We start from the raw sequence: 72,089 nt of genomic DNA on the forward strand, positions 1-72,089 counted from the left end.
TTTCCGGTGACTTTTGTACTTGCGCAGTTGAGCTTTTCTGTCCGACGCGCGTCCACGAAAAAGTTCACCTTTATGTGAAATGTAGACGCACGTTCCCGGCTCTCTCGGCTCTCCCCGCTTTGATCTAGCAATGAAAACCGGCTTGCATATTAACCTGTTTTTGTCAAATATATCCATTGGAGAAATTATTTTTTCATCCAGGCATCTTAGTTTTAACAGGTTAAATATAACTGAACATGTTTTGTTTGCTAGTAGATGGTATTCATTCCGTTCGCGATAACGTTCTTGCAGCCAGGCTAAATTCCTCCAGGGAGCCAGTGACCGGCGAGTTGAAGAGCTTCACTCCCCGCCAGCAGGAGCTTTGGCCGCTGCTACCGCATCTCGGATAACCCGCTGAGTTCCTGGCTGCTATTTCAGTCTGTTTTGTGTGTAATTTCTAATTTACAGTTACTAAAGATTTGCAGTGTAGGCCTAATAAAAATAATGATAAAAAAAAATATGCCTACGAATAAAGTCCTAATTTTGCAACCTAAATGTATATTGGAACATTTTGACAGAATTAGATTATTGAATAGAGAAGAGAATATTATTTAAAAAAGAAAAGGGCAGGAGTTCTGGGGAGCCTATGCCCTATGCCTATAGCGGCATATCTCAATAAAGACTTTTTAACTTTTGGCAGTTGCTTTATTTTGAACGAGAGTATATTATTATAATATTAACACCAAATCCAGGATACCTGTGAAGGCGCCTGCGCTGCTAGAATCGGCTGCTAGAAGCCAGCTAATTTATGGCAACAAAGCCTTTATTGAGATATGCCGCTATAAGCGTGGGTAGGCTCCCCAGCTCTAGACCTGGTCCAGGGCGATATCCTACGGATAATGCCCCGTTCCCCTCAATGCAATTTGCCTATGAAAGCGCTTCATCGGCCCGGTCGTCCGAGTCTACAGACAAAACCGTTTTGTTACTCACCAAAGTAAACACATCGTTGGAAAGATGAAAGCCTTTTCTCCTAAGTCGCTACAGTTTGTAGTCCCCCACCTTTCAAAATAAAGGCAAATTTGTACACTTAAAATGTTTTATATCCACAGCGCATCGACTGTCTTCTTCTACCGGCGAATCGGCGCTCTCCGCTTTGTTTAGCCTACTCACTGCTGCCGCCATGTGGGGGATGATGCATTACATCTTAAAGGGCAATGCTCGTTTTTGACAACCTGGACCTTATTTACGACATATTATAAGAAGTTTGACTCACCGAGATCACTTTGGTGTTGTTCGGAGGCCTGTAGAAGAAATAGCGCAGACTGGCTATTCTCCGGCTCACATTCTCTGCGCTACGATCGTTGTTGGTGCCGAGAATATTGTCGTCATCATTCGTCAGCAACAATCCAATCGTAGCGCAGAGAATGTGAGGGAGAATAGCCAGTCTGCGCGCTGGCCTGTGCGCATGCGTGCTGGGGCAAGTGGGGAAAGGCGTGTAAAGATCATATTACAGAGGCTAAAGACCCCGTATTTGAAAACAACAACAATGCCTCGCGTTGAGGAATCGCAACTGTCGATTCATTCAATCTGATTGATGAAAACAACCGTTTAGCGGCCGAAAATGGATTTTGAGAAACTGCATTCCCGTTGCCCCGATCACCGTCATTACATGGATATACTGGCTCGCGCTGGATTTTAAATTTCTTCTACAGGCCTCCGAACAACACCAAAGTGATCTCGGTGAGTCAAACTTCTTATAATATGTCGTAAATAAGGTCCAGGTTGTCAAAAACGAGCATTGCCCTTTAAAGTCTCTCAACACCATTTAAGATGTAATGCATCATCCCCGACATGGGCGGCAGCAGTGAGTAGGCTAAACAAAGCGGAGAGCGCCCATCTGACAGTTCTGTGACAGTTTTGTCAAAAGAGCCTTGCAAACCGTGACGTCACAGAGCGCCCTTGTGACGTGAGCCGGTAGGTGTATAAAAGCCAGAGAGCGACAGAGGAGGAGCTGCCAGAGAGAGAGAGAGAGAGAGGGGGGCATCTCCCTCTCTCTCCCTGGCTCTCTCTCAGTGGGCAAGAGAGAGAGAGAGAGGAGGAGATGTCAGATTGATATCTCCTCCTCTGTCTCTCTCAATCTGGCTCACAGAGAGAGTCAGTGAGAGAGTCCTCCTCTCTTTCGCTGGGTCTCTCTCAGTGAGCCAGAGAGGGGGGGAGGAGATGTCAAGATGATATCTCCTTCTCCTCTCTCTCTCTCTGGACCACAGGGAGAGAGAGAGATGTCCTCTTCCCTCTCTCTCCTCTCTCCTGGCTCGGAGGAGGAGGCGGAGGAATATAAAATTAAATAAAAACTGACAATAATAAAAACTGATTCTGATTCTAATAGTAAGCTATAGTGTTGCTATTAATATATCCATGTTAGCATATAGGAGTAGTTACTATAGTTACTGTTAGCACTTCAAACTTCCACTGTGTCATCAGCTGCTGGCCCCTCTTCCCAGAGAAACCGACGTATTTTCAACCGGAGGTTTCGCGTCACCCTGATTCAACCAGGTGTTATGCGGAATTCTTGTGACCATCAGTGACCAGATCCAGTGGTCACTGATTTCTGCATGTTAATACACCGACAACTACACGCAACGCGAGTGAGCGTCAGCGACAAAATGCGTTCCATTCAGGCCCCCAGGATTCTAAATCTAAAGTGAAGCCCTATTGAACCGCGCCATCTTTGAAAAAAACGTGTCACTGATACCTTGCGCAGTCAAAAGGTATCAATGACGCGTTCTTGTAGTCCACGAAAAGATTGCTCTCCCCGCTCTGAGTTAGTGATGAAAAGCGGCTTGCTGGTTAATCTACTATTGTCAAATATATCAGTTGGAAAACATTTTTTTAAGCAGGCATCTTAGTTTTAACAGTATAATTGTGACTGAACATGTTTTGTTTGCTAATAGGTGGTATTCATTCATTCGTTTCGAGCTCAGCGGGTTAGCCGCGAACTTCATGCCGCAACGAGAGATCCTGTCTCTGGGTGGACAGCTGTTCAACTCGCCTGGGACCAGGTCCCCTGGAGCTATTTCGCCTGGCTGCCCTTCGCGTTGTTGTGAACAGAATGAATACCAAGTACAAATACCATGCAAAACCCGAGAATTAGATTTTGACTGGAGCACCTCTTTAAGCCAGTTGTAGTACTAGGGTCCGCTTTTTGGGCGGGGTTGCCAACAACAACTTCTCTGATTGGTGGAGGCATTGCTGTTGCACTATAGGATTGTGGGAAGTGCACAGTACTTTTTCCTGTAGTTTGAGGGGACAGACTTCAAAATACTCTCTAAAATGCAGTTTGTTACGGCTCACCCGTCCTTGCCTCCACCGCCCCTCTCTACCTCCATGCGCTCTCGGCACACTGTGCGTTATCATGGGCGCTGCCCCGGGTCCTCGCCACGGTGCTCAAATTTCCGTCTCCCACCACCGGGACTGGGGCGCATTTCCACTGCCCCTCACCTGACTCAGACACGGAGGTCCCCAGCACACCACGCCTTAATGTGCACTCACACAGCGAACGACTTGGGCGACGAGAGCGGCCGGTTGCCATTCATTCTCAATGGAAGCTGGCGACATAGGACGACGGACGCCTCGGCGGCAGCGAGCGACGCAATACCAGCGATCTGAGCGTAGATTTGAAGTTGGTTGAGTTCAACTTTATGCAAATTAACAGCGACATCGCCAGGCAATAGCAGATCAGGTTACCTCAGAATGGCAGTAGAATACATTTTAAATAATGTGAGTGACACATGAACGACCCGCCTCCCCGGCGTCTGCAGCTCTTTGCTGCCGGGGAGCTGGCGACGCGATGCACGCAACCAGAGCGACCACCGTTTCCCTAGTCGCTCGCTGTCTGAGTCTAGAGAGCGCTGATAATTGCTGGTGATGAACTATGGCTCGGCACTGCACACACCTGTCCCGAATCACCGCACCTGTTCCTCATCCTGCAATCACCTACAGTCTCCTACAAGAACCCGGTCTACACTCCACTCATCGCCAGATCTTGCAAGCCTAAACATATGGTAAAGAATAGCCCTGGCCTACATTTTTGCCGCTCGTAATTTGTAGTGCTTTTTCTCTCGCCTGCTAACTTTACACAGTTGCAGTGCGAGCCTTTTTGCTCATTGCCTTTTCGCCTGTGATCATTATCGCTGACCCTCCTTTGTCCTCCCGGTCTGTCCAGAACCCGGGACCCCCTCCGCAGCGCTGTGCTAGCCCGCACCAACTCAGCTCTCGAGCGCAACAAAAATGTTTTATTATTTAGTGGCAGTGTTTGTGGCACCTATTTTTTTCAACCTTTTTGTGACTCCCCTCCTTTGTTCTATTAAACCGCCCGCTGGGCTTTGCCCGTTCTCCTGTCTCCCGAGTTGGTCTATTGGGTCCTAGGCAAACAAATCCTTGTCATAAAATTCTGAAATATTTCACACTACATCTACCATGTTATGAAAATCTTGAACATTGGAGATTTATTGAGCGAGTATTTGCAGTAGCTGCATACAGTATGCTTAAAGTAAAACATTTTGATCCACTGTGGGCTCCGTTTTTGATAGTTAAAATCTGTGAAGATTGTTTGTGGAGGACAGTCTTAAGATGTAGTGTAGCACTTGGGGTGTCAATTGACCAAAACGTGGGAGGATAGGGTTTGATTTTTTTTTCTCAAACTGTAAACCCTGAGTGATGGACTTCATAATTCCTGCCAGCTCAAGGCATGTGGATGTTTTTACTCACATACTTGGGCCTGTTTACGTGGTGGTTGCAAAGTGATAGCATGGCTGATTTATGATTTTTACAATTTCTAAACTTTAGACTGTTGCTGTAGTGCCACCATCAGGACTGTGTGTGAGAGAGAGAGAGACAGACTAAGAGGGAAAGAGTTTGCAACTTGCTCTGTCCCGATTCTGTTGCCTTACTTGCCTATATCAATCGATTATATTACATTTATGCCTCAATCCTATTCATTTTGAAAAAGCAAAGTTAATTGTAGCTGCTGCCAGCGCCGGATTGGGGCCGTTTGGGGCAATTTGAGGAGGAAGAGGAAGGAGATAAATGACAAATACTATATTACTACTACTATATATAGACCATATTATCTCTGCCCAGACCCTACTTTCATTTAGAACTTCTGATTTTCTGAATGAAAATCTTTAAAATCATGTGTCTGAAATCCAAACAGTACAAAGCCCGAGTAGACATTAGAATGTTTATTCTGCATCATCCATTGGCCTTTGAAACGTTTTTTGCCTTCGTCTTCCTAATTGCAGAGTAACTGCGGCTGTGCTCAATCAATGGCCAATCAATCAATCAGGCCGGATGTAGTCCTAGGCGAGGGTTAGGTGGGTTTGCCAACAGCGACCTCTAATAGGTGGCGCTCGCGCTGGTGCGCTGTAGGATTGTGGGTAGTGTTTAGTTTTTTTCCATACGAGAGCAATAGTTTGAGGGGGACGGGATGAGGACATAATTCAAAATACTGTCAAATTGTATTTGAGTTACTGTATAATTCTGAAAAATGTCTCACTACATCTATGTTAATGTAATGTCATTTTTTTCATGAACATGTGGAGATTTTGCAGTGAATTTGAGCATGGCTGGCTTCAGATAGATCTAACTAAAAAGGATAAATGTCAGCTTATCCTGGATAAACATTTTAGTAGGGCTACATACTGTGATGGGAATGAGTTGTGGGACTCTAGACTGAGCATAGATTCACTGATTGACTTGATTGGATTGAACACAGGTGGGATTGATTAGCAGACAAGACCGGTCAGATGAATAGATGCAAACAAGATGAAGAGTAACAGTATCTGCTACAAATTAGGAACAGACTGGCCTGATCTAGCATGAAGCTATACTTGTTACGGCGCCGACTCCACACACACACCCTCCTCCGCTCCTGCAAGCTCTCCGGCACCCCCACGGCATGATGTGCGCCGATCCGGTCCTGCCCCGTGGCGTTCAGGGTCTTCCGAATTCCCTCCTCCCGTCCTACATCTGAGTGTCTGGCTGAGGGCCTCATCCGACCCATTCTCTCCCCGGTGGCGGCAGGGTTCTTAGTGAAGAAAAAAGGTGGGGATCTCAGGCTCTGCATTGACTACCGGGAGCTGAACGCCATCGCCATCAGGAACACATACCCTCTCCCCTTCATGAGTTCCAACTTCGAACCCCTCCTGGAGGCCAACATCTTTACGAAGTTGGACCTCTGGAGCGCCTACCACCTGGTTCGAATCTGTGAGCGGGATGAGTGGAAGACCGCATTCAAGGCCATTACGAGTACCTGGTCATGCTGTTTGGCCTCACCAACACCCCCTGTTTTCCAGGCCATGACGACTTACATCCTCCTGGACATGCTGGACATCTTTGTTGTGCTCTACCTCGACATCCTGGTGTTCTCCAGGAGCGCTGAGGAACACGTCCAGCATGTCCGCCTTGTCATCCAGAGTCTCCTGGAGAACCGCCTCTTCATCAAGGCCGAGAAGTGCACCTTCCACGCCCCCTCCGTGGAGTTCCTGGGACTCATCGTGAAAGGTGCGCAGACTCGGCCTGACACCAAGAAGATCCAGGCTGTCGTCGCATGGAACCAACCCACCACCCGTAAACAGCTGCAGTCCTTCCTCGGCTTTGCCAACTTTTACCGGCGATTCATACGGGACTACAGCAGGGTGGCCGCTCCCTTCACTGCCCACACCTCCTCCCTGTGCCCTTTTGTCTGGACACCTGTAGCCAGTGCTGCATTCGCCGACCTCGAGGCGTTTCACCTCCGCGCTGATCCTGATCCATCCTGACCCCTCGAGGCCCTTCACCGTGGAGGTGGACGCCTCAGACAGGTATCGGCGGGGTCCTCTCACAGCAGTTAGTGGCTGACCAAAAGATGCATCCCTGCGCTTTCTTCTCCCGCCGCTTCACGCCCGCGGAGGAGAACTATGACATCGGCAACAGGGAGCTGGTGGCTGTTGTGGAGGCCTTCCAGGAGTGGAATCCAGAAGTATGAATCCTGTAGGGTTTTATTGATCATTTTATGAAATCCATTGACTTGTATTGAAGCGACCGTTGTAGATGTGTAGATCAATCCGCAGAGGAAGCGGAACTACTTACGGTAGCTATTGTTATTGTTTATATTTCTAGGCTACCTAGTTTGCGGACGTTTACAGACATGTGCTGCGACTAAATAGTTCTATGCTAAATATAAAAAAAAAAGCCTTTCCAGATGAACTAGAATCTTACTTTATGGCGGATTATTTGTCAGAACGCCAACTAACACCTAGGTGAGTTTCTTGTCTTTGAAATTGAGAGTTAAACATGTTTTTGAATGATTTTTCAAGATGCCCATCCACATCCATTGTATGACCAAAACGGTGGTAGAGCAATTATCAACTTTCTCGAAAATGCTAGCTAGTGGCCTCAATTCCCGCACAGAATGCCCTCCATACCTGAGACGTGAACTGGGGTCCACGGTCTCCGTCGAGGTGGGGAGCTTGGGTCGGGCCACGAGGCACACGGACCTCGAGAACTGGTCTACGATGGTCAGGATGGTGGGTGTTGCCCCATGAGGGAGGGAGACTGGTCACGAAGTCCAGTGCTATGTGCTACCATGGATGACTGGGCACGGAGTCGCAGCAGGCCAGCCGGCAGCTGATGGGACGCCTTGCTGTGGACGCAAGTGGCGCAGGCAGAGACAAACTCCCTGACGTCCACCGCCATGGTGGGCAACCAGAACCGCCGGCGCAGGAAGGACGGCGTACGGCGAAAACCCGGGTGGCAGGCGAACTAGCTCGCATGTCCCCACTGGAGCACCTGGGTCTGGACGGCATCTGGGACGAACAGCCGGCTGAGCGGACCGGTACGGGGGTCGGGCTGGGTGTACTGGGCCCTCCTGACCACTGTCTCGACGTTCATGGCGACCACTCCGATCACCTGGGAGGCGGGAAGTATGGTGTCAGATCCTCCCCCGCCGCATTAAGCAAAGACAGTGCATCAGCCTTGGTGTTCTTGGACCCCGAACAGTATGTGATGTGGAAGTTAAACCGAGGTAATCTGAGGTATAGAGCCCAGCGCACCTGACAGGAGGTCAGCGGCCTGGCCGACCTAATGTAGGTCAAGTTCTTGTGGTCCGACTAGACGGTGACGGGGTGCTCTGTGCCCTCTAGCTTGTCTTTGAAATCGCGAGTTTAACATGTTTTTGAATGATTTTTCAAGATGCCCATCCACAACCATTGTATGACCAAAACGGTGGTAGAGCAATTATCAACTTTCTCGAAAATGCTAGCTTTGTCAACGTTTTGATCAGAACCATTGTATATGATCATAAGTAACCTTAAAACAGGGCTAAACATGCATTTTCCCTTTACTACTCCTTTAAGCCAGTTGTAGTACTTGTGTCCGCTATTGGGGCGGGGTTGCCAACAACAACTTCTCTGATTGGTAGAGGGATTGCTGTTGCACTATATGATTGTCGATTGTTGTTGCACTATATGATTGTGGGTAGTGTATTTATTCCTGCAGTAGTTTGAGGGGACAGACTTAAAAATACTGTCAAAAATACAGTTAGAGGTAAAATTCTGAAATATTCCACACTACATCTACCATGTGATGAAAGATTTGAGAATTGAGATTTGAGCGAGTATTTGCAGTAGCTGCATACAGTACTGTTTAACGTAAAACATTTTGATCCACTGTGGGCTCAATTTTTGATTGTTCTCCACAAACAATCTTTTTTGAACTGTCTTAAGATGTAGTGTAGCAGTTTGGTGTCAATTGACCAAAACGTGGGAGGAATAGGGTTTGATAGGTTTAACAGCTTATGAGAAGTGTGATGGACTTCAGAATTCCTGCCAGCTCAAAGCATATGGACGTTTCTACTCACATACTTGGGCCTACATTTGGGGGGTGGTTGCAAAGTGATAGCATGGCTGATTTATGATTTTTACAATTTTTTAACTTTAGACCGTTGCTGTAGCACCACCATTAGGATTGTGTGCGTGTGTGTGTGTGAGTGATACAGACATACGAGGGAGAGAGAGTTTGCAACTTGCTCTGTCCTGATTATCTGTTGCCTTACTTGCCTATATCAATTGATTATATTAAATTAATGCCTCAATCCTATTCAGTTTGAAAAAGCAAACTTAATAATTATAGCTGCTGCGCAGCGCTGGATTGGGGCCGTTTGGGGCAATTTGAGAAGGAAGAGGAAGGAGAAATGACAAATACTATATTACTACTACTATATATAGACCATATCTCTGCCCAGACCCCATTTTCATTTAAAACTTATTACATTAAAATATCTTTCAAATCCAAACAGTACAATGCCTGAGTAGGCATTGGCATGTTTATTCTTCATCACCCAGGGCTTCAACTTGCAACCATAGACACCAAGGGAGGGTGATGTTCCTGTTGAGCCAAGTAAGAAGCTAGCAGTTTGACCTTCGCTTGATCAATAAAACTTCTTGATCAATAAAACTTCTTGATCAATAAAACTTCTTAAGTTCTACAAAATAATGTTCTCGAACAAATAATGTTCTCGAACAAAAAGTCCCACGAGGCATGTGGCAGCCTTTACGTACTGTATGTATGTATCTATCATCTTCATGAGTGACAGACTGGCTGGGGTTTGAAACATTTTTTGCATTGCAATTGCAGAGTAACTGAGGCTGTGCTCAAGTGGCCAATTAATCAATTTGGCTGGATGTAGTCCTAGGCGGGTAGGTGGGGTTGCCAACAGTCAGGTCTCAAATTGGTGAAGCTTGTGCTGTTGCACTAGGATTGTGGGTAGTGTATTGTTTTTTTCCATATGAGAGCAATAGGGGATGGGATGAGAACAGAATTCAAAATGCTGTCAAATTGCATTTTTTTCATAACCATGTGGAGATTTCAGTATATTTGAGCATGGCTGGCCTCAGATAGATAATGGGAAAAAAAGGAGAAATGTCACAGCTTGTCCTGGATAAACATTTTAGTAGGGCTACATACTGTGATGGGAATTAGTTGTGGGACTCTAGACTGAGCATAGATTCACTGATTGACTTGATTGGATTGAACACAGGTGGGATTGATTAGCAGACAAGACTCGTGAGATGAAGAGATGCAAACAAGATGGAGTAACAGTACCTGCTACAGCTGGCCTGATCTAGCATGAAGCTGTACTCATTTCCTTGACTAGAGGGTGACAAACTAACAAATGTTTAAAATACAACAAAGTAAAACTATACTGGGATACTTCCCTAAGGACAAACTGAGCATAAAGGCCACAGCTAAGATAAATGAAACTATGGGGAAGTGTGCATGAGGTAGAAGGAGGAAGACAAATGACAAATACATGAGTCTTGTCAGCAGAACTGCCCAAACCATAATTTAAAACTTTAAAATCATGTCACAGCACAATTAGTATCTATTCACATTTTTACTCTGCATGAACTTACAAAGTTAGCCTACACCAAGGGCAAGTCTAACAAGTTTCCATAAAATGTTAAAGGCACCACAAGGGGTAAAAAACTAAACCAAAGACTAAACAGTAAAACCAATGTACACACTCATCAAGTGGAGAACAAAGGACAAAGCTTACAAACTTCCAGGATGGCACAGGAATCACCAGGGACACAGCTACAGCAAATAACGAACAGACAAAGAACTGGACTGGGGGAGCTACATGCATAGGCTATATATGCACAGACTAACAAGACAGATGGAAAACAATCAGTGTCACAGGTGTCCTCTCAATCAGAGTCAATTTAGCCAGTTGAAGTCCTAGGGTCTGCTATTGGGGCAGGGTTGCCAACAACAACATCTCTGATTGGTGGAGGCATTGCTGTTGCACTATAAGGTTGTGGGTAGTGTGTTTTTTCCTAGTTTGAGGGGACAAAATGAGGACAGACTTCAAAATACTGTCAAAAATACAGATTTTGAGATACAATTCAGAAAAATGTCACTACACCTACCATGTCATGAAAATGTTTTTTTTTCATTAACATTGGAGATTTATTGGGCGAGTGTTTGCAGTTGCTGCGTACAGTACTGGTTAAAGTAAAACATTTTGATCAGCTGTGGGCTCAATTTCTGATATTTCAAAAACCTGTGAAGATTGTTTGTGGAGGACAGTCTGAAGATGTAGTGTAGCAATTGGGATGTCAATTGACCAAAACATGAGGGAGGAGTAGGGTTTGATAGGTTTTAGTTTTTTTTGGTTTTACAGAGGAAAAACAGTGCATGGATGTGCACGTAGGCTTGGGCCTACGTTTTGGTGGTGGTTACAAAGTCATACCACGGCTGATTTGTTCAAATTTAACTTTAGACAGGTGCTGTGGCGCCACCATCAGGACTATTGCCCCACAATGCCAGTTGAGGACTTCTTGTATAGTAGCCTACTGGACTTATGTGCGAAGTTTGGTGATTTTTCATGCATGGGAAATCCGAGGAAGAAGAAGAGGAAGAAGGAGAAGAGTCAGAAAAATATTGGGAAAGGGGGACCGGCAGTTGACGCTGCCCGGCCCCTAAAGAAGATTCAGAATATTGGGAAATACAAGAGGGACCGGCAGCAAGTCTCTATACTACGTAGGCCTAGTATCCCTATCAGGTTATAGTTTGCACACGTCAGTAGCCTACATACAATTTTGCATCAGTTGGACGGAGCCCCATTTGTGGTCCAGCACATGGGATGCAGGGAGACCTGTAGAACGTGGACAGAGAACGCCCACAGCGGGGCCTTCGAGTCCACTTTATTCTGCATAATCGGCATCACGTTGCTACTGTACGACAGTGCCAGTTCGACTATCATTTTTGACCGGATCATTTTTACGCAGTGACTACAGACGCAGGGCTAGGCTACTCTAGCCTCGCGCGTGCACAACCGTTTTCTGGCGACTCTGGTGTCTGGCGAAGGGTGGCGCAGTTCTCCAGCAGGTGCGTCGGCTACAGTAGGCTACCTCTTCACATCTCTCCTCTGCCTCCTCCATCGCCTTGCTACAGGGGTGCTCCTCGATGCGCATACGTTGATCTCCGCACACAACGCTCTCTCTTCAAAAAAAACCCACACAATTCCCGACATGAGTGTAACGAGTTGAGACGCAAGGAAGGAAAGCATTTGTGCTTTTATTAATGGGAATTAGATATGCAGTTCATTGGACAACTGCGTGGGTGTTGTTTTTGGAGAGGAGAAAGGAGTAGGATATGAGATGCCTTTAATGTGCCTTCACCGCCTGCAATTTCAACCCGTTGGACAGAGGTTCAGCTTCACCTGTATGAACGAGTCTGCGGTGTCGACTGGAATCGTCAGAAAAGGATTCCATGGAGGGTCACCTATTTGTTCCAGCTGAAAGCACTGAATTCACTCACTGCTGGTCGCAAGACATTTCAAGATAAGGTAGGCTACTGGCAGTAAGGTAGGAAGAGTGCTTGACCAGCGTGGCCTTGCATGCATTGCTATTAGCACTAAATAGGCAATGTAGCCTATAGCTTAATATTGTCTGAATACGGCGGCTTGTTTAGTATATATGTAAATTGGGAATTGGAATTGATAATTATCTACATACTGTAATGAGCTCGCACTCAGGTCCAATCTGTCATGACTCGAATAACGTTTCGTTGCTTTCTCAGCTCAATTAGGATAAATATCAGGTAGCCTACCGCTTTCCGGGCAAAAAAAGATTTGCCTTGAGGGACGATAAAGCAGCAAATTGTAACCTACCGTACTACTCCCAACTGCAGGCTTATCCCCCCACGCTGCAGGTTGCTGAGGACCACATTTGATAGCATACTGTATACACACCTGTTTTTTTCCCACCATGATGCTCGAATTTTAGGTTTTGAAGCATCGATATGGAATGTTCGTTTGAGTTGGGGAGATCCCTCTATAATATGCTTCCTCTCAGTCTGTATTTACATAATTTTTCATAGATGCACAAATGGAAAGACGCGCCTGTGTCTCGTAAACCACGCATGTTCATATACATTCGAATGTCAGTTGGAGTGTTTTCAAGAAGCTGGTCCCGATGGATGTCTTATTCAAAGATCAAACCTTAAGATGGAGTGACCTGATGTGTTTAGCGTCTACAGATACAGCCTACGATTTCACTCGTGTGCCTGAGGCTACAGATAAACCTATTTAACTTAAATTGGGAAGGTCTTCCCTTTTTCATTGTTGTGAACGACTGCTTTAAGAGGAAATTGGAACACATTAAGTATTGTAAATGTTCTCTCCATAGGGAGACAGCTACTACCAAAATGCACGATTTGAGTGTGTGAATGCAGTTGTTGTCACTTAAATGCAGTGAGACTCTCACTCTGGCTCACTGGCTCAATGCTATGTTACTTGGTTACTGATACTGTACTGTAGGTGTGATCTGGAGGTGGGAGTCAATAAAGACATGTTCAAATTGATGTGATGCAGGATATGTCATGTGTGATTCATTATGGTCCATGATGAATTCCCCTGGCCCAATTCTTGCACACATCACGTGTGTGTGTGTGTGTGTGTGTGTGTGTGTGTGTGTGTGTAGAGACTGATGAAACCACTAATGTTTTTTATTCTGTTCAGTTAAAACTGTTTATGGGATGGTTCACTGTATAAAAAACGTAAATTTTGGCTCATGTCCATATGGATTCAGTAGCAACTTACAATATATTCTTGTTAGCATTTATTTGGTCCTTCTGAATTAAGTGGATAGTCATGTTGTTGACATAATTGGTCAATCCCTCTGAGTTGTAGGCTACTATGTGCATATTCAATGTATCTTCAATATAATTGGATTGATACTGCATAATGTTAAACAATCATTTTGTCACCCTCTGTGATTAGTGATAATTGAATTATTATTAATTAAAAACAATGAAGTCTTTATTCCTCTGCTACCCTGACTTACTGTTGAATATAAACTATGCATTAGGCACTGTTTTACTGTTGAATATAAACTATGCATTAGGCACTGTTGAGCAAAACATTGGCAATACCAACGTTACACGTTCCTCTTCACACAACAGTCCCCACCCCAAAGTGCCAAGAGTTAACAGGACTGTGAGACTTCAAGTAAAGCAATGTTCCTCAGAAGGTGTTTCAATCCTATTTAGGAGACTACTAGGAAGAAAAAGGTCCTAGCGAACATGAAAGGCTCGAGAAAATCCTTCCTATACATCACATGTCTTGCCTGACAGTCTAGCCGCTGACAAACAATTATCCCCTCTATAGCTACTGCACTAAACCAGAGTAACCCCAGGATTAGGTAGTTGATGAGTCCATGTAATGGCTTACTGTATCTTCAGCTCTACACAAATGTGATTGTGTGTGTGTGTGTGTGGGGGGGGGGGGGGTATGTATGTGTATGTGTGCAGCAGAGGTTGCTGATTGGTTTAGGTCCGATCCCCACCACACCCACCTGTTTGTACATCCTTGAATATATATTATATTAGTATGTGTTCTATTATCCTGTGTTGGTATTTCCTGCAGCGGTGTCATTACACAAAGTGTGTTGTGCACAAATCTGCAGTATTGCAGTGCATTCTAGGAACAGAGAGACACTTATTTGCCCTTGATTATGTACCTCTGTAGAATGGATTTCTCATCAGACTTCCTAGATTCACCCAGCCTGTGGAAAGACATGCTGGTGGGGGTGAAACTAATTGATTGGATGGCACCCAATTCCCATGTCCAGGCTCCTTGAGCTGAAACATGTTGAATCCATCTCACTGAAGGATGCAAACGGGTCAACAGTTGGTCCCCTAATAGATTGGCGTATGCCTCATCCCATATGTCACTAAAATCCTTTCTCATATTGTGTATCCCGGTACATGCTGGCTCCAGAATATGCTCAAAGGCAGGACAAGGACAGGTTTTCTAACATCTTTGCTCGATTCAAGCTGTAGAAACTGACATTCGGAAGCTAAATGTCAGCAGAACTAATGTTTTTTTGTATTGCTGATGCCAAAATCTCTCGATATCTATCACTTCTGCTTGTCTTAATGAATGGTTAGCATGGAATTGGAATTTAGTGGAACGTGTAGTGGAACATGTACAGTAGTAGCCTAGGTCTATTTAAAGATTGTCATGTGTCTCCATGTCTGCTGAGTTTGGTCTTTTCACCCATAATGGTTGTCTCCTGCAGGTCAAGCTCTCAGTTCCAGGGAATAGTGTTATTAGAGCTTATTGGATGAAAGTCTTATTTGCCCTTGGCTGCCAAAGATGACGTTACCATGGAAACAGCTTCTACTGTTGTCAATCATCGACTGTCTGGCAGGTAAAATGTCTTTTTTATATGTGCAATGATTCTTTTGTGTGTGGACATTTACGACCCAAGTATGATATCTGAGGTGCTGGAAATCATGTCACTGTCAGAACCGATGACAAGCTATGACTTTATCTAAAACCCCAGTTCACTCAATCTTGGTGAAGGCAGTTATTGCATCATTTAAATAACCCTGTGACAGTTATATCTGCTGAGATACCACTCTGTTTACAAAGATGCTGCATGTCAAAGTGCAAGCCTTGAGTTGAGATGGAGCTCTTGTCTCTTTCAGACTGTTTGGATAGTGGATCCTTCTATGGGCCAAGATGGAGGATGGAACCAGGTGACTTGTTCATCCCTGTTGATTCTATTGAGGAGGAGGCAACTTTGACGTGTGACGCAAAAGGAACCCCCCCTCCACAGTACAGGTACGATGACGATACGAACAGCTTTGATGGTTTGAGTGCCTGGTGGAAATTGCTGTTTATAACATGCCTGATATGCTGGGATACTATGCCCAATCAGGATATCATTACAGTTGCTTGCACACTCTGATAATCGTGAGCTTGCGTCAAAAAACGTTTGAAACACAGGCTGTGATAACGACCAGTTGTGGTATATTACCTCAGTTATGAAATGTACGTTATCTGGTGTAGACCTGTCCACATAATAAGTGGCTATTTAGCCCATCTACTGTAGATGAGGTGTTCGGATTGCCTTGCTAATCAAGAACTTTTATGGTAAAGTTTATGTTGTGTCAGTCTCCAGTGCAGGATTTTCACTATTATAGCCCATAACTCTGTAATAGCCCATTAGAAGTGTTTTGATTGTGGATACTCCATCCTACAGTTTGTGGACATGCTTGGTTGAGTCTCGTTTCACTCTGAATTGTAAAGTGCTGTAATTTCAAATGGGATATTTCGGTAGAGTGCAGGTGGGCATTATTTGCACTATCCAATTGTGAAGTTCAGCCAAGCTCGGTTATACACAGCTCAAGCATTTGAACGGCATTTAAAAACACATGAATCCAGGTCTGCACGTGTGTGGCTTGTCCAGCATGTAACCAACCAACCTATGCAGCCAGATAAATGCTCTAAAACCAGTCGCACACTCAGGCATTGATTATAAGTGTCTTTTTTTGGCATGGACAGATCTTCCACATCACAGTTAGTATTGATGAGAGAGACGGTAGCAGTTCTTGAGAGCATATTACTGCTCTTTTTGTATCCTATTCCCCCCACAGATAAGATGGGGTATTTCCGCGTGCTGATTAATGGCGAGGTGAGCATGTTTAGAGCAGCGTCTCTTCAGGAAAGCTCCTCCTCTCCTCTCCCGAAGTGTAAATATAGTCTGCGTGGCACATGGCTCTGTTCTCTCCTCGCACTCTCAGCCCTGTCACTCTCTGGAAATGGCATTCCAATATCTAGACCACACTACTCTTAAGAATTTGACGTGGAATGAAGTGGAACACATTGTACAGTTTCATTGGCATTATAATACTGTAGCCCATGAGTACCATAACGCATGAAAACATTTTGCTTGGAGGTTCTTTTGCAGAAGAGTTTGAAGGTTAATTCTGTGAGCCGGCTATACTGTATGTTCCTCTTGCACTGTTCACCAAAAATGAGAGCCTGAATGTCCGCCGGCTCTACCCTTGACCCCATCAATGCTCTACTTCTGAATAGCATCTACACAAAGAGCCTCACTTGGGAAAGAAGAAAAGAAGAGAGGCATGAAATTCTGAATGCAATTTGAAAAGGTTCTCTTGTCATGAAATTAGACAGTAGGTTGTAGGTGTAGCGAAGGACACGACCAGCGTTTGCTTGGTCTTTGTTGGTGATGGACCAGGAGAATGCCAATGAAAGGAGGAATGTGTGAAAGCATTCTTTTGTGGGCAGTGTACACTGTGCCACCTGCTCTGCCACCTGTCAATGTATTAGCATGTACGGAAAACAGGAATGTAGCATACTATCACAACATTATCACAACTAGAAATGGTGCTCCAAGAGCACAGACCTCCGCCCCTGATTGCATTCCATGGTTCTGTGCATGTCGGAGTTGAATGGGTTCTAAATTGGCACATGCTACACCCCTCCGCCGAGTTTCATGAAAAGCAGTCTGTTTTTTTGCGTAATCCTAGTCCAAAAAATGAATGGAGGTGAATGCAGTGCACTCCGTTCTCTCCCCAGTCCAAACCCCGTGTCTCTAGAGCCCCCACACAGGGAGCTGGCTTCGTTCTAAGTTTTGTTTTCATTTGTGGATCCAGCCCGTGATTCGGATCTGCTCCAAAATTAATTGGGTTCTAAGGTGGCTCATGATACACCCCGCCACCGAGTTTCATGAAAATCGATTTGGTAGTTTTTGCATAATCATAGTCCAAAAAATTAATGGAGGTGAATGGCCAGTCCGGCTGTGTTTGGGCGGCCCGTGGACCCGACCCGTGCTTTGGATCCGCTCCAAAATGTAAGGGCTTCTAAGTTCGACCATATGCTACACCCTTCCACCAAGTTTCGATAAAATCGGTCCTGTAGTATTTGTGTAATCCTGCTAACAAATGCACGCACACACGTACAACCATGCACAAACGCGCGTACGCCACCGAAAACATAAGCTTGGGCCCTGCGCTGTCGCTGGGGCGGAGGCAATAAACCAAGTGTTATGAAGAGGAGAGTGATGTTTGAGAGAGATTTCTGTGAAGTGGCTATCGGTAGGACTGTATTTATCTAATTTTGTTTCACCTGAATGTTTGTAACATTTATCAGTTTCAGTTGCTTCCTTTATTCTCTTTGTTCCGTGAGGAACATAAGGCTGTCAGTTCCTGTTAGTACTGTCATTTTCAGTATATTATTGCTGCACTTACCTTCCATCACATTATAAACCAATAATATTTTCCTGCCTATTTAAATTTTTTTTTTTTTACGACTACATTCACTGGCTTGCACTTAACGTCCTGACGTAGTAGAGGTTTATGTGCATGGGTCATCATTTGAAAGTACTGCTGGTAAAAAAATATATAACAAAAATGAAACCTCACCTGATTGTAAACCTCACCTAGCTCCTCTCTACTCTATCCATGAACTTACACCAAGTACACCACAAATATCTGTTTGAGTGTACCCCCATCAGACTGAAGGCCTGCGGACAGGAGGGAGATGTCCCGCCCGTACTGCCAGGAGCTGATGCTGTCTTTGGCCTCACAGATGGTCGTTGAATGGGACACTCATAAATCTGGGTCTGGATGGCCGGCGGCGTCTGTCTGGGGGCAACCTCATTATCCAGAGCCTGGATCGGTACCAGGATGTAGGGATGTACCAGTGTACAGCCTATAACACAGTAGGAGCCATCCACAGCAGAAGAGCAAGTCTACAGTTTGCCTGTAAGTCATGACAATGCTCTCGGTGAAATGCATGACAGTACTGTCTGTGAGATGCATTTAAGTGTACCTAAAGGGTCTTCTGTCTTTCCTAATGCATTATTCAGTTTGGGTACAGTTCTATGGACAGGAGTTCTAACTCTCCATCATAAACTTTCAGCAGCATCTCTTTGATTTTGACGTTTGCCTCCTAGACTTGGATCATTTCAAACCCCACACGAGAAGTGCCGTGTCCGTACGAGAGGGACAAGGAGTGGTGCTGCTGTGTGGGACGCCCACGTCCTCGGGAGGTGAGAGGACATTTTATCGCCATTCACACGCTGTGCCTAGCAACAACGATTCACACACATTCGCAGACTTCTTGAACTCTATTTACGCAGGAGTTCTCAAGGAATATGAAAATTGCAGCTGATGCGGTCTTTGATTAACTGAGAACAAAAGAAATGCCCTTGAATAACGGTGCCGTTTGAGTGATACCGTTTCAAAGCGTCCCCTCTTTCCTGTTCTAGACCTTACTTACGCCTGGGTCTTCAATGAGTACCCGTACTTCGTCCAGCAAGACAACCGGCGCTTTGTGTCCCAGCAGACGGGGAACCTGTACGTCGCTAAGGTGGAACCCTCCGATGTGGGCAACTACACGTGCGTGGTGATGAACAGCATCACCAAGGGCAAGGTTCACAGCTCGCCCACCTCTCTGATCCTCAGGACCGACGGTAGGCTCCTCCGAAGGTCCCATTTCAGTCGGCCAAATATGCTCCCCTCTCCGTTCCATGGGAAAATCACTGATCTAATACAGTATGACAGGATTGTGTATCAGCTGTGTAGAGGAGAAGATAATATGCTTTTTCACTTATCCAAGCGTGTGAGATCAGAAATGATCTCGAGGAAGGAAGAAGGATGTGTTTTAGTCGTTCTAAGCAGAGCCCTGCTACTCAGAAGAATTGATTTCCCTTTTTAAGAACCATTTTCTCCGGGGTTCTACTGGAATTATTTTCACCAGTCCTCTGTAGACTATATTCTGGTTGCTGTTTAACTGCAGTTCTTCATGCTTTCGCAGAAAATAAACATTGTCTATGGAATGAATTAAACATTTTTTTGTTTGCTATATAGTATGCTTAAAAAACAGCCAGACCCTACAAAAGAGAGCCCCACCATAAGATTATCCACTCAAAAGAGTTGTAAATTATTTGTTGCTGCTATTTCACTGCGCTCCTGTTAAGTGGTGTAGTGATTCCAGATTACCCTGGAGAGAATGTTTATGCATATGATTTTTTTGTTTGTTTTACTATGCTATTGCCTGTCCCATAAAGCAAAGACATAACTTGTAAGTCATGAATAATAAAAGTGTGTATTTACTTGTGCTTGCACTCCATAGGAGTGATGGGGGAATATGAGCCGAAAATAGAAGTTCATTTCCCTGACAATGTACCAGCAGCGAAGGGATCGGTGGTTACATTGGAGTGTTTTGCTCTGGGGAAGTAAGCTGGATTTCTTGGAGTGTGCTGTCAATCTTTTTTTCTTTTGCTCAGTCAAATTATAGGGCTTTAATAGAGCGCCATCAGAGGAGCAATTATGTTTGTTAGACTGTGGCATATCAGCGCTATCTGAACAGCTTCTCAGGGTTTGTTGAGAAAAATTAGTTTGTGGAGCTTTATAAAGGGCTCTATATAGCTCCCTGATTTTATTTTAAGTTGCACAAAGCTGCCTTACAATGGCCTTCATCACACATTGTATTTATGGTCTACAAAGATGGGCCAACAATTTCAGTTCGGCTTTTACAACAGCTCTTAAATCAAGCAGCAGCAGTTTCCCAATATCCACCCCGGTTCTGCTGTCTCTATCCGACAGTCCGGTCCCGGAGATAACCTGGAAGAGAGCCAACAGTATTCCCTTCCCCAGCAAAGTGAAGATGAAGTACTCCAACGCCATCCTGGAGATCCCCAGCTTCCAGCTGGACGACACGGGGGGCTACGAGTGTGTGGCCGAGAACAAGATGGGGAGGAACATCGCAGCGGGGCGACTGGTCTTCCACGGTACCGCTCCCAACAAATACCACGCGCACGTCACAGAGACTGTTAATCCTTGCCAGAGATGGATTTCTGTTTTTTTTGTGTAAATAAATGTATGGCAAAGTTGACAATGAATATTGGTAACGCTATTACATAGCCACTAATACTACTATTTTGAAACTAGTAATGGCCCACGTGCTTGAAAGAATGGAACACTTTAATTACAGGTGTTCATTCACAAGGTGCACTGTTGTATTATTGTATGCATGGCAGGTACTCAAGAAGTTGATTTCTTAAGTTTTATTCTGGTGGCAAACAGCCCCTCACTGGTAGTAGTTTTCACAAACCACCTCCAGCTGTCAAACTGTAATTATAAAGAAGTTGCTTAGAGCATAATTTAACCGCAATTATTGCACCCTGTGTTGGATGCCTGGCTCAGCACTGGGGCCACTTCGTTGCTGTTCCACGGTCTCTGGTTGAAAAGAAACAACACCACTATAATTGGAACTGACAGCATGGTGCTGCAAAGTGCTTTGTGCATGTTCACAATTGTTAAATGACTTACAGAGGAGAGCTCCTGGAGGCCCAGTTTGGTGCTGGGAGTATGTGAGAGTGGAAAACTGTGAGTTCTTGGGCGATGAGGATAATTTGCTGCAGCTACTGTACATTTTGCTACAATTATGTACCTCAGGAAACAGACATAACGTTTGAAAAGATAACAGCAGAAAACATTTTGATATCCCACTAAGAACACACTTTATGATGATGACTTTCCATAAAATAACCTCCCCAGACACCATCTGCTGTCACTGAATCTGTGGCCTGGTCTGAGTACCTTCACAATTCCTCCACTGTTCCAAGACATTGTGTACATGAAAGATGACCTCCCTTTTCAAACCTTCCATAGTCCACACTCTCTCCTCCTATCTGTCCTTTATAAAGGAATCTTGCTCTTTTTTTCAGCCAAGCCCCAGTGGATCCAGACCATGAAAGACACGGCCATGGCCATTGAGGAGAGGCTATACTGGGAGTGCAGGGCCAATGGGAAACCCAAACCTTCCTACACCTGGTTGAAAAACGGCCAGGCACTGCTCTCAGAGGTACACCCCTGCCTTTCATGCATCTCTAGAGGCAGAGTGCTTTATTCCTTTCATAAGAAGGAAAGTTCTGGCATACCTCCATAAAGGATAGTTATGAGCAAGACACGAAATGTTTCACCTTTGGGAGCATATTAACCTTCTATACAGTATGTGGAAGCACCTTTGTCACGAAAGCCAATAGATGTGCCAGTAGATTTGTGAGTACGTTGTCTCTTGGGCAGAGTATCTTCTCAGAGAGAGTGTATCGGTGTATTCCCTAGCCTAGGAGATTGCTCTATTTCATCCAAAACAGTCAGTGACTGTTTTCATTATTCATGCCTCATGCTGAATCATCTCTGGATTGAGGGCAATCTACTGTGAAAAATACATGATGGTCTGTTAAACAACGGCACACCAGTTGAGCTGTTCCCCCAGTGCACGGGGTTTTTTTGCTCACCCATTTCTCACCTCAGATTATGATTGTTGCAATTTTTCTACCTTGTGTTTCTACCATTATGATTGTTGCTATCTTTCTCACCCAATGACACGTTGCGTACCTTTGTCTTATCAGGACAGGATCCATGTTGACGACGGCTTTCTGACAGTTCCTGTCCTGACCCTGTCTGACACCGGGATGTACCAGTGTGTGTCTGAGAATAAATATGGTGTCATCTATTTCAGTGCCGAGCTCATGGTGCTAGGTGAGATATCTTTCATCTATTCCTTAAATCCTTTTGTGGTCGGTTACAAAGAGTCTTAAAGGTCACATCACAGCCATTTTAAAGGTTAGAGGGATTAGTGAATAATAGGTCAGTACGAATGGTCCGGTGGGGTGCAGACACATTCCATTAACCCTACACTTGTACACTTTGTCCTGAAATATGTGGTAGATTAAAATAAAATAAAAAGTATCATTTTATTTGAACGGGATAGTCCTGGAAATCTCTTTAAGCCAAATGCAAACTTCTTAATATTCTTAATCTTAACAGTATTTGCAAATGTTCACATTTTTGTACTTCATGTCCATGCAGTGGCCTATATGCATTTTCCCCTTTTCAAGTAATGGCTTTGCATCCCTGACAATGACCAAATGGAAATAAATAGTTGATTCATTCACAGTGTTTCACCAGCTAATCATGGAGTCCTCCTTATCTGGTTTCAAAACATATCCTGTCATTGTCTGGGATTCAGATGTCTCAGGGGATACCAGTAACCAAATGAGACCCATTTCGGATGTCTGTGCAGCGTATGCTAATAGCGAGCCAGTCTCTACGGTATGTACATGCCAGTCCCTGGTGGGCATGACCTGTCCTGTTTCTCACCAGCCTCTCCTCCAGACTTCAGCGGGGACCTCCTCCGAGCCCTGCTCAAAGCCAGGGCTGGCAGCGTGGTGACGTTGGAGTGCCGGCCCCAGGCCTATCCGACAGCCAGCATCCTGTGGAAGAAAGGCAACCACCCTATCCACACCAATGACAGGTAACCGGCCGGGTCCGGCTTTCTTTCCTTCATGCCGTCTATACTGGTTCTAAAAAAGGCAGGGCCTATCAATCACATTGAGCCCCTACTCACTTTTTAAAGAATGAATTCATGTCTATTTCGGTCTACTAATGTCTATCTCTATTGCACCGTGTCCCATCACACAGTCCTTTGAGACGGATGGATGGATGGATGGATGGATGGATGGATAGATGGATGGATGGATGGATGATGGATGGATGGATGGATGGATGGATGGATGGATGGATGGATGGATGGTGGATGGAGGGAGGGAGGGAGGGAGGGAGGGAGGGAGGGAGGGAGGGAGGGAGGGAGGGAGGGAGGGAGGGATGGATGGATGGATGGATGGATGGATGGATGGATGATGAATGGATGGATGGATGGATGGATACTTTAATAATTCCTGTGGGGAGAAATTAGGTGTTTCAGCAGTGGAAAAGTACAGCAGCAGTGGGAAAAAAGTAGAAAGAATATATATAGATTATATACGGTACATAATAGATTTAATTAAATATATAGAATAAATCATAGAATACTGTACATACATAATACTCAAATATACATACATGCACACATCCACAACACGCAGGAGCGCTCAGGCACAGTTATACAGTCTGATGGCCGCTGGCACAAAGGAACACCTGAACCGCTCTGTCTTGCACTTGGGTGGGATGAGCCTGTGGCTGAAGGTGCTCCCCATCTGCCACAGCTTACCATAGCGGGGTTGGGAGGGGTCATCCAGAATAGACTTCAGATTGTCCCTCATCTTCCTCTCCACCACGGTCTCCAGGCCGTCCAGTCCAAACAGAGCCCAGCTCAGCTTTGGAGAACGTTGTGTCGTTTCCAGGGTGGAGTCCAGCCTGACTCTTCCGTCCACTCGTCTACAGGGTCACTCTCTCTCCGGACGGAACTCTGAGACTCGCTAACATAACCAAGTCAGATGCAGGCAGCTACACATGCTTCGCTAGGAACCGCTTCGGAACCGCTAGTACCACGGGAAGACTCCTCGTCACAGGTATGTGGTTGAATTAAACTGTCGTTTTTTGTGCTACATCATTGTCTTCGTCTGTACTACGTCTGTTTACTATCCACGAATTACCAAAGGTATGAGGTTGCTCCTCTTGGAGAATGAGTCAATGACTCAAGAATAGCACACAAAACCTGACTTGGGTGATTTTCTGTTGTGAGGAAATTAAATTTGATCGAGCTGTTTACTTCTGTTGCATTTTGCAGTAAGTATAATAAGGCATTCAGTGGGTGTTGCTGTTTTCTTGGAGGCCTGTGAAACAAACAATTTGCTCTGACATATGAAAAGCCCCTTACTTTAAATAACAAAGATGCTCTTGAAACGGTGTTGGGGTTGTTATTGCAGGCTCTATGTGTATTTAATGAAGAAGGAAGCTTGGGTGTTTTCCAGGTTGCTTATTCAGCTAATAATCAACTGGATGTTGCTGTTCAGAGCTGTGACGGCCAAACTCTGTTTTTTAATCGGTTGGAGTGTTTTTAAAGGATTTAGGCTAAACCAGCCAGTACCCATGCTAGCTTGATCCTGAGCATCGATTAATACTGGCTTAACGGCTCAAGGGACATCTTTTACTTTTCACTTTTCTCCAACCTTCATGCCTATTTGAGGTGAACGCAGAGCGGCTCCTGCAAATATTCCACCCCCACTCCCTCCTTCCCATCGTGACCTATTCGCTTTATTTGATAAGATTAATTGTCTTGACTTTTGAAGCGCAGCAGGCTCAGCCAAACAATGGCTGCAGCAGTTACAACTGAGTGCCCCTCATTTACGCTCAGCATGTAAAGTTGTGACCCATCCTAGTGAATAACAGTCTGACCACCTCTTCAGAATCAATCACCTCCTTGCTTTTTCAGATGATTGTCCGCGTGTTGCCATTGGCCTCAGGATTAGAGAAGATTAAACTACTCATGTTAGCTGTGAGATTCAGCACTTCCGGGGACGTATTCTGTCCCTCCATTAATCTGGCGTGCAACCTTCGCATAACCCTGCCCTGAGCATGCGTCACTGATTCATAGAAATAATCATGTAACAACATTTGTAAATTGTCTAGGCAGATACTGATACTGTATCATAAGTAAAAGATGAAGAAAATATAATAAATGAAATGATGTACATCATTTCTAAAGCAATTATAGGGTTACTAATGTATTAAACATCGACTGTATGCAGGGCCCATAATCTTAATGAAGGCATCTCTAAAATGCTGTCATGAGGTGTTATGATGTTTATCTCCACATTTTGGTGTCCATGATTACCTTGGTATCGAATTCAACTGCTACAAAAAGTGATATATAGCACAGTTTAAGGTGTGATTTCATGCAATTCACAGGAATTATATGTGCCATATCAAAATGTCTCACCATGTGCCTTTTGCTGGCACTATTCAGGCTGTCATTTGGAACGCGAGCGTAAACCAGTAGAGATAGAAAGCAGAGACCATAGGCGTGTTATATTACATAATGTTACAAGCGGCCCGTTCTGCACAGACCCAACCAGAATCATCCAGGGCCCTGTGGACACGGAGATCCTCGTGGGTGAGAGCATCGTGCTGCCGTGTCAGGTCACCAGCGACCCGGTCCTTGACGTCTCCTTCTCCTGGGCCTTCAACGGACAGCTCATCGCCAAGGGAGACAGACACTTTGAGCTAGTGGGAGGGGTGAGTGACCCGCAGGCTGCTCGCTCTGAATGTGCAAATGGACGCTTGGCACCTCATTCCATCCAACTCTATTTTTTTGTTCCTGTCCTTTGGCTAGAAAGGATGGCTTTGCTTCCTTTATGCTACTATATTTGTTGGAGAGGCAGTCTAGTTGGTTAGTTACATTTTCATTTTTTAACTAGACACGGTCTGTGTTGCTCATTTATTTTACATGGCAAGGTGATCATCGTAAATCATAACTATGCCATGTAAGGTCTGCCCCAGGGCGTGAGAGTCTACAAGCCTTCAAAACAACCCCAAAACATACATAATTATCGGCTTGCTTTGAATACAGAAACTGATAATTAACTGATAATTAACCGATAATCAATTAACTGATAATCAAGGGGGACTTCCCTCCCCGCGGTCTCAGGCCCACAGCCAGCCCCAGCGTGCTCCTCAGCTCTGCTCGTTCAGTTTGGTCGGTTCTCTCTCAAAGGATCAGGAATCGCCGGCCAAGTGTCCATTTGCTGTCTAACGGTCACTAGTGCAGGTCTCAGAGTCCTCGGTTCACGCACGGCGCCTGGCTTTTGTGGCTTCTCGCCCACTCGCCAGCGTGTGCCCAAAACCAAACCCCTTCTCCCAAAACCAAACCCCTTCTCCCAAACCAAACCCCTTCTCTCAAACCAAACCCCTTCTCCCGAGGACTTCCCCGTTTAGTGTTATTCTCGAGCAAACCTTTCTGCATTTGCTTTCTCGTGAACAAGGTGGACCGCAGGGTCCACCATGCACCATGGTCTATTATCCATTTCTGTACACAGCAGCACGGCCGATGATTTGTCCTGACCCCACTAATTATCATTTAGATTTACATGATCATATATGGGATTTCATGTTAACTCTAAATACATTAAGCTTGGGCTTTTCTCAGTACCCTGCCCCAGTGGTTCTCAAACTGTTCAGGCTCAGGGCACCCCGTCATTTTCCCATCCACGGCACCCCTAAATTACATGCTTAGTTTTCACTCTCAGCACTTTACATGTATGCCACTGACGTTTAGCATAACAGTATAGGCTCTGGCCTGCTATAACAATTTATTGGCTCTGACTATTTATTGTTATTATTATTATTATTATTATTATTATTGACATTATTATTATTAGATGGTGATGGTGACCACAACATTCAAATTAATGAACTGATTGAAAATAATTTAGTACTTGACATTTAAAATGATATCAAATATTTTTTAGAAGTGGCACCCCTGGACTCGCATCACAGCAGCCACTTTAAGAAACCCTGCCCTACCCTTGCCATAGCACTCCCCTCCACCAGAGGGCAGGGTAACATAGGAGGGCAAATGTCTATCCTGTAACCATAACATTGTGGCATAATAGAGATTTGTTTTTCCATCAGTCCAAACAAATACTCCCAGCTTGCCATTGTTGTCTTTTTCAATGGTAGCTCAACAATGTATTAGGTTAGATAATGAAACACACCCAATTGACATCCTTTATGAAGTGTACAGATATTTCAATAGAGGCCAAACTAGCCAATTAGTGGCAGTTGCTCCATACCTTTTGTATTTTTTTCAACAGACCAAGCATTCATATTTTTCAGATTGTATTCCGCATAGTATTCATATGAATAGACAGCAATTACTGCTCATGGTTCTAAAACGGTATATTTTCGGGGATGAACACATGTCTACATCAGGACTAAAATGATAGGAGAGATGAAGAACACCCACACGCTCTCCAAGATTAAATGTTCTGCATATGTGTGTGCCTCTGATAATTCCCTTATCTTAAATTAGATTCACTTCTGTCACAAATGCTATAATGTCGCCAGTCCAAAGAGATTATTAACTTAACTTCATAGCGTTAAGGAACTAATTTCCATAATTAAACCAAATTGGCTGGACTGCTATCCCTGCGAACGCCAATAGAGGGATTTTTCCACCAATTTACCATTTGCTGCTAGCAGGCTTCTTCCCCGAAGAAAATCTAAAGAGCCCTTTCTCAGGTTTCTTCTATATGGATAAAAGTGCTTCCAGACTCTTTAGAAGAATGTCGGTCTTGTTGGTTACATCCACAGAAATAATCTAGCCGAGGCTATCAGCGAGGAAGACCCCAAAATATGAGTCTACAACAGTTACCCTTATTATCTCTTTGCACCACCATGTTTTGGACGTATACCCACTGACAACTACATAACCATTGATAAGCTCAACATTAATGTTTCCTAGCCATTCATAGGCATGTGTTATGTGTCAGTAAGCCTTGTGGTTGGCTTGTCAGAGATCAGCAGGGGATCTGATGGTGAGGAACATCCAGCTGAACCACGCCGGAAAGTACATCTGCGTGGTGGACACGGACGTGGAGAGCCTGTCAGCGGTGGCCGTATTGATCGTGAAAGGTAAGGAAACCTCCTCTCCACACTCACTAAATCACAACCCGCCACTGAGAGAGTAGAGTCGAATGCCTTGTTCAGTGGCAACCATTAGGGTCAATACCAGTCTACTGGGAATGGAATTTAGAGAGAAAACTACTGGAGGGAGGATGACAGGGTCTATATGGTTAGTGGCTGTCTTGGAAAAGGGCCCTATAAACAATACCAAACGGCAGATATATAAACACTATTTGATTATATGATAATTGTAGAGTGTATCTGTATCTGGATATCTAGTGATAGAAACACCAGAGACACTTTTCTTTTCTGTGCAAGAAACAGTAGAAAGGAACTGAAATTGGCCCGACAGCAGACAGCCCATTCATTCTGCATTGTGCTGATTCTACAATAAACCCAGGAAGTCTGTCCACATTAATAACAGACTGTTTTAACAGCCCTTAGATCCTGGCAACATCCCCTCGGATCTGCCAAGGATATATAATTAAGGAGATAAGGAATTGATCCGTGATTGTGTGTTCCATGAATATGTTTTAATGAGGGCCAACATATTACTGTTTTGTTTTTTTAATCAAGAGTAGCTAATGAGTTTCACGCAGATCAATATCTTGAATTAAAGCTAATGTTGACACACTGATATCGAGCACATACCTGTATTGCAAATACTGCATTCACAGTAAGACCTCTGGGAAAAAATAGGTGTCCAATGGCATTGAATAATTTCCAGAATACTCTAATTGCTTGACTGGTATAAATATGTGTTGTTGTAATGTTATATTTTTGTATTATTTTTGCTGGATTATCCTATTAATTGGAATGTTGTCTTTTGTCATGCTGGATTCAAATGAAAATCAATGAGCAGAATCATTGCTCCAACTGTAGCACTGTTATGACTCCTTGGTGGTCTACTTCATTGTTCTCTGGTGATCCATTAATTCTGATGAAACGACACCTTCATTAGAACCGGGAACAGCAGATGACGTGAAGCCTCACCCTCTAATTGTCCAAATAATGAAAATAAATGATAAAAGCCTGGTCCTGGAAGCCTGCGAGTTTTTAATTTGGACCATATAGCAACGACTGTAGCTAAGGCCTGTAATTCATGGACCAATTAAGAAATGTTTCAACTGAAGTCAAGCTTACAGTCATTCCTGAGGAGGATGTTTTTAAATCCTCAAAGTTGTTTTTTTTCCCCATTATGTGAGGTACAGACAATATGCCATTTTCAGAAAATGAAGCGCAGCTAAATTGCTGCTGTAGCAGTGTGTATGTGTGCGTGTGGGGAATTGTGAGTACATCTACGTACGCGCGTATGTGCCTGCATGCATGTCTACAACCCCCCCCCCCCTCCCCCCCACACACACACACAGTATGCGAACAGTAGAGGGGTATCTAATTCTGCTGGTTCCTTGCGCTCGAGTCAGGCCCCGCCGGACCCCCAGACACGGTGAGGGTGGAGGAGGTGACCGACAGCACGGCCCAGCTCTCCTGGAGCCCCGGGAGGCCCCACGGCAGCCCCATCACCACCTACCTCATCCAGACCAGGACGCCCTTCACCGTCGGCTGGCAGAGGGTCGACACAGGTGGGACACAACACACAAATCTCCCCTAATATTCCCTCCTGGTCAGTGTCTTCCCAGCTAGTCGACCTACGGGAGAGTAAATGTGCATGGAAATAAGAGAGAGAAGTGAATTAGAAGCAACTTGTTGAACAGATTAGTAACCATTTTCGTGTGACTCTCCTGTTGAAATAAAGTCCCTGAGGTGATCGATGGGAAAACCCTGACTGCCACCGTGGTGGACCTCAACGCCTGGGTGGAGTATGAGTTCAGGGTGCTGGCCAAGAACAGCGTTGGGGTGGGAGAACCCAGCCCCGCCTCGCTCAAGGCCAGGACAGAGGACGCAGGTGAATCTAACGCACTATGAAAACTGCACATGACAGGGGGGCGAGTTCACGCCCGACTCGCTGACCCCTGACCCGGACGTGATTAGGAGCATCAGTCCTGTAGAAGCCAGTATTTTAGCCATTCACGGCGAGTTGTGACGACAGGCTTTCATCGAGAGACACGCACCTCTTTGTGTTACCTTTGAATATCTGAGACTTTGAATATCTGAGTCTCCAAACGGTCCATGTGGTATTCCGCTGTTGTTCTGGCTTAAACAAACATGGCGTCCGCTGTTGTTCTGGCTTAAACAAACATGGCGTCTGCTGTTGTTGTGTAGTTCCCGACGGCGCACCCGCTGACGTGGGGGGAGGGGGCGGCAGCAGATCGGAGCTTGTCATCACATGGGAGGTAAGTCATCAGTCTTATGTTTCCAGTTTCCCGTGGAAAGGGCAGCAGTCAGGACTAGTTGCATATCACTGAACGGGGGGCACTTATTACTTCATCTTAAATCAAAGCCCGTCCGTCGCTCCGGCTTGTGCCGTGTCATAAATTCCAGTCCTTATGAAATGTGGCTCCACTGTAGCAGCTGGAACTCCTTAGTTGAGGAGCTCGTGCGCAAGGCCTCGGCAATGCATACACAAGCAGCGCTACATGACACCTGACAGATAAATAGTTTTCCATTTATAAAAAAAAGAATGGCTGGTGTTCAATCAAACACACAGTATGTGCAGTAACCTATGCCATGCGGTAGCTAAAAAGAAAAATCACGATGGCTTGTTCTCTTCTTCCTCTACAACGTTCTTATTCAAACGGTCTCATTTCTAGAACTTGTGGGAATAATAACCCATTAAAAAGCCTGCAGGACAATCTCTTCCACAGTCTGTTTCTTTTCATCCTCATTCCAGTCAGGTGGAGGTTGAGAGCAATTTGGAGGTCAGGCACTTATTTCCCTGCGCCGAGCCCGGGAGGCGGTTGTGTTCAGTGAGACGGTTTAGCCCTGCGTGAGTGGTCCGTATGTGTTTTAATATCACTATAGTTTTGTGTTTCACTCCCAGCCTGTCCCCGAAGAACTGCAGAACGGAGAGAGCTTCGGTTACATCATCGCTTTCCGGGCCTTCGGTGAGGTCACCTGGACCCACGTGGCCACCTCGGCGCCCGGCGCTTCGCGCTACGTGTACCGCAACGACAGCATCGCGCCCTTCTCGCCCTTCCACGTCAAGGTCGGGGCGTACAACAGCAAAGGCCAGGGCCCCTTCAGTTCTGTGGTCACCATCTACTCTGCAGAGGAAGGTAAAGGCACCTAGACACACACACACACACACACACCCACACACACACACACACCAATGGAAGCCAGGGGGTATTTATAGAACCACAAATAGTTTGACCAGATGACACACACCTCTGTTAAATCCTCACACAGTATACTGTATGGGTGCGGTAATGCACTTTCAATTGGATGAAATGGACGAGATGATGTGCCAAAGCGTAAATCAGTTAAAACATTAACATTGAGAACAATGAGAAGTGCTTGTCGGGACATATGTTATTTCAGCTTGTCTTCTCCTGCCGCTCCGGATGGCTGGGCTGCAGTTGAGTAAAGACTCAACCTCTGCTCTCTTGTCTCTTTCCAGAGCCAAGTGCTATACCGGGGGGAGTCTGGGCCAGGAGTGTCTCGGCCTCTGAAATTGAAGTGAACTGGCAGGCCCTCTCCTTCACTCCTGAGAGAGTTCTGGGCTATGAGGTACATTTCCCCTTTTAAATGTAAATGGCAACCAGGAGTTTGCGAACACAATTACAATGCTCGGCCTCACCCACCCCGCACCTCGAAGCCCGCGCTTCCAAACTCCCCGTATCCATGGAAACGCCGGATTGAATCGGATGACTGGTAACACAGAAATTATGCGGGCCCTTGTGAGTGCTATCACAGAAAGCACCTGCCCCCCCCCCCCCCCCCCCCTTTTAAAAAATACAAAAGCAAATTGCCCGACAATTTGCGCTTTCCAGTTTCTGTTCCAGTTGACTCAAAACATAAAACTACGCTGTTATCAAGGCTCTGGGGTTGGCAAATGAGGACAGAATGCTAGAGAGCTGGAGAGAAATGATCCCCAAAAATCCAAGAGAGACTATTTAAAAGCACGGCCCGCGGTGAAATAGCAGCACGGTGACACGGTGACAGTTAGCTCTGAGTCGGCTCTTTTTACTAGAGAGAATGAAGCATTGTTGTCATTGAGAGGCATCTGTTGTTGTAGCACTTCCGCTACCGGCTGGCCAGTTGTGCCAATTGCGGATTACGGCTTTCGGCTTTAACAAGTGTCGTTAAGCTCATAAACATACCGCCAGACATTTGTTTAGTGGGATTAATCTTTGAACTGTTTTTAACAGATGCTAGTGGCGCCATTACAAAACCATTACTATATTGACACTTGTTCATTGATATTGCATTACTTTTTCAAGCATCAGAACAGTGCCTTATATTTCTTGCTGTGGTCACAGGTAGTGTACTGGGAAGACGACACCAAACCAGAGACCATGGGCAAAGTGAGGGTTCCTAGTAACCAGTCCTCGGTGACCGTGAGTGGCCTGACAGGAAACAGGCAGTATTTTCTCACGGTCAGCGCCTTCAACACAGCGGGCACTGGGCCCTTTCTTCCAGCCATCAATTCCACCACCAAGAGACCACGTGAGTGTCAGCTCCCCACACTTAAGATGGTTGAATTGGAATTCGGGAGGCTGGGGGGATCCCCACTAACTGTGCAGGGGGGATAGATGGGATAGATCAGACGGTGAACTCTGCCAGGCTCACAAACTTGTGAGCTGCAGGAGCACACACCCCTCCCCACCCCCCCCCCCACCCCCACCCCCCTGTGTAACCCGTAGGTGGTCCTCATTTGTTATCAGATGGATTATGTAGATAGGTACTTTATTGATCCCCGAGGGGAGATTGAGCAACGCTAATGTTAGATCACACTGAGAGGAAATAAAATTACGAGAAATCTTGTCCTGCAGCGCCAGGACAGCCTCCTCTGAATGTGGAGTGGACCCTGATTGGCTCTCTACTCATTCTACACTGGGACCCTGTGGTGGCCATGGAAACAGAGTCAGAAGCTACTGGTTACCAAGTGAGTACATACTTGGCCTATAGGCTCCTTCCAATTCACTACGGCCAGTAGCTAATTAGCTAGTTCACCTATATACTGTAGTTCCATTCTTCTAGGCAAGGTTATTTCTTATCCGATTGTGAATGAAGGCCTGAGGGTTTCTTTGTTCATATTTGTTCCAATTACTAGCTATGTGCAAGCTGTGTCAAGGTTGTAGGTCATTATGATTCATATTCACATTCTGCATCATAGAACGTACTTGGTTATTTCCAGGTAGGTCAACCCCATAATTTCTGTCCTTCCTGTCCAGCTGTCTTATAGAAGACTCAAACAGAGGGTGGTGAACACTCTCACCACAACCAACTCCACAGCTGAGCTGACCCTCGCTGTTGACGACGACTACATCGTCCATATCAGGTCTCTGAGCGAGGGAGGCCTGGGTCCAGCCTCAGACCCCATCCAGATCCACAAGCAAAGTAAGCTGCCCCTGAGGTCAAGCACTTGCTGCCCTCAGGCTTCATATCAGGGCTGCCAGCTTTGACCAGCGGGCTGACCAGAGATTTCTCTTACACACACGGTGCAATACCGTATGTTTATATGGATCTCAGCCTGAGGTTTCAGTGAGATAAAGGCCAAAAGAACGAGTCTCACGGCAGGTCAGTGAGAGTCGGCGTCCATCGTATGACATCACTGGGATCGGGGCGGAGATGATGCGTGTGTGAACAAAATAGCACTAAAATACATGCTTTATGTAGTGAACAATATCAGAACATAATAACATGCAGCATTTTAGATTACAGCGTTTTCAAAGCTTTCGCCTTAGGCGGACAATGTAGCCCTTTTGAGTGGGTCACACTAAGTAGAAGAGTAATGCATCCAAATGAACTTTAATGCGGCACTTCGATCCACCGCGACGATAACCTTCGTCTGGATCGATATTTTGTTACCCTTGTCCTATAAATGAAGTCACATTACAGGACCTTTTAAAAAAAAAAACGAGCAGAGACATCATGTCCCCGGGTGACTCTACACCATCAGAGCGGTCCCCGTCCAGCCATCCGCAGGGCCGGGCAGGAGGCTCATATTTAGCTGAAATATGCAGTCCACTCCATCTCTGTCGGACAGATTCACTTCCTCTCTCGCCGGTCGGCGTTACAGTCCCTAAAACTTTAGACCCGCCCCCCTCGCCTCTTCTAAATGCTAATTTGCAATGTTGATATTCTGTGTTCAAGCCACCGGGAAAAGATAGATGGGTTGGATTTCTGGACTGTCCCTTTCTATCAAATGTCTGGTTTCTTATTTTTCTATTTTACTGGTTTCCCTTTATGCTTGTGTGTAGAAAAATCTTTAAAAATCTTTAAATTGAGCGAGAGAGCTACTTCCTCTCGAGAAGGAGTTTCTATATAACACGGTGCTGCGTGCTGTGCATACTAAGTCTGAAAGTGGTCACATCGATGGCCACTGATTTGCACAAACTGTACTGGGTGTTAATGTGATCACTTAAAAACCAATGAATTAGAATTACATTCCATTATGTTTCATAGCTCTGGTCCAGGACGTTAGTGAGGTTTTTGCGTAATACTGTATGTAAGCGGTAATGAAGAAAGGTGGTTTAGGGTCAAAACTGCGCCAGGGCTGAGACGCCACCCTGTTATTCCCACGACCGGCCATTCCCGCGCCATGCTTTTGACATATGACTTATTTTACAGAAAACTGAAATGAGACTTGTTTGTTATTTGTTTGACATCAATGAAGCATACATACAAAACAAAAAGGCCAGTTATTAAAGGATTGAAAGGTTGTATTAGGACGAAATAGCCTGCACATGTGTGTCATGGAGGCTGCACCCTCAAATTATTTCCTAATTCAATTTTTCCCTGTCAATTGATTTCCTAATTCAAATTCTCCCTGTAAATGCATAATGTAAAAACAACAGATGTCTATGTCCACGCATTAGATGCTATTTCCAGTGTTTGTGTCGACAAATATCAGCATATAATAAAGCTTTGATTGATTGATTGATTGATATAGCCTACTGGGAATGACTCACAGCAATGGCCTACCATAAGATGCAAAAAATCAGGGTCTTTCACGGATATTGAATATCTAATTAGGGGTCAAGCAGTGAAGCTGCGTAGGCCACCATTGGGTTTGTACCTTTTCCTATTATTATTGTTCTTAATCATCTTCTGTCATTGTAGTCAATGTGTCAAAGTTAGAGGTGCTTTTATGCACTTAACTTTTGACCTGTAAGTTCGATTTTCAAAAATGAACTATCATTGGATTCCTTGGCCTAAGCGCCCTATGACGTCATCTTCCTCCAAATTGGATTTTCTGCCATGTCGGATTTTGTGAAGAACACTTAAAATGTATCTCCTCCTATGACCTTTCACGAATCTGCACGAAACCCAGAACGCACAATCTAAAGATCAATGTCTACAAAAGTCGTACAGGGATATTTGATCGCCGAAAGATTGCTCGTTATAGCCAATCGAAATCGGCGACAAATCCGCCAAACAGGAAATGAGATCATATCTCAGTAACATTTTGATGTATCTGATGTGTGTATTTGGCACACTCATCCGGACGGTCCCATGACCCCTGTCACCAAGTCTATGTAGACACCTCAAACTCTCTAGCACTACCAACGTGTCAAAGTTGGAAGTGTGTTAATGTTGAACCTTATGCCTGATTTTCAAAACTGCAATAGGGATTCAAATGTGACTATGGCGTGTTTCACTTGTTGCCCTTGATGTGCTGGTTACACTATCTACTCGGCCCCCTGCTTGCAGCTATTATTATCTACTTCTATTTAAATGAATAAACAATTGACACGCACACATGTTTTGCCTCTGGCAAGAGAACCCAGCGTCTGTAACCTTTTTTTTGATGGGACAGGGAAATAGGCCTGGAAAAAGGAAAGAATTGTGATTGGCCAGGTTTCCCATATTCATTTAACAAGAACTTTGCGCTAAGTGCTTCATAAGATCCTCTAAGGCCTCCCGGAGGAGCAAACGGGTCGTCCAGATTGCTTCTTAGATTGCTTCTTCTGATCTTTCGCTAAGAAGGAGTTGTAAGAATGGGCTGGAGCCCACTTGACACCGTTCTTAGTGACCAAACGCTCACAGATCCAGCCGTGTCAGGCAAATCAATGTTACACTTGGCAAGGAGATACAGTGTGCAGTTCCTCCTTACTGGTTTCATCCTTTTCCTTTCTAAAACATGAAAATCTCTCCTCTATGTAACATGGTTCCATGTGTTTTAAACGTTTGACCGTAGTTCCCTCCGGTAGGCCTACTGTCTCCTACTTGACCACCGGGGTATGATTCTCACTTCGGGTGCAAGAGGTTGTATGCTCTATATATATAAAGCAATTTGAGCTGTTTAATTGAGTTTAATACGGTTTAACCTTTTACTTTTATTTGCTCAAGAGGGACAATGTACACTCATGAACATTTAATAAACAATGTAAATGCACCCAATTACAGCCAGAAGGCTGATTCCCATTGATAGTCCCCCTGCCAGATGGTGCAGGGCTGCGTGTCCTAATGGAGAAAGATTATGCTACAGCGCAGTACAATAAAGAACCTCAGGCCCAAATAAAATACACTATCGAACCACAGAGTACAAATCACAGTGCAATGTGTCAAAAAGGCATCATAAATACAACACATACATCAAATTGCACATCATATATTGCACATTGAGGGCACCAACTATATTGCACACAAAAAATACAGTAAGCAACAACATATATTTCATTTATACACGCTACAAAATAGATTGAAAAATACTGTTTACCCTGGTTAAACTATCTGTGAGTGCAAAAGGTCGGGCGTTCCCTAACCTCAGGGCACATCAACAATATAGCCACTCTCCAAGCCAGGGACAATTGACAGACATCAGGCAATTAACACATGTAATTGAACTCGGCTGGAAACTAATCAAGGGAGGCTTGATGAAGGAAACTAGGGTAGTTTGATGAAGGAAACCAGGGTAGTTCGATAAAGGAAACCAAAGTAGTTTGATGAAGGAAGAGTTTGATGAAGGAAACCAAAGTAGTTTGATGAAGGAAACCAGGGTAGTTTGATGAAGGAAGAGTTTGATGAAGGAAACCAAATTAGTTTGATGAAGGAAACCAGGGTAGTTTGATGAAGGAAACCAGGGTAGTTTGATGAAGGAAACCAAACATAAAATTAAAGCTGCTTCGCAGCGATGAGGCGGGGCCAGGCAATTTCCGACAAGTTTAGGAGCAATAAGCGAGCGAATAGGAGGACAACAAGAAAGTTGACATTCCAATGTTAATTTTGTACATTCATATCGTATCGTAAAACATTTGTAAAAGATTTTGATGCATTGTAAGCACGATTTTGATAATTCAACAATCTGGTCAATGAGTTTGTGAATTACCGTCTGAACATCCAGTGGAGCAAGTTGTGTGGTGTTAATTGATTGAAAAATGTGGGATGAGATATGTTTATTAATTTTTACAGGTTTTGTTTGCTTTTCTTCATAATTGAACATTAACTTCAGCAGCTGTGTACTCAGTCAGTTGCCAATCAATTGATTTAGTCATTGTAATCCTCGGCGGGGGCTGGGTAGGGTTGCCAACAGCGATGTCTCCGGAGCTTGCGTTGGATTGTGGGTAATGTGGTTTTCTCTGTATGTAGTGTTGGTTTCAGAGGACAGAATTAAACATATTTTTAAAAATTCAATTTTTGAGATAAAATTCTGAAATAAATCACACTACATCTTGGATATGTGGCCAATGTTGTCACTTTTTATGAGGATGATCAGACATTGATTTGGCGAGAATTAATAGGAACTGTATACATAACTGTTTACAGTAAAACCTTTTGATGTGCTGTGGGCTCAATTTTTCATATTTCAATAATCTGTGAGGATCGTTTGGTACGGACCGTCTGAAGATACAGTATATCAATTTTGGTGTCAATTGAACAAAAAATGTGGGAGGAGATAGGTTTGATAGGTTTTACAGTTTATGAAAAAATCAGAGTGATGGACTTAAAAATTCCTGCAAGGTCAGAGTGTATGAAAGTTTTGTCTCACTTGGGACTACATTCACGTGGTGGTTTTACAGTGATAGCACCTATGGCTGATTTGTTATGATTTTGTTTTTTAGTTTTAAACTTTAGACTGTTGCTGTAGCGCCACCTTCAGGTTTATTGACCTACAATGCAGGTTTAGGACTTTGGGTATAGTACTGGAGCTATGTGCAAATCTTGGTGATTTTTTGTCCACAGGAAGTTAGACTTCAGTGGAAGATGGAGAATAATAATAATAAGTAAAACATTTTTGATGCATTGTAAGATCAATTTTGATAATTCAATAATCTGGTCAATGAGTTTGTGAATGACAGTTTGAAGATCCAGTGTAGCAACTTTAGTGTTAATTGATTGAAAAATGTGGGTTACAGGTTTTGTTAGCTTTTTTTTCATAATTGAACATTAACTTCAGCAGCTGTGTACTCAGTCAGTTGCCAATCAATCGATTTAGTCATTGTAATCCTCGGCGGGGGTTGGGTAGGGTTGCCAACAGCGGTCTCAGATTCGTGGAGCTTGCGTTGGATTGTGGGTAACATAGTTTTCTCTGTATGAAGTGTTGGTTTCAGAGGACAGAATTAAACATATTTTTAAAAATTCAATTTTTGAGATAAAATTCTGAAAAAAATCATATTACATCTTGGTTATGTGGCCAATGTTGTCACTTTTTATGAGGATGATCAGACATTGATTTGGCGAGAATTAATAGGAACTGTATACACTGTTAACAGTGAAACTTTTTGATGTGCTGTGGGCTCAATTTTTCATATTTCAAAAATCTGTGAGGATCCTTTGGTAAGGACAGTCTGAAGATACAGTATATCAATTTTGGTGTCAATTGAACAAAAAATGTGGGAGGAGATAGGTTTGATAGGTTTTACAGTTTATGAAGAAATCAGAGTGATGGACTTCAAAATTCCTGCAAGGTCAAAGCGTGTGAAAGTTTTGTCTCACTTGGGACTACATTCACGTGGTGGTTTTACAGTGATAGCACCTATGGCTGATTTGTTATGATTTTTTTTAAGTTTTAAACTTTAGACTGTTGCTGTAGCGCCACCTTCAGGTTTATTGACCTACAATGCAGGTTGAGGACTTTGGGTATAGTACTGGAGCTTTGTGCAAATTTTGGTGATTTTTTGTCCATGGGAAGTTAGACTTCAGTGGAAGATGGAGAATAATAATAATAGTAATAATAATAATAATAATATAGGCAAATACAATAGGGTTCCGGCAGCTACGCTGCCTGGCCCCTAATAAAGTGGTGGGACCCCTCCCATCACATGGGTCCTGCATCCGCATCACTGCAATGGAGGGAGGTTAATTAGTGAAATGATGCAATGAGATTGTGGATTGTGCAGAAACATATGGCATATGTCGCCCTCCTGATTCCTGGGGAAGGATGATGGGAACAGAGGTGGAGGGTCGATCGGAGGGTTCATTGACCTGCGCCTCGGTGAGTGCCAGTAATATAATCGCGCTCAGGTGCCTTGTTCATATGTTAATTTTGAGTTTTTTTTATTGATGTGGTTGAGTAGGACATCACTTGTTGCATCAACACTTCATTTGGGAGCATGTAATTATGTTGAATAATAATGGCATCAATTGATTTGTTTTCAGCACCAAGGTGGTGGACAGCTCCGGTTAAGACGCTTCTTACCAGCCTTCTTTAGCGCTGTGCTTAGAAGGGCACTAAGAACGCATCTGAGAAACACTACTAGCTTACAGCTCCATCTTAGCTGACCTCTTTGGAGAGATCTTAACTCATTAAGAATGATCTTAACTGGGAAATGCATCCATTATCATTTTGTGAGCCCAGGCTTCTTATGACTCAGCAGCAAACCGTGAAAATGTTGGACAGACAAAAATATTGTAATAGTTGCAGGTGTGAATGCAGAAATGGAAACTGCTGGGTTTGTTCTCATAACTTTAGTGTCGTTTGATGTGTAATCAAAATATAGCATACATGCGGCAGAAAATAGGCATTCTCTCTATTCCTTCAAATATTCTCAACTCTTGACTCAAAGTGGCACATTGCGTTATTACAGTCAATGCAATTTTTCAGCATGAGGCTGGCTACTCAAGGTTTTGCCAGTGCAGGTAATCCTGCAGGTTGAAGTCCGCTCCGTCTTGCAGGCGCACCGTCCTCAGCAGGCGCTCTTGACCGTCACGGTAACGGGGGCCTCTTAGGCGGTGGCAAATGTCCAGCCTGAAACGGCGCCCTCTGGAGATCGGCGAGGTTCTGCTGCCCCCGCGGGGCATTGATGAACTCCCAGGTGGTCGGCGCCAACCAACCTGGGCTGGGACCGGATGAGTGCACGACTAGGGAGGAAGTAGGAAAGTGCAAAAGCTGGGTGAGCGTTTAATAGCAGAGGTACAAGTCCAGAAAGCAAGGTCAAAACATTAATCAGCGCAGGGGTCAGGCGATCAACAAAAAATGTCCAGTAATCCGTAATCCAAAGTCAAGGTCGATATCCAGAAGGGGGGTCAGGGAATCCGTGTGTCAATCCAGAGGTAGCAATAGCAGGCAAGCCGTGCACTGGGTCTGGAGGAAAAAATGGAAAGACAAAAACTGGATAAGTGAAACTGAAAACACGGAAAGGTTAAAAAAAGCACAACAGAGATACGGGTAGCAATCTAAGTAGGCTATCCTGGCTAGGGTACTTGCCGCAGGTATTCTATGGGAAGATCTGGCGATGAGCTTGGAGAAAACCAGGGTTGTTGTAGGTAGGCAATAATGATGATTGGGACCTGGTGCGCAGCATTCAGCCGTAAGATCATTAACTAATCACTACAATCGTCATCACCTGTGGCGATGGAGCGCGCGCCATGCGCATGCTGAGGTGCTAGGCGTCTCCGGATTACTCTCCGGGGATGATGAGCGCGAACGTGCCCCAACTGCGGAGTCGGGAGACTAACTGAAGACGTGGCCTTCAACTTCGCATGATTTATGATTGTTTTTAATGTTCCTGAAGGCAATCTCAGATGATTTAATGTGCCTGTATGAGGTAGGCCTATTTCTCATCAATTTTAGAATATAGCCTATAGGCTGACTATACTTTACGCACGGTAATGCACAGAGACCCCGTTTAAAAACCCCAGAACCACATCTGGGTACCCTAAACCAGTGTGCACAGCTCCATCCGAGATCAACGGCGATGTTTCCACAACAAATACTGTAGGCTGCTTGCCGTTGCTGTCACATTCGTGTTTGGACTTCTTTGTTTTTTAGCCCTTTATTCGCCAGGAGAAAGTACCAGTTACTCACGTAACTGTCATTCTATGAGTAAGGCGTAGCCCTATCCTATTGGTGTATCCCTCCGGCACGCGCCGGACCAGCTGAACTTTAACGAACGCTTGATGCATGAGCGCGGAGTGTCAGCTGCTCCGAAATCTAGCGCAGGCAAACACAACCAGAGCCTAACGGACGCAGGGGTAAGGACCCCAAGTACGATAACGCCATAGTGTTTCTTGCCCAATGAATACATTAACCCCCCTAACCGATGTATAGCAGCGAGAGGGTTAGGCACAATAGGCTCTCAGAGCCTAGGAGAGGGCAGATCAACCGTTCTAAACACTGCACCTGTAGCGAGGACAGCGAGACCCACTGGCTAACCCCTCTAAGACTGTTCAGGTCAAAGCACAGACCGCGAGAGAGATCCTTCTGATGAGTCATGCACGAAAGCGTGCACAAACGAGGAGGGCGAGAACCAGGATGCCGCAAGGCAATGCCCTGCACTCCAACTCCCCTAAGGGCAGTAGACGACCACCTCGGGTAGAGCGGGCAAGGAAAGTCGATGCCACTCGACCTGCTGAGTCATAGCCGGTGCAATGCCATCACACAGCCAATGAGGCAGACGCTGCGCGGCCACAGGTCGCCCAAGAGCAGCCTGACTGTAGCGCAATAGCAGTCGGTCCAAAGACCGAATTGCCTCGATGCGGCGTACTGTACGTACGGTAGCATAGAAGCGCGTGCACCAAGCACAAACTGTGGAGCCTATCGGCCTCTGCACTCAGATGAGGAGGACGATGAGGCGGGTGGGGTGAGTACACAAGGCCTGTAAGACTCGTCACAACCTTGGGCGTGAGGCCGGCTCGGAACGCAGCACTGCCCCGCTGAGGTCACAGCTGATGACCAAACAGGCAGGACGCACCGACAGAGCTCACAGGTCACCTGCCCGCTGGCGGACGGACGCAAACCAGGCAAGGCCGTCTACAGGGACAGGACCTTCAGAGGGATCTCCGACACAGGTTCGACAGTGCCCTCCAAAACTACCTGAAGATCCCATGGGGGGTGAGCGTGTGCGGGCTCGGACGCACGCCGTGAGCCCGTGAGGAATCACCTCAGCAGAGGTTGACTGAACACCGGACTGTTTGCGAGACCCTTATGACAGGCTGAATAGGCGCAGCATGAACCAGAGTGAATTCTGCCCGCTGGCTGTCAAGCAGACTGCAGAAAGCCCAATGTGGACTACCTCGCAGCATAAGGGGTGTGGCGACACACCTGACAAAACCTTCCACTTGGCTGCGTAGCTTAGATGAAGACAGACACGCGAGCCCACGATAGTGGCGATCACAGACGCAGATAGCTGCGCTGCATTAGTCTGAGCCCCTCGGGAGCCAAACCCACAGGGGGAAGGTGAGGATTGGCGTTGGGGTTGTAAGGGGTTGGGGTTGTAAGGGGCTGCTAACAGAACCGACAGCCCCTCCGGACTCACGCGATCCAACAGCCCTGCCAGCAGCTCTGGAGGGAGGAACGTGATCTCAACCAGCAGGCAGCGGCACCGGGCCTCGACCCATTCGCTACAGGTAGACGCTCGGAAAGGACCTACACACGCGCAAACTCTGCAACTACACACGCGCAAACTCTGCAAAGCGCGAACGATGGGACGAGTGGGTGTTTGTGCTATGAGATGGTGAAATGACGAGTGGCTTTTATATTTAGCTGTAATCCTTACCGACAGGCGAATCGGGAGCATTTTGAATTAGGGGGCCGGGTCAAGCTCTCTCTTCTGACCCGAGTCCCACAGGCGCGCATTCAGCCTCTCTCCTACTTACAAAGCCTTGTTTCCAAATTATATGGTTTCTATTAAGAGATTACTGTAGGTCAAACATCCCCATTTTCATAACTTTGTGTTGGCAATCATTTTATTGCAGAAGGCACTCACGCCATTTTCATTACATTTGCATAGCCGACAGAAAGAAGCCCAGATGAATAAAAAGTCTGAGTGCATTCAAAAAAGTTGTTGTAATCTTTTTTAATCTTTTGTTGTTTTTGGTTCTGTTTATTTAAGATCAAGACCTTAAGGCTATTTTGTAATTCAGAGTGAAATGAATGCCTGCATTTGCCATTGTTAATTACTAATACTCTAGTGCAAACGTTGGTGTGCAAGGCTTGGAAGCAGTCCTACATAAAAAATACTAAATTATATCCTAATAAATAATTGTAATTATGTTATAATTAAAATAAGTAATGTTATAATTAAAATATGTAATGGCAGTGCCTGCAACTTAATGTACTTAAATCATTTGGGGGGATGCAGGCTATTAGCAGGCCTTTATAAAAAAAAAAATATATATATATATATAAAAACTCAAGGCTTACGGGTTCCCTGAAATCATAGAATGTCCTGCAATCATTCTTCATTCATTCAATATCGACTTTCTACGCAGTCTTGCTTTGTATATAATTAGGCTATGTGTAATTGACTGCTTTAAATTATGAGGAATTATGAGGCTATCTTTAGACTGGTCATTCTTGCTTGTGATGGGACGCCCCGGTGGCTCACTGGGTAAGGCGCGCCCCATATGAAGGCTAGTCCTTCGCGCGGCGGACCCGGGTTCGATTCCCGGCTCGGGTCCTGTGCCGCATGTCCTCCCCTCTCTCTCTCCCACGTTTCCTGTCTCTCTCAACTGTCCTGTCCCATTAAAGCTGAAAAGCCTTAAAAAATATCTTAAAATAAAAACTTGCTTGTGATGCGTTATATGCATGCGTGATGATCACATGCGAATGGCGCAGCCTAGTCCATCGCGACGTGGTTCATTGCGGGAATAACTTTGGCGCGGCAATAGCCTGGCGCGCCTCCGGAATGGCGCAGCTTTGAGGGAAGACCAAGAAAGGCTCATTAACGTGCTAGACCAGTGCTAGGCATTTGGGTCTAGTTTCTGTGAGGTCTCAATATTTAGAGTCTCCTAAGGCATACATGCAGTGAAAATACCACAGATCAAATTGAGGCAAATGTTCCTGCCTTTTTGTCTGAACGCTTCATGATTGTGTTTCTGTTTGCAGGTATGAGTGCGCTGGGCTCGAGGGCCTGGGGTCTGGACACCTCCCCTCTGGCTCTGCTCCTCCCCCTCGCGCTGTCGACGTTCAGGTCCACGTCATGACAGAGTGGCAATCCAGTCTCTATTTCACAGCCCTGGCTTCTGCTCCATCCCAAATGAAACTGCTCATCGTTTTGTTACTTTTTTTTAAAAATTATTCTTTTAGTTGGAGTAATGGTACAACCTCTTAATTTCGGAGCCAAGACAAGGAATGCATTTATTTCAGAAATTTGGGCAGACAGTTGTGGCACATGTTATGATGCAGCCCAACTGAGTACAGCATCTTGAGTTACTCTAGGTCCCAGTATCTCACTACCCCACAGTGTCACTAATGCCTTACTTCCATTCCTGCGCCAAAGTAGTTTGAGCCTTCTTGTCGTAAGCAAGCTACCCCATGCTTTCTTCTGATTTTACTTTCTATGTTATGTTCTAACTTTGAATAATGACTACCCATGATCATATTTGTTATTTTACATTTGAGATATGTGCTTAGTTTTGAGCTGCTTTTTGATTTTATGCCTTTACTTTGTACTAAGGATGTCCTTCACAAATGTGAACTTGTTTTTGTCCGAGCATGCAAATTCAGTAGGAATATGATCATTTGCCTTTGCCAGTGCCTTTGGAGGTGTATATAGACGCTGAATTCACAGACAGAGATATGCAGCGTATTGAAACTTGTGTAAGTTCATGTTCATAATTATTGTATAATTATGAACTATAAAAGATGGCCGTATGAATAGGACTCACAACATGAGGCAACTCTTGACAATATTTTCAATCTTTCATTGAATCATAATGCTAGAGAATTGAATGTATCACAAAGGCTCCAAACTGCTGCAGTGAGCCACTCAAATCTGAATACTGGCCTGCCAATAGAGAACCGAGGTTGTGTCGTCATAATATGACAATATTAATGATTAATTATCACAATATTATTGTAAGCGCTAACGAAGGCTAGTGCTAACGAAGTTAGTCTGGGGCATATTTGCTTTGCAGTTGTGGTTTTCCGGGTCTAAGCAGATAGTGATCCCCCTGTCCAAAAACAGGCCTAACCATAAACCTACGGTGACAGGATACCAGCGGGCTCTTGACCGGAAACCTAGCGAATAGAAACCAGGCTCTCCCCCGAGGAGAGCATGGTGACACGAGCCTACCTTCCGGCTGGTTGCAGAAAGTCCCATTCAAATTTCTCATATTGATTTTGAAAATAAAGTCTGTATTCATCACAGGCTTAAGTCAGCTTATATTTTTATCTTATGAGTCTCGTGTCTTTTCATTCTTTGTACAGTTAGCTGCTAGTTTGCTTCCGATTCTGGGAATAGTAAGTATATTATTTTCAATACAAAATTGATGATGGCCCACTCAACTGAACTCAGTTCATAAAATAAAACCTCACGCTTGAACAGAGACCTTAATTTGGTGATTTTTCACATTTCTTAGGGACAAAATGACTGGTATTCTCTGTATTGAACTAGGCCTACACTCTGTTGAAAACATGTTGACCACTTCTGCTCTCTATGGATAGATGGATTACAATCATACTGTATTGTGCATTTCACCACATATTTTGTTCTGGCATCAGAAAGTCACTCTAGTCTCAGCCAACCACCAATCCATTGTACCCATCTGTGTGATACAGCAGCCACTTTGTGCAGGAGTGCTGAATGAACAGCAGCTAATGCTGCCAGTTGTGGTGGGATGTTGAAACCGTGCCACCTAATTAAGACACATTTGCTTAATTTATCCTTGACTTTGTTTAATGGGCTTTGTTCTTCCACAACCAAACTAATTCAATTTGCCTTCTTCAAACGTGTGTACAGGTGTGTTATCTGGGTCTTCTCGTTTGTACTCCAACAAAGCCCCAATGTTTAGGTGTTCAAGCCTTCCTTCAGTCCTCATATTACTGGAGAGCAGATAGATTAGAACTCACAGTGGTCTATTTAATACCCCTGACTTGACAAATGGAAAGTCTGATATGTACCATCATTTAGCAGCCATTAAAACATCTTAATGAATTAGCCTGGGCCTGGGGGGGTCTGTGATAGAAGCCTCAGGAGTAATGGTCCCAGTGACACCCCCACAAGACAGATTTATCAGGATTTAGGAGGATCTAAATCAGGACCATTCTGTCAGGATGAGGAGATGAAGAAAGACAGATTTGTACGTGTGTGTGTTTGTGTGTGTGTGTGTGTGTGTGTGTGTGTGTGTGTGTGTGTGTGTGTGTGTGTGTGTGTGTGAGTGAGATTTCTAAATGGGAGCAATTTACCTTGCCCCAGCGTGTCACAGATGACTGTGTCTGTTTGAGAGCCATTCAACTATTCAGAAAAATCTCAGAAGCATTGTGCTCGTCATGATTCACAGGGCTTGGGACAGCTGAAGCATTGGGGACATTTCTGTATTCATTTTCAATAACAAGGTCATGGGGGGGGGGCAGAGAAACTGCTCCAACTCAGGCATGTCTTTTGTTGAGTAGGCCTACAGTATAAGTATTTATAATATTTTCCAGTGGGTGTTTGGCTCAGATTGCCTTAATTGGCATAATTAATTTGAGAGAAAAAATTCTGTGTGATCTAGTTCAGTAGTAGGCTATACAGTATGAATTTCGAAAAGGCAGCAGTTGCAAAGAGCTTTTGGGGAGACAGTTTGAGTTTTTCCTCCCTAGTCATAGCCTAACTGTTGTCATTTACCACACAGCAGTCTTGGGAGTAACGCGCTTTTTGGTGATATGCTTGTTAATGTGGCTTTTTGTGTGGTTTCATCTGCACACCTTATTTACATAGAATGTCATTGAAAACCAACAAATGTTTACAGTGAAAATGCATCTTTATTACTGATTTAGATGTTTGACATTTAAAACAATCGACTTCTAATCATACACAGTGCATTTTGTGTTTTAACTGCAAAGAGGTCATCTCCATTATTGTTAGTGTATCAGTATCTGTACTGTGGAGATGTTCAGGTTTTGATTTTTAATGTTTAATTATGGGTCATGTATTGATTGGTTTTGACAATTCTGTACAAAGGTCACGTGTTGCTTTAGATGAATAGAAAAAATAGTAGTCATGGTTTATTCAGAGGATGATTTCCAGTGGGTATGTCACAAATGATCTGTTATTTATTATGATGACCTGGACCATGGAAATATGTTTGATTTGTTCCTAGTAGGTATTCCAAATGGAATCCTTAATCAGTCCTTGAAATGAAAGGATGTATCAAGCTGAACAACACATAACACTGAAGAATAAGACTATAGCCTGTTGGTACAAACTCTACATGATACCATAGACGGTCGACCTACAGTACTTATCCGGTTGTGTCATTGTGGTATGTATCAAATTCTTACTCATTTTCAGAAAATATGGCTAAATGCATTATTCAGCAGAAGCTATACAGTAGACTGACACGTCATACTGTACATCGTTGGGGGTAGTCGACAAAAGAAAACGTTGAACCTGTCTACAGCTTTTAGGATAGCTCTTCAGTATTACAACAATGTTAAGTGATCTCCATGAGATTGTATCAAGAGCGTTTTCACATTGAAAAGTCACTGGCTGATCTTACTGAAGTTGTGCATGTACGATAGTGTTTGGTGTATTTGTGTTTTCTAACTCTGAAAGTTAATAAAATTATTCACAAAGCATTTGGAATGTCTTGAATGTTTGCATAGGGTTTCTTATTTTAATTCCCATCCCTCTAAAGGACACACAGCAACGCCATCTTGCTCTGACCAGAGAAATCAAAAAGGTGTTTTGATGGCACTAATAAAATGTTTATTGTAAAAATGTGACATATTACTGATTACTTTTATCAGACAGAGTGACTCGTTTGATTGATTTGTTTTTATTTATGGATATAGCAGGCAATGAATCCAAGGAATAACATGTAAAAGTGTAACATGGCTACTAAAAAAGGTAACAGGCACAGAATACGAGATATTTCACAAATTAATTAATTGTTTGATTGAAATGTTAACATTGTGAATTGTATAGGTATTGTATGGTACCTTTGTGACTAAGACTAGGCCTACTGGGTGGAGCTATAGCCCAGCAAGTTCAGCTACTTCTCTTCAGAAAATCAACATAGGGTACCTGATGTTGAAATATCGATCAAGCCAGTGTTGCGGAGTATGCTTTTAAGATAATAAGGAGAGAGGACCCTGTGAGAAAATCAATATGAAGAGGAACTGTAAAGATACAAAGGTTTCTCTCACCACACCACACATCCACATAATGAGTTGTCCGTTTGTGGATACAAGAGCAGGCCTACGGCACTAGACAAATTATTGATTTGCGAATCAGAAGACCACGGTGTCCATTTCAACACCAGAAATGACTGAAGGCTATAGGAACGGTTAGAAATGACCAAAAATCAATAATATGTAGTCTGCTTTAAAGCCGATGTTGCACACTTGTAGACAGCAATAACGGCAAGAATTGCAGATGCCTGAGAAAGTTGGCATTTCGCTGATGATGATAGTTATTTTCTTCCATATTTTGCTTGCACAGTGCGTAGCCTATGCTGATGCTACATTATGTGAAACGTGGTAAGATAAATCATTCTGTTGGCCAAGGCTGCCCTCTCCTGGTAAGACATGTATGTACATCGTAATTATGTAGTCTCCCGTCCACGTGGGGGTGCTAATGCACCACTAAACACCAGAAACCCCCAGTGCCGCAGAAGAAAAGAGGTAGCCTAGAAGAAAAGGACGCTTCCGGCCTCACACATGTACACACATTTGAGATGGATTCTTCAGGTTCTGGGTCTAATAGTGGCAAACAAGACAATCATTCAACATGTAACGATGATGCAACTGCAGAGGAAAAGGAGTTCTGTCCTGGCTTTAATGATGTTGATGCATTCGTGAAGGTAACTTAGCGTCTAGTTTGTGAAGAATCGTCTGTTCTGCCTAACGTAGCTGACGTTATTGCTGCGTGGAAAACGTGGACCCTAGCCTAGCTGCGACAAGCTAATAGCTATGTTCTACGTTGTCAGCTGCCTGTAACGTTAGCCTGCTACACACTCAGCACAGCTAACGTTAGACACTCACCGTCTAGCGGTACATTTCAAGAAGCTGTTAAGATCTCACTTGTTTCGTAAGCACTCTGTGCCCTCTTTATAAATACAAGTTTACTGCTCACCATCTACAGTCGTAGGCCCACTGTAGATCGACAGATAGACATTATTCATGAGTAGCTGTAGGGTAGTGCTAACGATAGTTGACTATTTTTTCCTGTACAGTATGGATTGGGTACTGTTGTGGCTGCTACCAAGGCAGCTGCCAGTCTCCCTCAAGTGGGAGATGAATACGATCTCTATCGCAGCTTCCCTGGATTCCAGGAGTTCTGTGCAACTCAAGGGGATGGACTGCTGCACTGGTGAGCTTGATCGGTATCCATGAATCAGTGCTATGCTTTGACGTCGCCATTGTGTGAGGATGTTCCATTAAGTACTGGTGTTTCTTTGTCCCCATATTAGTATGAGTCAGATTATGCAGCACCATGGCTGCAGATCGCACATGAGAGACCGCAATAAGCTGACAGGGCTGGAGGAGAGATTTGACTTGGTGGTGGACTCCAACGATGTCATCCTGGAGAAAGTGGTATGTACGTAGCTAGGGCTCTCGGGACAGTGGAAGCTTTAGACTCATGCGGGAGGAGCTGATCTAAAGACGATAGTCTTTGCCTGACTGTCTCTTCCAGGGAATTCTACTGGACGACGCCGCGGGAGTCAACCGAAGCCAACAGCCTGTCATGCCTGCAGGTTATCAGCCTCCTAAGATCGTGGTGTCCAGCTGGAATAGGAAGGTGAGGAGATGAATCTGTTCTCTGATCAGTCGCGCCCGTCGGACAGTCTTGAGGGGTCGGTTTAGCGTTACCCCACACACTGTACCTTTCTATGTTAAACCTCTCACCAGCACATGCGGTCTGAATCTGTTCAGAAAATTCTGGTGAAGAATCAATTCTCTAGATATCTGCCCGACCACCACACACTTTCTGAGCCATATAGATATATAGACATATTGGCTTGCACGCCCTTTGCCAGCGCATTAGAGTAAGTTGATCTCCATTAGGGTTGCAAATTTCAAGGAATTTCATTAATCGACAACGATTAACCTTAACAAACAATAGTCGATTAATTGATAACAACGTTCCGCGCCGGACTGTGCTTTTCTCGCTTCATTTTTGTCGTCTTCCGCTGTTTTGTTGAAATTTCGACATCCCAATTAGCCTTCACTACATGGCTTAGCACCCTCGTGTAGAGTCAGACCCTAAATCATGATTACATTTCACGCAATACGATAATGTTCGTCCCCCCAAAAAAGTTCCATTGCATTAACAAGCAATTAATTGAGTAACCAATCGATTAACTGTTAACATCCCTGATCTCCATCTCTCTCCGAACAGGGAGGCGACTCCAGGCGCAGCGGGGGTTCCGAGACGTTCCGCCTGCTCCACGCCAAGAACATCATCAGGCCTCAGTTGAAATTCCGCGAGAAAGTCGACAACAGCAACACCCCGTTTGTTCCCAAGATCTTCGTCAAGCCCAACGCAGTCAAGCCTCTACCTTCATGTAAGTCAGTTCTTAACAGTGCAAACGGGCTGCAGAATGAAGTGGAGTGATTGAATATGGATACTTATACTTGGCTCCAATCCAATGGTAGATTTCACCGACAAACACATCCGCAAAGAGAGACCAGAGGATTTGGATGTGCCGGCTGCCCTGGCTGATTTCATTCACCAGCAGAGGACCCAGCAGCATGTGGAAGACATGTAAGATGTGCTCCAGAGTTACCTTCACCCAAATGAAAGCATGAAAATAACACCGTTGACCACTTGAAGTCTGAAATATGTACATACTTTGGACCCTGTAGGTTCGCTCACCCGTATCAATACGAAGTGGATCATCTTTCCGTGCCAGAGAAGTTGTTGTCCAAGCCTGAACCTCAGGTATTATCGATCAGTTGTCTTGCTTTTGACGGTCTTTGTCAGTGTTGTGTTTGTTACGTTTTTGGGTTTTTTTCTTCAGACAAAATGCAAGTCATCATGGGAACATCACGGCTTCTCATTGTTCCCTTGATGACTCATTGATCGATGTGTTTTCTCTTATCTAGATGTACAAACCACTGGCAGAGACCAAGTGCTCTTTCATAGACACTCTGGAAGATATGGTGGCACTGAATGAGAAACTGACCCAGGCGTCTGAGTTCGCAGTCGATCTGGAGGTATGTGTTAGTGGGCTGTATTGGTTCTGTGTAAACCGGCAATTAAGATTAGCCTGTATCTCAAATGGAAGCAATTACTGCAATTATTGTAAGTCGCTTTGGATAAAAGTGTCTGCTAAATAATGAATGTAATGTAACGAAGCACAGCTAACGTGGATATACAGTATTGATTACCAAGCTACATTTTGCCTCTAGCTAGCTTGAGCTTTGTGACACATTCACTTGATTTATCAACCTGATTTATCTTCATTTGTTTTCTCTCTCACAGCACCACTCCTATAGGAGCTTCCTGGGCATCACCTGTCTGATGCAGATCTCAACCAGGGAGGAAGACTTCATCATAGACACCTTGGAGCTGCGCAGCGAGATGTACATCTTGAACGAGGCTTTCACAGACCCATCAATCATCAAGGTCATTGCATACCTTTGAATGTGCTCTCGAGATACTTATACTTCCTGGGAATACATTCAGCCTCCCCACCATTCCTACAAATTCACATTTTACGGTCAAGAAAATTCTCAGTCTAATCTGGTGGGGGAGGGGGGGGTTTTAGGCACGGAATCTGACAACCACGTTTTGCGTTACACACAGGTGTTCCACGGCGCGGACTCGGACATGGAGTGGCTACAGAAGGACTTTGGGCTGTATGTGGTCAACATGTTTGACACCCACCAGGCGTCCCGCGCCCTAAACCTGGGCAGGAACTCCCTGGACCACCTGCTGAAGCACTTCTGCGACGTGGACTCTGACAAACGCTACCAGCTGGCTGACTGGAGAATACGGTAAGGCAGACAGTCGTTTTGTATGAAACGCTCCTTCGCTGGCCTCTTGTGTTGCTGATATCATACCATGTCGCTGATCACGCATGCGTTTGTCCTTACACATGTATGGCTATGTGGTCATTGTCAGTGGCAACAAATGTCATTAAATAAGATGTCTGTTCCCTTTTCTCTCCAGGCCTCTGCCAGATGAGATGTTCCAGTACGCCCGGGCCGACACCCACTACCTGCTCTACGTCTACGACCGTCTGAGGGTGGACCTGATCGAGGTCGGCAACGGCCAGCCTGGCCTCCTGCAGTCGGTCTGGAACAAAAGCAAGGACATCTCACTGAAGGTACAGCACAGTTCATAACCGGAGAGCGTCGTGTTTTGACGGCATTAACGGTGCTGTTTTTTTCCCCTCACACTATAAGAATCAGAATCTGTTTATTGCCATGCAGTTTTACGACGTGCTAGGAATTTGCTTTCGGGCGAGGTGCATAACATTTAGACAACATTGGACAGGGTGCAGGGACGAGACAGGACAGTGCAGGGCAAGTACAAAAAGCTAGCGCAAATAAAGGATCAGCTAAAGAAAATTTACAAAAAGTAGTGCAGTCAGTGTACTTGCGGTGAGTATAGTGAATATGCAGATATATCATGCAGGGTGTGGCTGTCCTGTTGCTCCCTGTTGCGTTTCCCCACCATCGCAACACAATGTACCGTTCTCCTGTGCAGAAATACATGAAGCCCATCTTCACAGAAGAGTCGTACATGGATCTGCTGAGGAAACAGAAGAAGACGTTCAACACTCAGCAGCTCACCGCCTTCAGGCTGCTGTACGGGTGGAGGGACAAGCTGGCCAGGCTAGAGGATGAAAGCACTGGGTATGCTGTTCCAGTCGAGAACATATACATGATGCCTTAGTTGGTCTTGGTCAGCTGTCTGGGGGAGATCAACTGTACATCCATAAGAAGCACGCTGCCCACTGATGTATGAGGTTATAGTTGGAGACAACTCTAGCCATTGGACTGAAACTATGTTTAGGTAGTAGATAGGGATGCACCGATGCATCGGCCGAACATCGGCATGGCCTTGTTGACTGCCATCGGCAAATAAAATGACGTTCACCGATGATAGTGGCCGGTGATATGTCTCAACAATTACGGCTTTTTTTGTTGCAAAACGTAGCCTACCCAGCTGCAGATTCGGAGAGGATCTGTGACGTAACGCCGCAAACGCACGTGTAGTTTGCTTTCAAATTAAAGTGAAATCAAAATTTGCCGTTTTGGAACCAAACACTTCATTTCTTTGTTTCCCTGGCACAAAAGGGGGAATTAAAATAAAATAAAACAAACATCGGCCAACGGGCGGATTTTTATTTTAAACATTGGCATAGGCATCGGCCCAGAATTTTGCAATCTGTGCATCCCTAGTAGTAGACCACCGACTATAAAGGTGGGACGAACTGAATACAATGTTGTCTGATCAGGGAACGTTGAACGCCAAAGCGTTTCTTTGTGACTGGCCCGGATCCGTAACTGGGGTTCTCAAATTTAGGTCTGAACACTGAAAATAAGCTAGCTTGGTGCTGCTGCAAACTGTTGTTCATCTGCTGCCCAGAAAGAATAGCACACATTAACTTCCTCAAAAGCTCATTCTGTTTCAACCTGCCCCTCCTCTGTTTTAGATATATCCTGCCCAATCACATGATGATCAAGATATCTGAGGAACTACCAAAGTAAGTAACTGAGAATAAGTCCAGTCTCCCTTATGCATCGGACACTGATGAAAGATCACTGATGCAACAATGCCTTGTTTTCTTTACCCAGAGAGCCGCAGGGCATCGTTGCTTGCTGTAACCCCGTGCCCCCATTGGTCAGACAGCAGGTCAACGAGCTCCACCTATTGGTGCAGCAGGCCAGGGAAATGCCCCTTCTCAAGGTGTTGTAAAGCTCCAACAACACAGTTCGTCAGAACTTAAATGCACTGGTAAAGGTATGCAGTTCCTTGAATCAGTATTGACGGCAGTGTATTTATTTTTTACACAGGCGGAAATTGTTGCAGAGACAAGGAAAGGCCTCACGCCCATAAAGAAGGTTTGTAGAACTATTGATATTCATATTGAAGAAACAATCCTCTCTGTTTAACATTTCCGTTGGTCATTCATTAACGGAAATGCCAGCAGATGTTTAGTCCTGGACTGATTCTGTCTTCCAGCCGGAGGTTACCTTGTTTGGCCCTCATGACACCTCCAAGGCCCCCGAGGGGGATTCCCCCAGCTTCTCAGCAAACGGTAAGCTTTACTGACAGTTAAATAAAGCTTAAATGACGTGACTCTTATTAAACTAATACTGAATACTGATTGTGCATCTCCTTCTAGAATTGCAGACTAAAAAGGGAACACTCTTTGACGATGATGAGCAAGCAGCGGAGGTCGATCTGTCAAGCAGCCTTGTTGCATCAGCTAAAATCACAGTGTTCGATGTGAGGACCGAACTCAAATGGCGTCAGTTGCCGGTTTTCTTATCCATGCATGGAACTGCACGACATGGGGACTAAATGTTGTGTGCTCGTTTTATTTGAAGGACACAGAGACGGTGACTGATCCAAGGTCCCTCTCAGTGGCGCAACAGAAGGCTTGCAGCGTCATCGAGTCCTTCCAGAACCCTTTCAGAATGGTGAGATCATCGGCGAACAGTAACCACTTTCTGAAATAATTAAGACTTGGGACGTTTTAATTTTCATGACCACTCTTGCTTTCAGTATCTACCCTCGAACGGCATTCATATCAACAAAAACGCCAAGTTTGACCCCTCTACAAAAATATATGAGGTAGGTGGGCGGTTTTACCCATCAATCGTTCTAGTTCTAAACTCCATGATTGTTGCGTTGAGAGTTCTGGAGAGCTTTCACTGTCAAAAACAACTAGAGACCAATAGAGTCTGTGTGTATTATTTCCCAAATCTCTATTATTTCCCAAATCTATATGAGTTTGGTTGCTTTATGGTTTATATTACCACTTCATAACAGATCAGTAACAGATGGAAGCTACAGAGTATTGAACAACAGCAGAAGGAAGTGGAGGCCAAGAAGAAAGCCAAGATGGAGGCAAGGAAGGTGACAGGTATGTTATTTTGGGGGGGGGGAACGTGTTGTGGGGCATCTCAAATTCACTCATTTCTAGCAGACCTAAAGTACATATGATGAAATTGCTGTGATACACTTTACTGTAATATTTCTTGTTCCACAGAGGAAAGGAAACAGGTCAAACAAAGCTACCAGGAATCTCTACAGGATGTTATTACCGTGCGCCAGCAAGCTGCAGTAAGGACCCTCCATTTTGTTATTTGGTCTACTGCATATTTCACGGATGTCTTTTTTTGCCTGAACAAACATTGCTCTCATGTCAATGGCAATGTCACGCTTATTTATATAGCGCATTTAAAAAACAGAGTTTTGCCAAAGTGCTTTACAATAGCAATCAAAAAAGTAACAAACAATAAAAACACAATATATCTCACACACAGACCTACACATAATAGACACACATACACAATGGATACAGACAAACAATCACAGACCATAAACGTTGTTCCATTGTCTTTATCATTTATCAGGAATCTGCAAAACCAGGAGGGAAGAAAAGGGAGCGGGTTGTCAGTGAGGAAGGCCAGTCGACGTCCAAACCAAGCAAAAAACTCCCGAAGGCTGCAGAAAGGTCAGGGGTCGAGGACTCGATTGCTCCGCCAGTTTTCAAACCCTACGACTACAGCCAGTCAGATTTCAAAGTCTTTGCCGGTATGTTATACTTTGTTATATTATAATAATGTTTATAACATGATGATGATATTATATTAGAATAATGTTTATAACATGATGATGATGAGATTAACCTGATTGATGTAATGAACCTGATTGATGTAACCAACTGTTCTTTTTTGCCCTGTCTTAACTCACCTCATTTGTTCTACTAGGAACCAAATCAAAGGATGGTACACAATTTGATCCAAACAGACAAGGCCATGATCCCAGGAAGAAGGTACTGTATAATAATAATTAGCTATATTCATAATATTTTCAGATCCAGAGAACTATTTGTGTGTGCATTGCGCGCATACCTTTTATTAATGCCCTAAAACCAAGTTAATTTTTGTGTTTGCAGAAAAACCCTAAAGGACAGAAATCTAATACCTCTGCTGGAAACAGAAGTATGTCCTATATGGCTGGAAAATCTAACAGGTAAAATGTTTTTTCATATATATATATATATATATATATATCACCTTTATTTAGTCAAGGAGGCCAGTTGAGAGCAAGCTCTCTTTTTCAATGACACCTTGATTACATAAATAATAAATACAATTACAGTACAATACAGTATCATATAATACAATGCAAATATAAAAATAAAGTACAAATGTTAAAAAACACATACACATACAGTGTAGGCAGTCAGGAAGAAGGCGTTGGAGCTGATTATAGGGAATAAGAGTATCAAGTTTCAGCATGGTTTGTACTGTAGGTTGTTCCACTTAGATGGTGCATAATATCCAATTGCAATTTTTCCCATTTCAGTCCTGACATGAGGAATATGTAATATCAGGTGGTCTTGGGCACGAGTGCTATAGCTACACACTTTAAAACTAAGTAAGCTTGTTAAATAGACAGGCAAATAGGTTAAGTAGAGCTTTGTATATAAAAAGAATGCAATGCTGCTCTCGTCTTTGTGCCAGAGAAGTCCAGCCTACATTCTGGTACAAGTGGCAATGGTGAGTTCTGTACCCATCACCTGTAATAAGCCGTATTGCAGAGTGAGGGACCGCATTAAGTGGTCTGAGTGTAGAAGAAGCGGCATGCATATAGATAACATCACCATAATCTAGAAGCGGTAAAAAAGTAGCGTGCACAATCTGTTTTCTACAATTTCGAGTGAGGCATGATTTAATTCTATAGAAAAATGCCAACTTCGGTTTCACTTTTCTTAAAAGCTCAGAAATGTGAGATTTAAAGGTCAGCTTGTCATCCACCCAGATGCCCAGATACTTATAGCTGGAGACTCTTTCAATAAGGGTCTCATCAATAGTAGTGATGAGTCGTTCTGTTAATGATTTCCTAGCGAAAATCATAAAATATGGTGTAGTCGTAAGCACATCCAGTTAGGTGCTGGGTTGACAGGTAATCATGAAAAAGTAGAATACAACCCGCACACTGAGAGACTAAGGCAATCGTGAGTGCAAAAAGGTGGTGTTTATTCCAACAACAACATTTCGACCCTCAGGTCTTTGTCAAAGTCTTTTTGCACTCACGATTGCCTCTGTCTCAGTGTGCCGGTTCTATTCTACTTTTTCTAGCGAAAATCATATACTTCGTTTTATTAGGATTTAAAACCAACGTGAGGTCAGAAAGAGCACCCTGAATTATATCAAAATCTGACTAAGTATTGTATGGCCAGCTCAACAGAGGAGACGACAGAGTAGATGACCGTATCATCCACATAGACATGAACTAAGCTGTTTCCCCCAAACTAAAATCATAAATAAAATAGGACCTATATGAAATACAGTATCTCTATTCAATTACTTTTTTTTTGTCTGGTTGCAGAAATTTCCACTAATTGCCTTTTTCCTGTTTTCTCTTCTATTTGCAGAGGATTCCGCCAAAACTGGCCTAAAAGATAGGTCTACCCATCAGTGTCTACCCATCAATATCCTTCACTTCTGCTCCCATAGTAAATTACATTTGATAATCTATTGTTTTGCTTTTGTGGATCCATGTACCCCATGTAAATACATTGGTGCATAAAATATTATTTTCTGTAACCACAAGGCATTGACCGAACCTGTTTATTAAAAGTGATTTTAAAGAAAGATTTGCCTCATCTATTGCCTTTAATTAAATGTTATTTAATGCTTGAATGTTATTTAATTGCACAATCATCCATGATCGGATGGGATAAGTAGATGAGGATGCTACTGATATCTGCTAGACTATGGATAGTAAATTGACAGTTTAGGAACCTTAAAATGTTTAGTTGCATATGTAGGACTGGAAGGAGGAACTGATAAGATACTGTACGGACAAGCAATGACAATAATTCCAATGTACCTTTACCTGTACTTACATGGCAAATAAACTTTCTCTTCTATTCAGTTTTCAATAATTATTCAGTTGCAATTGCTTTTTGCAGGGTTAACATTTTGACACAAGGAGCTAACTGCTATAAATAGAACAATAAAAAACAGGAATGTTGTGGTTGAATGGGTTGAACTATATAACCAGGCTGAAGTGTGACGTCACCTGCGTAAGCTACAAACAAAATGTTGATTACCGTAGTAGTCAGTCACACGATGTGGACGTTAACATATAGTTTTGAACCCCTGTAGTGAGAGATGCTTTGTTGTGTATAAACATAAGAGATGATCTATCACCATTTGAAATTTGCCAATTGTGTACATTCGATACCTTTCCTAAAAGGACACGTCACATCAGCCTCATGGAACACGGCTACATAGAACTGGCATGTGCTGAATTTTCACGTGGGAGTGTCAATCTAACCTACAGGCCTGAGATCCCGCCCCTCAAATTCCATTGGTCGACGTAGCACTAGATTTTTTTTAATTTCATGACATGAGCCAAGCTAGGTTGCAAGGTTCTACACCCACAACGTGCCAAGCGTTGCTTATTTCTGCTTGCACACAGCAACCAACTAGCGAACTAGCAGTTGTTATCCAGCAATCTAATGCAACTTCAACCAATCTGTTTATTTCACTGATTTAATACCGCTACAATAGGCACATTTTGCTGTTATCCATAATAATGGACAGCATAAAAGATGGATGGTTCACCGAGACGTGCACGCTATGGCCGGGGCAAGCGATGAGTCTTCAAGTGGAAGAGGTTCTCTACAACAAAAAATCTAAATTTCAAGATGTCGTGGTTTTCAAGAGGTTGGTAGCTAGCTTAGCTAGTGTTAGTTAAAGTAACAGCCCTCTTGTGGCACAACCTTGTATGTGTTATCAATAGCTAACGTTAATTGTTAGCCAAACTATGACCCATAGCCTATATATAACTACGTGGCTTGCCAGCTATGTTGTCCATGTTTAGCTATGTTTTCTGCTCAAGTTAGCTTTAGTTAACTAGCTGTCCTATGTGAGAATGAATGGATAGCTGCCAGCTACGAATGTAGAGTTCCTAGCATCTATTCGTTTGCTAGCTGACTTCGTCATTTTGATTTGCAACCTAATGAGTTGTGTATTTGCAGTAAAACCTATGGCAATGTCCTGGTGCTGGATGGAGTCATTCAGTGTACAGAGAGAGACGAATTTGCCTACCAAGAAATGATTGCCAACCTACCCCTGTTCAGTCACCCTTGTCCCAAAAAGGTAGCTAGCTATTATCATTATTATCTTACCACCATACCTACACATGGAAATTGTTACTCTTTATCAGCACAACTTGATTACATAATCCTATCTGGAAGGTTATTTCTCTGTGCAGGTGCTGATTATTGGTGGAGGAGATGGTGGGGTACTGAGGGAGGTGGTGAAGCACGCGCTTGTTGAGTCGGTGGTTCAGTGTGAGATAGATGAGGTAGGTGCAAATATTTCCCAAGTCAAATGACATCACATTGGAGGACTTGATCCTTATTGTTGACCGGATGCATTTTCACTGTTTGCCCTAAAGGATGTCATCAATGTGTCTAAGAAGTACCTCCCGGGTATGGCGAAAGGATTCTCCAGTCCCAAGCTCAAGCTGAACGTTGGAGATGGCTTTGAGTTCATGAAACAGAACCAGAATGCCTTCGATGTCATCATAACAGACTCTTCTGATCCTGTTGGTAAGGAAACGGAGATGGGGGCCATGTTGTGCAATTTCCCCTTGGGGATTTAATAAAGCATCTACCTACCTATTTATTTAGACAGGGTTTAGTCTATTCAGACCTAGGTCTCTTTTACAAAGACACTCTGTGTAACAGTGCAAAACAATACGAGTGTATTGTTGTACAGAAATAAAGGCAAATAAATACTCCACAAAATCATTGGGGAAAAAACTGCATTGCACATCCTTCTAATCACTTTCAACCTGCATTTGAATGCTCACTGACTTCTCAAGTACGGGGTTGTTTGTTGCAGGGCCTGCAGAGAATCTGTTCAAAGAGTCATACTATCAACTGATGAAGACAGCCTTGCGAGACGGTGGAATTCTCTGTTGCCAAGGTGATGTGATATTCCCCTATACTTCAAAATACAGTACCTCTGTTACCAGGAGTAGAGACAGATATACCATTCATACCTAGTTCACATGCTTGCTGGCTCTGCTCCGGAGAGGTGCAGTGTTATCCCCTGAAAATCGACCAAACACAGGGCTAAAATTAACAATGCACTTTGCGTCAAGTTTTAGTTGTCTACTACACTACTAATGGTAAAATCATAGCTGACTAAAACAATGACCCCATTTACACCTGGCATTAAAATGTGTATCGTATCCAAATTGTATCTAGATATGATTTAACCTGATTACATTTACACCTGGTATTAATATGTGCCTCCAGTGAGATCCGATTGAGATCAGATTGCTCCATCTAGCTCAAACAACCGAACGCCACATTGGTTTAACATTGCTGTATGTGCACATTTGTGTTTACACTTGTGTTTAATGGGGTCACAATGTGTCCCTGACCACCTCCGGAGGTGGTTTGGCTGATCAGATAGCAGTCCGTCTTCAAAACATTTTGGGTGCATTTACACCTGTATTCTCGTGTGGTTTAGCACTATCAGATTGAAATCTGACCGCGAATCGTCGCGTGGGAAAAGAAGTGTCTGACCTCTGGAAGGCCACATCTCTGGTCAATTCACACCGGAGGAGTTCGCTGCTGCCCTCCAGCATGTAAAGCCAGGGAATGCTCCGGGGCCTGATTCTATCTGCCCGGAGCTTATACTCCATGCCGCGCCTGCCTTGAAGTCCTGGTTAAGAGTGTTCCTCTCTTCTTGCTTGCGGCAACTCAAGATCCCCAAAATCTGGAGAAGAGCCCTGCTTGTCGCGATCCCTAAGCCGAACAAGCCTGAAGGGGACCCCAAGAGTTACCGCCCCATCTCTCTGTTATGTATCCCCTTCAAGATCCTCGAGCGTCTCATCTACGTCCGCGTTGAACCAATCATCGACCCGCTGCTCCCACAGGAGCAAGCTGGGTTCCGACGTGGGAGATCGGCCGTAGATCAAATCACTTTGATGACTCAGACATCAAGGACAGCTTTTCGGCTAAAAAGAAGGCCGGAGCCATCTTTATAGACCTGACGGCTGCCTACAACACTGTATGCCACCGCGGCCTCACCTGCAAGCTGCTCCGCCTGCTGCCGGACAGGCACATGGTCAGCATGATCATGGAGCTCGTCCGAAATAGCAGCTTCACCCTCACCACCGGTAGCGGACAGCGACGCAGGTTGCGACGCCTTAAGAATGGCGTCCCCAAGGGATCTGTCCTGGCCCCCCGTCCCCCAGGGATCTGTCTTGGCCCCCCTCATTTATAACATCTACACCTACGTCCTGCCGAACATTCTCCAGGAAGTATGCCTACACAGACAACCTTGCGCTGGTGTACTCAGCTGGAGACTGGCAGGCCGTGGAGGAGACCTTGAGCCAGGACATGCAAACACTAGCGGCATACCTCCAGAAATGGAGATTGAAGCTCAGCGAGGCAAAGACGGTGTCGGCGGCCTTCCACCTTAACAACAAGGAAGCCGAAAGTGAGCTCCAAGTGCACATCGATGGAACACTCCTGCCATGCAGCGCCAAACCAACTTATCTCGGTGTGACATTGGACAGGTCGCTCACGTTCCGCCGACACCTCGAGTCACTGCGCAAGAAATTAACAGCTCGTGTGGCGTTGATGAGGCGACTGGTCCGATCAGGCTGGGGCGCCGGCACAAGCCGTGGAGCCTAACCACCTGCTCCATGACAGGCTCACAGCAACAGAGGAGCCTACCTGGTGTCATTTTGTGCCTGCCGCACGGGATCTCCTGCAGCAATGCAGAGATCTTAACATCAGCGAGGCAGGATGGGCGGACGACATCTGGCGTGCGGAGTGGGAGGCGAACACCTCCAGACTCCGTGATTTCATCCCAGCCGCCGGTACTTCCCCTCCCGGGATGGGCTTACCCAGACTAGCGTGGGTGAGGCTTAATCGCCTCCGGACCGGTGTCAAGACGCTTCCGCTCATCAATGCACAGATGGGGCGTGTGGTGCTGAGGAACAAACCACAGACCACGTCATCCAGGACTGTCCTGTATATCGGACACCCAACAGAATGCGTGGCCTGACGGTTGGAGATGATGAAGCGGTGACATGGCTGCTGGAGGTGTGCCTGGATATATCGCCCGGGTGACCCCTCACCCAGGCTCGGGGTGGTAAAAGGATAGCACCTTGGCCCCGAGTGGGGGGGGGGGGGATGTACATTGTATGGATGTATGGGGCGGCTGTAGCTCAGTTGGTAGAGCGGGTCGTTCAGTGATCGAAGGGTCGGTGGTTCGAATCCCAGCTCCGACCGTCCACATGTCGAAGTGTCCTTGAGCAAGACACCTAACCCCAAATTGCTCCCAATGAGCAGGTTGGCGCCTTGCATGGCAGCTGCCGCCATTGGTGCGTGACTGTGTGTGTGAATGGGTGAATGAGAGGCCATTGTAAAGCACTTTGAGTGCCGCTAAGGTGGAAAAGCGCTATATAAGTGCAGTCCATTTACATTAAACCCATTCCAAGAACAAGAAAAAGATTGCAATCTGATCACCCAAAACACATTTTAATGCCAGGTGTAAATGGGGTCAATATGTCCGTAAAAGATTTTAAAAGATGAAATTGCAGGCGGAAACAGCAATGTTTCTGAGTGGTCAGAAACGTCAGTTCAGAACAAATTAGATGGAACATGGCAACATTTTAACGTTGCTGATTGCTCTTTGTCACGTCGTGTGTGTGTGATTGTGTGTGTGTGTGTGTGAGAGAGAGAGAGAAAAAGAAAGGGGGCTAAGGATAACCCTGGGATAAGAATATATGGTGTGAAAAGCCCATCATATACTCCCTTGTGAAAGCAATTTCACTGTGAATTCCCTTGACCCAACCCATCCTGCCAGCAATGGACTTTGCCTGTCTTGTGAAACATTGATGACAGTCTGCACAAACCTGTTCTGGTCCTTTTGTGTAAAAATTAACAACGGGACACTTATCCTCCATTTTCTGACCCTCCCATTTCCTTTTCCACCGGTTGAAGGGAAAGTTGTGGATTATTAAAGCCTGCTAAAACAGTCAGTTAGTCAATGCCAGAGGAGAAACGTCGTTCCAGTCCCAATGCACATGGTGTCTAACAGCCATCAAACGTTTCTGGACTCACCGTGTCTCCGAATGTGACCCGATGTTTAAGACTGCCAGCAATGGCAATTTACCTGACTTGAAACATCGACGGCTTTGACTTGAGCAACTGTTCCATTTCCTTAAATCAAGCGGAGCCAGATACGTGTTCTCTGCCTAACTCCTGGAACGAGTCAAATAACACCCGCACGCAATTGACGTATGCCCTCCCCCCCCCCCCCCTTGTACACCTCTCTAAATTCCACAGGGGAGTGTCAGTGGCTCCATTTGGAGCTGATAAAAGAGATGCGGACCTTCTGCAGGAGCCTATTCCCTGTGGTGGATTACGCCTATTGCACCATTCCCACCTACCCCAGTGGGCAGATTGGCTTCATGCTGTGCAGTAAAAACATTGTAAGTGTAAACGTTGTGTTCTCATCTCTTCATCGTTTTGTCTTCTCCCTTCCAGTTGCATGGATAGCAGGAACATGATTGAACCCCTTTAGGAGCCTGTTCTGCTAAGTGCTTCCTGTGCTTTGTTATATGATTCACTTAAGTATGATATCAGAGACTACAGGGATAGCTGACACATACTGGCCTACAATATAGGCAGAATCTCTAACTATTTGTATACTCTACTGATAGGAGAGACATGACTATGAAGTACTTAGCCCATGTTTATTGTTCTTAGCCGAATAGACAAACATTTTCCAGGAGCTTGCTCAATCATCTCGTTGATTGAGGTCAGGGAAGATTTTTTACAGCTCACCTTTCTGGCCCCCAGGAGAAACTGTTTTTTTTGCTTCCCTCTGGAATATGTAGGGGTGGGACCTATGCCCACCCCCCATTGCTCTCTGTAAAGCGCATTGTGTTGCCTCTGTATGAAACGCACTATACAAATAAAGTTTGAATTGATTTGTACTTAGTTGTTGATATGTCGAAGTTAGGGAGTGTTGGTTCCCTTTGGTCTGAGTGACCACATCAAGAATATTGTTTTTAGGGAAAGTAACGCATCTGTCAAACATTGATGTGGTATTACATTTATTTATTTTATTTATTTTTATGAATATACTATATGGTTAACCATAATGGTAATGGTTAATCCCATGACATGGTCTTGAGACGCATTTACATACATTCAGTCATTTGTCATTCAGTATTAACTCGTGTTCTACTAATCATGTTGTCTTTTGTCTATTTTAGGAAACAAATTTCCGAGAACCAGCGAGAGAACTGACCCAAGAGGATATTGAGAGTATGAGCCTGAAGTATTACAACCCAGAAATCCACAGAGCTTCGTTCATCCTCCCCGAGTTTGCAAGAAAGGTAAATGTATAGATGTTTTCCTGTTACTATTATATTACTTTTACTACTATAATATCCCATTATAAATAATATATTTAAAATGCTTATTTATTCTATTAGTAATAGAATACCTGTGTCCGTATGAATAATACCCATACTCCCTGTGTGTTCTGGTCCCTGGCCCTTCGTCTCTTCCCAGGTACTGAGTGAAGCATGAGTGGTGACGGTGTACGTATCGCTAATCCCTGACCTGGCTCCCTCTCGACAACAGAAGCAACACCTCGCTCTGCAGCTGTGGCTCCTCTAGATAGTCAGCACCTTCCTGCCCCGTGGCGGGGGAGGGGGGAGGGTGGGGGGCCTGGCCAAGACCAGTTGAGGGATGAAAAGGAAACAACCTCAGTGGGGTTACACTGGGCCTCCTCAGAGAGAGCGTCCATTCCTCCCAGTGCTTCCTTCCAGTCTTACTCGTTTCCTGGGATCGTTTTTTTTTTTTTTTTATGTCTTATTCCGTGCGTTAAGTCATCGATCAACCACTTGTCGAGAACATTTAGGTGGAGAGGGGGTGGGGGCCATTCATACTTTTCTTCATTGAAGTATGTATGTGGTTTCTTACACTGTTAATTGGTATGTTTCAAGTGTAGTACCTACTCATGATAGGGCAATATTACCTCTACTTAATAAGTACCTGCGGTCTCTGCTTGTTCAATTTATCATCTCTCGTCTGCACATCAAATGTTTCCACGAAAACATTAAGACTAACCCAATAGTGCCTGAGAATGATTTTCCATCATTGTAAGCTGTATGTTGGGAGTGGTTTCGGACATAATGTTCTTGTTAAGTGATATGTTTTTATATTGGATGAAATTAAATGTTATGTACCATGATGGAAAACTCAGGACATGAGTTGAGAACCTTTTCCTTAGGCAGAAGGGTAGGATTTTTTTTTTCCTATAGAAGATTGAACATTTGAAATGATTGTGTGTTAATGAATACTGGATATACTGCACATTTAGCTTGTTGGATGATCATTTATTTCACAGTTCTGTATTGATCTGGTATTTTCATAAGATGTTATAACAATATGTTTATTGACTTATTAATTGTTTTCAAGTAATCATAATTATGAACGGTTAGTAAGTTGTGTTATAGAATGAGCACCAGTGTTAGAAGGACTGAAATAAAGTATTGCAGTTTGGTGCATTGTTATTTTCTGAACAGATATCAGTGTATTTGCGAAATGGTACAATGTTGTTCAGCTACTATAGGAACCACACAGTTTAGTTTCAAATTATGCCTTTTGATTTGTTTTGTTCAGGATCTGATTCATGAATAATGGCTGTTGTGAAATACTGCAATATATTGAGATCCTCAGACTGTCACTTGTTCATGCACATTGAGTCTATGTCAAAAGAAATGCTGTTAAACCTGAGCAATGAGAACATGTTTTTATAAGAATTATGAAATATAATAAACCTGTCAAATGAACTTGTTGCAGACTTGTTTTTAAATCAATCCACACTGGTCTATGTTAAAGGGGTAGTTTGTCTTGTTAAGTTATTTACAATCATGCAACGGTCCATATACATTTTGACAAGACTGCACCCTTGAGATATTAGTGCTCAGTCTCCGATATATTCGTGCTAGATAACCATCAGCTATGCAAACCATATAATGGATCTCATTGGGTATAGACATATATGTATATTGTATGTGTACTTAGCTGTGACATGAACAAAGAGCACTAATATCTCAAAGAGTGCAAAGTCTCAAAATATTTCGCCTATATGGACTCATAAATCGCAGTCTCAAAATATATTGTGAAGACAATTATGCACTGAACCATTGCATAATTGTAATGAAAAACTCCAAATCTGTTTATAATGACAAGCATATTCTTGCATTCTTGAAACTTTCTTTCAATTTTCATTATAACATTCAAAAAGGGTGCTTAGAACCTTTGTACCAAATAAATGAACCTTCTGAAAAGAAGGTTCCATATAGAACCGTAGGTTCCCAATAGAACTCTTTTCAGCTCCAGAAGGTGCTCTAAAGGGTTCTTTTGTACTGTATATGGAACAGGTTTTTTCAGAGGGTTGTTATAAATGATTATTTATAGCACCCTTTTAGAGTGTATGTTATTCACACGTCTGCATGACTGAATGATTGTTCAGCAACTTAAGGTTTTATGTAATGGTCTGTGATATGCAGGCATCATGAAATATGCTTTCCATAGGTTACAAAGTACAGGTAGTTACAGCTCTTAGACACAAGATGGCATCCTCTATTTACCATTCATTTGTTTAAAAATATTTTTAAAAAGTACATAAGGAACCACCGTTCAAGTGACTGTTAGGAGAGGGAAAGCTACAGCAAATGTAGGCCTATAACATTTCTTTCACATCAAACTATTACTGACAGTGTTTCTGTCCTATAACTGTCTTTCAGTGAAGACAGACACAATTCTTTGTCCCAGTCAATTATTAGCCCTTCATAATGCGGCAAGGAAGACTCGATTGAGTGCGATGCTACTAAAAGGTTTAATATAGAAATTGCTTAATGAGGGAAAATGAACTACTGTAGCTTGAATGTCAATAGAGACATGATGTTTTTTCCAGATCATGTATTATAGGGTGAAAATGTGAAGAAAATATCCAAAATAAATAAATAATTTTGTATTTGCTAAATATTCTATTTGAATATTAGGGATTTAAGCCAAGTTTTTTTAGGACATTTTCACTGTATACTAAATACATTTTTATCCAGGCTATATTATCTTGTCCTTATAACCCTGTTGGCATTCACTTACTGGTAACTTTGAATGTCGTATGTAGGCCTACTGTTCTAGAGGAGGCAGTCAAAGTGGTGCTGGAGGACAAATGATAGGCAGAGAAAATGAGGAAGCCATGCATATTTAAACCGATTTGGGAGGAACAGGGTATCATCCCTGGGTGTCATACTGACGTTCTCCCATGGTGCTCTCATGGATGTATTAATAGAACAGCTACTGTTGGATGTACTGTTGGATGTATTAATAGAGGGTGCTATAAATTCTTCAAACATATGCATGAATCTACCTCAGAGGATATTCATTTCAACACCGAGTGAATCTACGGACGGCTTTGGCCCTTGCCCTGAAAAGATTGTCCAAACTCCAGACCGATTGATAGGGAATCCATGTCCGGCCTGTTGGCATGCACATCAAAGTTTGCAGTACGTTCATTCAATTCATTTAAACCTTTATTTACACTCGAAAAGGACTCTGAGGTTACCCTCATTTACAGAGACGTCTAGTTTATACGTCAATATGTAAAATAGAATAAAATAGCATTCAGCTAAAACAATTACAAATTGAAACACAATGACCAGGCAATAGCCTACACGTTTAAACTCTGCAAGGGAGAGAAGTTTCCAATCCCAAGGAGAGTTGTAGGGCATTCCAAGAGTTGGGAGCATCAAAGGAAAAAGCACATTTTCCCAGTTCGGAAGAAACACGAGGAGCAACAAATCCTTGGACCGAGTCATGTAGGTCACAGAGCACCAATTCAACATTGAAGAAATATAATGTGGCTGCTTGCCAGTAAGGGCTTTAAAGATAAACAGGTACCAATGTTTGGTACGCCTATCAGCAAGAGAGGACAACCCAGGATACAATGGTGTGTCATATTTATCCCCAGTAATGAATCTAAGGGCTGAATGATATACCGAGTCAAGTGTCTTAAGAGTTGTGGCTGCAGCATGCCGATAGATTATGTCCCCATAATCCAAAACTGACCAAAAAAAAAAACAGATTCAACAATCATTTTCCTACTGAAGGAGGGAAAACTAAATCTGTTCCTATATAAAAAAATAAAAATAAAGAAGAACTTTCTGCCGTAGCCTAGAGGCGAGGTTATCTAGGCTACATGATGTTTAAATGATAGCTTTTCATCAAGCCATATGCCAAGATATTTATATTCTCTGACTCTCTCAATGAGGGAGCCCCTTAAGGTAGATAAACATAACTTATAAAAGTCAATATTTCTCGCCCTAGAAAACAGCATAAACTTAGTTTTACCAGCATTAAGGACCAACTTTAAAGTAATTAGAGCCTCCTGAAGCTTTAAAAGAAAGCTGCAATTGTTCCATAGCCAGCTGAATTGAATCAGCAATGCAGTGCAAGACTGTATGTCCGCATATAAATGGACATGACAATCTTTCAGGGTGGAGACAATGTCATTAATAAAAAAAATGTAAAAAGGACTGGACCTAAAACAGAGCCTTGCGGCACACCCTTGGATACAGACAGAAATTCAGATCGGACATTACCCGAGATCACATACTGGCGCCTGGAGGATATAGTCATGAAACCAGTCACAGGCATTACTATCAAGACCAATAATACATAATTTATTCAACAGTATCAAATGCTTTTGACAAATCAACAAAGAGGGCAGCACAATGTTTTTTTCTTATCAAGTGCAGTAGTTATGTCATTGGTAACTAGGGTGATGGCTGAATTTGTACTGTGGTTAGACCTGAATCCGGACTGGTGGGGACTAACTGAGTTATTGGTGAGTGTCTCCAAAACTGTAGCAAGGCAGGGTAACCTAGAAATGGGTCTATAATTATCTACAAGATCCCTATCACCTCCCTTATGTAATGGAATCACTCGAGCTGATTTCCAGACAAGTGGGAAGCTACCCAAGGAAATAGATAAGTTAAAAATAAATGTCAAACGCTCAGTGATAAAAGGGGCAGCTTTTTTTTCTTTTTTTTTAAAGCCTCCAAGTTATCCTCACAGGTAGAACATTTAGAGTCAGTGGAATGTAGGGCATCATATACTTCATTTCGAGGAAAGGGATTAAATGAAAAATGAGAGGTGGGGGCTTTAGTGGGCAAACAAATTGAATCAACAACCATTGGGGGCACAGTGTAGCATCTATCAAAAAGAAAACCAGCCTCAGCAAAATGCTTATTGAAAGCAAAACAGATGTCTTTCAACACACAATCACCAACAGTTAAACATGGAGGTAAAACATGAGTACAACTAGAGACAATATCAAGGTAGTAGTTGGTCTTGGCTCTCCTAACAGCAGAGGTACATTGATTTCTAATTTGTCTAAAGGATATCCACTGTTGTGGGTCGCCCGATCGCCTAACACGTGACCAAGCAATATTCCTGTCATTAAACAGGGATGACAGTTCCTGAGAAAAACAGGGTGTTACTCTGTTTTTAATATGAATCCTCTTTAGTGGAGCGTGTTTATCAATAATTAGGTGACTATTGCTTGTGATAAGGTCATCAACAAAGGCTTGCGCATTAAAAGATTTAAAACTTCTCCTCAGAACAGTGAGTGACTTCTTTTTCACCAAGTGTGAACCCCTAATACAAGCCGTAGGGCAATGGTCACTAATACCCTGAGGAAAACCCCCACAAGCAGAGATCTAATCACTGTTATTGGAAAAAATTAAATCAATAAGGGTTGACGTAGCTGACTGATGTGTTTCCCTGAGGTCCCCGGAACCAATGACTTATCATGATTCCCGTCAAACCTCACAAACTATCTCAGTTTGAAAATAGTTTGTGAAATTTGAGAGTAACACGCACTTGAAGGATGTTAGTCATACCTACACTGCACTGTAATATCACTTTATTTTGAACGGAACCATTTCCACACTTGCTGAATTGTGATTGCACAGAATCATGCACAGAATGGATCCCTTCAAGGCAGACTCTTGGGAGCGACCGTGATTAGGCCTACTGTAGCCTAATGTTGTTATTAGTATTCAAAAATACCCGTACCCTACGACACCATTTTACACTGAATGGCCAATGGCTTCATTCTCCAACCGTGCAGTGTGGATTAGTGAGCGCTTGGCAGGAAGAGTGCTGCCAGTGTCACTAGCCAGGTGTCAGACAGCTCGATAGTAATCTGTAGGTGTCTGAGGGTTTAGAACAAGAGGGAGAGGAGTGAGATGAAGAGAGACAGAAGGAGAGCGGGAGTGGGAAACTACTTGATTGTAAAAGTCTGTGGTTCTGGGTAGATAAATTAGGGGTTTGGAAAAATACCTAACACATAAATTTGCAAATATCAGACGGCCTGTCCGCTGGCCTGTCCGTCATACATACATACATACATACATACAGACATATATACATACATACATACACACACACACACACACACACACACACACACACACACACACACACACACACACACACACACACACACACACACAGGTTTGTGCAGACTGTCATCAATGTTTCACAAGACAGGCAAATGCCATTGCTGGCAGGATGGGTTGGGTCAAGGGAATTCACAGTGAAATTGCTTTCACAAGGGAGTATATGATGGGCTTTTCACACCATATATTCTTATCCCAGGGTTATCCTTAGCCCCCTTTCTTTTTCTCACTCACACACACACACACACACACACACACACACATACACACACACACACAAACACACGCACACACACACACACACACACACAAACACCCACACACATTTAGTGACAGCGTATTATTTGGACAGATGTCAGGACCGTGGCGAGGTGTGCAGGGCATGTTACCCTGGTATGCCAGATAAATGCATAAGTCTTGTCATTAGTCTAAGTGTTTACTGACTCCATTTGTTTTACTCTCACCCCATCTACTACTCCCCCCCCCCCCCACCCCATCATACACCCACCACATCACGACGTCAGAAACAGACAGGGGCAGAGGGCTATAAAGGAAGAGGGCATGTTGGAGGTAGGGCTAAAAAATCGACACTTTAGAAAAGGCAACCAAACCATCACGGCACCGTCGTCCTCCAGCGCGCTCGGCTCCTCCGCGGAACCACTCTGAACGCCCCCCGGC

At 44.0% G+C, this 72,089-nt stretch overlaps 3 protein-coding genes across 3 annotated transcripts; all 3 read left to right on the plus strand.

The window, feature by feature from the left end:
- Nucleotides 1–15,178: 15,178 nt before the first annotated feature.
- cntn3a.2 (contactin 3a, tandem duplicate 2) lies at nt 15,179–44,682 on the plus strand (the record flags this gene model as incomplete). Its single annotated transcript, XM_084461756.1, has 22 exons — nt 15,179–15,233; nt 15,514–15,649; nt 18,422–18,597; nt 18,789–18,884; nt 19,104–19,307; nt 19,970–20,072; nt 20,443–20,627; nt 21,567–21,703; nt 22,254–22,383; nt 23,008–23,158; nt 24,067–24,194; nt 25,691–25,860; nt 28,140–28,257; nt 29,673–29,831; nt 30,005–30,154; nt 30,472–30,542; nt 31,190–31,424; nt 31,769–31,878; nt 32,631–32,817; nt 33,144–33,256; nt 33,546–33,711; nt 44,585–44,682. The coding sequence occupies 22 exons, from the start codon at nt 15,179–15,181 to the stop codon at nt 44,680–44,682; spliced, it is 3,078 nt and encodes a 1,025-aa protein (XP_084317882.1).
- A 4,672-nt stretch (nt 44,683–49,354) lies between these two features.
- Nucleotides 49,355–58,611, plus strand: exosc10 (exosome component 10). The gene is made up of 25 exons (XM_084461826.1): nt 49,355–49,485; nt 49,858–49,994; nt 50,095–50,218; nt 50,319–50,423; nt 51,024–51,189; nt 51,281–51,389; nt 51,491–51,566; nt 51,731–51,841; nt 52,110–52,253; nt 52,434–52,624; nt 52,800–52,956; nt 53,340–53,488; nt 54,292–54,342; nt 54,434–54,545; nt 54,653–54,700; nt 54,822–54,897; nt 54,985–55,088; nt 55,190–55,282; nt 55,368–55,436; nt 55,635–55,728; nt 55,855–55,928; nt 56,222–56,402; nt 56,579–56,643; nt 56,767–56,843; nt 58,252–58,611. The coding sequence occupies exons 1-25, from the start codon at nt 49,360–49,362 to the stop codon at nt 58,280–58,282; spliced, it is 2,670 nt and encodes an 889-aa protein (XP_084317952.1). The 5' UTR covers nt 49,355–49,359; the 3' UTR covers nt 58,283–58,611.
- An 809-nt stretch (nt 58,612–59,420) lies between these two features.
- srm (spermidine synthase) lies at nt 59,421–65,573 on the plus strand (the record flags this gene model as incomplete). The annotated part of the gene is made up of 8 exons (XM_084461828.1): nt 59,421–59,551; nt 59,866–59,986; nt 60,102–60,194; nt 60,288–60,441; nt 60,737–60,820; nt 64,207–64,352; nt 65,142–65,264; nt 65,443–65,573. 8 exons carry the CDS (start codon nt 59,421–59,423, stop codon nt 65,458–65,460), a joined length of 870 nt encoding a protein of 289 aa, XP_084317954.1. The 3' UTR covers nt 65,461–65,573.
- Between the last annotated feature and the right edge of the window lie 6,516 nt (nt 65,574–72,089).

The sequence above is a fragment of the Borostomias antarcticus genome (genome assembly GCF_949987555.1).
Source record: "Borostomias antarcticus genome assembly, chromosome: 3".
NCBI classification, from domain to species: Eukaryota; Metazoa; Chordata; class Actinopteri; order Stomiiformes; family Stomiidae; genus Borostomias; species Borostomias antarcticus.

Bases quoted from the DNA above. Each gene is read 5' to 3' on its own strand.
- exosc10 (XM_084461826.1), top strand. From the start codon at position 49,360: ATGGATTCTTCAGGTTCTGGGTCTAATAGTGGCAAACAAGACAATCAT. The intron at 55,089-55,189 runs GTGAGGACCGAA...TTTTATTTGAAG, and splicing joins CTAAAATCACAGTGTTCGAT to GACACAGAGACGGTGACTGA. The intron at 55,929-56,221 runs GTAAGGACCCTC...ATCATTTATCAG, and splicing joins CCGTGCGCCAGCAAGCTGCA to GAATCTGCAAAACCAGGAGG.